The 70949-nt window shown below is 34.9% G+C and overlaps 8 protein-coding genes across 10 annotated transcripts; 6 read left to right on the top strand and 2 right to left on the bottom strand.

The window, feature by feature from the left end:
* Nucleotides 1–2102: 2102 nt before the first annotated feature.
* LOC18014736 (mitogen-activated protein kinase 5) lies at nucleotides 2103–4514 on the bottom strand. 3 transcript variants are annotated; one of them, XM_006396857.2, is made up of 7 exons: nucleotides 4192–4514; nucleotides 3530–3659; nucleotides 3304–3441; nucleotides 2883–3215; nucleotides 2597–2780; nucleotides 2345–2521; nucleotides 2113–2271 (listed from the first exon to the last, which is right to left on the bottom strand). In XM_006396857.2, the coding sequence occupies exons 1-6, from the start codon at nucleotides 4362–4364 to the stop codon at nucleotides 2349–2351; spliced, it is 1131 nt and encodes a 376-aa protein (XP_006396920.1). In that variant the 5' UTR covers nucleotides 4365–4514; the 3' UTR covers nucleotides 2113–2271; nucleotides 2345–2348. The 3 variants fall into 3 exon arrangements, with proteins under 3 accessions (XP_024010041.1, XP_024010042.1, XP_006396920.1); XM_024154273.1 differs by having other exon boundaries at nucleotides 2103–2521; nucleotides 4192–4513; XM_024154274.1 differs by having other exon boundaries at nucleotides 2103–2521; nucleotides 3530–3651; nucleotides 4192–4296.
* Nucleotides 4515–9286: 4772 nt separating this feature from the next.
* On the top strand, nucleotides 9287–12429 carry LOC18014512 (putative auxin response factor 14). The gene is made up of 14 exons (XM_024154481.1): nucleotides 9287–9346; nucleotides 9419–9523; nucleotides 9621–9716; nucleotides 9850–9906; nucleotides 9997–10140; nucleotides 10220–10304; nucleotides 10386–10476; nucleotides 10553–10717; nucleotides 10825–10938; nucleotides 11021–11093; nucleotides 11189–11327; nucleotides 11396–11772; nucleotides 11990–12177; nucleotides 12261–12429. Exons 1-14 carry the CDS (start codon nucleotides 9287–9289, stop codon nucleotides 12427–12429), a joined length of 1863 nt encoding a protein of 620 aa, XP_024010249.1.
* Nucleotides 12430–16514: 4085 nt separating this feature from the next.
* Nucleotides 16515–18869, top strand: LOC18014513 (probable cysteine protease RDL4). The gene is made up of 4 exons (XM_024154748.1): nucleotides 16515–17117; nucleotides 17523–17758; nucleotides 18200–18340; nucleotides 18453–18869. Exons 1-4 carry the CDS (start codon nucleotides 16598–16600, stop codon nucleotides 18693–18695), a joined length of 1140 nt encoding a protein of 379 aa, XP_024010516.1. The 5' UTR covers nucleotides 16515–16597; the 3' UTR covers nucleotides 18696–18869.
* A 4313-nt stretch (nucleotides 18870–23182) lies between these two features.
* LOC112085280 (glutathione S-transferase T3-like) lies at nucleotides 23183–24067 on the top strand. Its single transcript, XM_024154482.1, has one exon. It carries the CDS (start codon nucleotides 23183–23185, stop codon nucleotides 24065–24067), a length of 885 nt encoding a protein of 294 aa, XP_024010250.1.
* A 746-nt stretch (nucleotides 24068–24813) lies between these two features.
* On the top strand, nucleotides 24814–26107 carry LOC112085281. Its single transcript, XM_024154483.1, has 2 exons — nucleotides 24814–25984; nucleotides 26019–26107. The coding sequence occupies exons 1-2, from the start codon at nucleotides 24814–24816 to the stop codon at nucleotides 26105–26107; spliced, it is 1260 nt and encodes a 419-aa protein (XP_024010251.1).
* Nucleotides 26108–26600: 493 nt separating this feature from the next.
* On the top strand, nucleotides 26601–28642 carry LOC18014766 (probable cysteine protease RDL4). The gene is made up of 4 exons (XM_006396860.2): nucleotides 26601–27214; nucleotides 27615–27850; nucleotides 27953–28093; nucleotides 28208–28642. Exons 1-4 carry the CDS (start codon nucleotides 26695–26697, stop codon nucleotides 28448–28450), a joined length of 1140 nt encoding a protein of 379 aa, XP_006396923.1. The 5' UTR covers nucleotides 26601–26694; the 3' UTR covers nucleotides 28451–28642.
* A 21019-nt stretch (nucleotides 28643–49661) lies between these two features.
* Nucleotides 49662–51052, top strand: LOC18014767. Its single transcript, XM_006396861.2, has one exon. It carries the CDS (start codon nucleotides 49740–49742, stop codon nucleotides 50862–50864), a length of 1125 nt encoding a protein of 374 aa, XP_006396924.1. The 5' UTR covers nucleotides 49662–49739; the 3' UTR covers nucleotides 50865–51052.
* An 888-nt stretch (nucleotides 51053–51940) lies between these two features.
* Nucleotides 51941–53634, bottom strand: LOC18014768 (peroxidase 39). Its single transcript, XM_006396862.2, has 4 exons — nucleotides 53372–53634; nucleotides 52926–53120; nucleotides 52670–52832; nucleotides 51941–52552 (listed from the first exon to the last, which is right to left on the bottom strand). The coding sequence occupies exons 1-4, from the start codon at nucleotides 53579–53581 to the stop codon at nucleotides 52140–52142; spliced, it is 981 nt and encodes a 326-aa protein (XP_006396925.1). The 5' UTR covers nucleotides 53582–53634; the 3' UTR covers nucleotides 51941–52139.
* Nucleotides 53635–70949: the final 17315 nt, after the last annotated feature.

Consider the following 70949-nt stretch of genomic DNA (forward strand, 5'->3'; position numbering starts at 1 on the left):
TAGACTTCCTTACTTTAACTTATTTCAAAGGCTTTTTGCAGGAAAAGATCCTCCTTCCCTGTGGATTCGATCCCTAAATACTACAATCGATCAGCTGTGCACTTGCGGCTATTGATTTAAATTAGGGTAAAACTTGACACCCACGACACACCACCATCACCCTGATGTGTGGTTAGTGTTTGGTAGAAGTAACTAGATCAGGTGTCTGTCTCGGTTGAGAAGTGCCGAGTGCAGGCGTGTGTGCTGGGTTATGTGTCGTCTGTGTGACTGTGGCAGTAATCCATTTGTCTGGTGGAGTGACGATCTACGGGGCCTGTCTATGTGACCGCCGGTTTTACTGTCTGTGTGACAGGGTGAGATGTCGACCTGTGTCCGAGTGACAAGGTGGTTTGGCCTAGGTTGGTAGGTGGGACGGAGACTTCTCATTACTTGGTAATTGATTGTGCGCGCTAGAGTGCTTGTGTGATCTTATTGGATTTATTCTTGATATGTTGGTGGAAAATGAATGAGTGGGATGGGAGTCTGGTCTGGTTCTCACTGAATAATTCCTCAATTACTCACCCCCTCTCTTTTTAAATCATTTTCCAGGTGAATGTGATGAATGTGATTGTGATGATGTTTGGGAAAAACTAGACGAGTAGGTCTAGTGTGGTGTGCCTTCAGAGAGATGAATGAAGTTTTATTTGTTTTAAGAACTATTTCGTATTTTCTTTTAAGACAATATTTTCTATTTAATTCGGATTCATTTTCAGTATTTCATTTTTAATTGTAAAACTTGGATTTGGGTTTGGTTTTGGAATAAGAATAAGATGTTATTCAGAATTTATTGGTTTAGGATAGCTAATATCACCAGTTTAGTTTGGTTTCTTTTGAAACCTAGGATCGGGGTGTTACAGTAGACTTCTACGGTTATATGTCTGGCTTTTATGTGAATTAATCTTTGGTGAATGTAATTGTTTTTTATTTTATTTTGTCGACACAACTTGGTAAGAATATGTACAATTAAGTATGTGTCTAATGTTTGCCAAATAATCAGATCAGTTTGCATTGGTCGTAAGCTTGATGTGTAGTCCAAAACTATAATACTATTAAGTATGTGCACAATTTGTGTCAAATGATAATAATATGAACTTTAATAATAAGCTTTGGTGTATAGTTATTCGATCCTTGTGCATTTACATTTGGTTCTGGCTCCACGTGTCAATCCTCTACATGCTCGACATGCTCTATATCATCTACAAGCATAACAACTATGTACATGATAAACTCTCAAATCGTAAAAACAAAAAAAAAACAAAAAGTGTGTATCCGAAAATGGAAACAAATAATGAAAAAAATCTATAGGCCCATTGGTCGATCATGATAAACAAAAGAAAAAGAGAATTGAGTTGTGAGGTTATGGATGCCTGCTTCTTGAGAGTTGGACAATTAGGGCACGGAGGACCTGAGGAAATGGTGCCAGGCGGCCTGAGTAAAAAAATATCATACGTCGCAAACAACAACCCATCTCAAAACCGTAAGTTATATTCCATGCAAATCTTGAAAACCGTAAGTTATATTCCATGCAAATCTTGATGTCAATAGCAAGAATGTACATGAACACACACAAGACCACACCGCAGATGTCAATAGCAAGAATGTACACAAACATATTCAAGGCCACACTCCAGAGGCATCAGTCGTTAGCATCAGTTGTTGGAAATCACAGCAATTCTCCAATGAATCTGAATAGGTTGAAGGCTTGAAGCAGAGGATTGACCCGATGGTTTTGACTATGGTGTAAAGATCATTCCTTGAAACTTTTTGAAGATTGATCCTGACTTGAGGGCATCAGGAATCAAATAAAGTACAACAATGCTTAAGAGGCAATAGATGATTAGCTATGGAGTCCACTAGATCGACCAGATGCTAACGGAATTGAGCCCGAAGATGATTGCCATAAAAACCCAGAACCAGGCTTGACGTCTTGGGTGCTCCAGTTTCATTCTTGCAATTGCGTTGAGAGGCCTGTTTCCGTCGAAGAGAGAGAAAAGAACCGAAGAAGAGATACCTTACGCAAGGTAAAGTAATAGGAAATAGTTTGTTACAGAGAGAGAAAGTATGAAAAAGTGTTTCCATTCAAAGTAATGAACAATTACAGAGTAAGGAACGGAGATCGTTATACATCATTTTCTTGTGTTACAAGATAGCTTTTCTAACCAATGAAAAAGCTAAAACAACGAATACTATGAGGTGAAGCAGAAACAGAGCTTAAACCCTTAAAGAAGCAACCTAACAATAAGAATGGATATAACTCTTAAAATGTGTTCAATCTCAGAGTTATAGTATATGCATACATACACACCTTCTTAAATAGTCGGATTAGGATTAAACTTGACCGATTCTAGCCACACGAGCTCCTTAATCTCTTCTTCAGTGGAAGACGGGTTCTCAAAATCGAAACTGAAATGGTTGGAACAAACAGGCTCATCGTTAAGGTCATGAAGTGCTGACAAGAAAGGATGACACAGTGCTTCCTCAACTGCAAGAAAAAAAAAGAATGTTCCAGGATTAACAATCACCCTTATGCCAGTATTCACCAGTTTTCTATTCATACCCGTGATGCGTTTCTCTGGATCAAACACGAGCATTTTCTCCAGAAGATCGATAGCTTTAGAACTCATACTAGGAAACCTAGCTGAAAAGTTCTGCCTTGGGAACTTGGGTAGCTCTTTAACGTATTTTCTCGCGTTCTCGCTTCTGAGAAACTCTAGGCTCGTTCCATCTGGTGATCCTATCAACTTAAGTTTTGAAACCATAGAAGACAAAACGAAATTAAATTAACACATTGCATACAGATAGAAGTTCCCAGCAATAATTACGTAGATCATTCTAAAACATACCTCGGTTATAAGTTTAAGCTGGTGGACATAGTCTTTCCCCGGGAAAAGAGGCTCTCTTGTCATGATTTCAGCAAATATGCAACCAACAGACCAGACATCAATCGCAGATGTGTACTCGGAACTATTAAGAAGCAGCTCTGGTGCTCTGTACCATCGGGTTACAACATACTCTGTCATGAAATCTGTCTCAGATGTTGTCCTTGCCAAACCAAAATCTGCAATCTTTAGGTCGCAGTTTGCATTCAGAAGCAAATTACTCGGCTTCAGGTCACGATGTAATACATTAGCTGAATGTATGTATTTGAGTCCTCGTAGAATCTGATACAAGAAGTACTGCAAAACAAAGGAAGAGTGAATCAATCTTAGTAGCAAGTAGCCGAGTACAAAATATGAAAAGAGAGAAAGTTATGAATGTTGAAACCTGACAATGATCATCATTCAAGGGCTGGTCTGATCGAATAATCTGATGAAGATCAGTGTCCATTAACTCATAAACTATATAAACATCTACGAAATTCTCCTTCTTTGGAGGTCTGATGATATCTTTTATGATGACAACCTGTAGAAAATGAAGACCACTTCAGCTAGAATTCTAAGATCGTTTAAAGAAATTTCCACCAAAATAGAGTGGAAACTGGAAACCATACATTCTCGTGTTCCAAATGACGAAGTAGCTTAATCTCTCTCAATGTCCGCTTAGCATCGACTTTATTGTCAAAGGCTTGACCTATCTTCTTGATCGCAATCTCTTCGTGTGTCTCCGAATCTACTGCAGCACTAAAACAATATGGAATAGTCTCATGAATCATTTTCTTTTACATTATTCGGGAGAACACAAACGTAATATAATAAAACATGAATCCAGGAATATTCGTGTAAGTATACAAAATGTAGTTATCTCCTAAAGATTGTAGCTTTCTTCTTCATTACAAAAACAAAAAAAAAGACCATCTTTACTCTCTAGAGCATCTAAAACATAAGACTAAATCGATAAATCAACACGCAGAAACAGATTAATCTCATTTATCAATAGATACTTTCCAAATCTTGTATGCAAGAAGAGTGAGATGATGAAGTAAGGATACAACACTAAAGACCAACCAATCTCAACTACTGATAAATCATTAAATTCATTTAATTCAAAAGATGATTTGAAAGACGGAACCTTTCTTAATCCCAAACTAATTTAAGCTTAGTTAAGTTACAACTACTGAGAACGGAACAATACGGGGGCAAAAATAGAAATGCCCATATTAAGAAACAAACCAAGAAAACCCCTAAAGGAGAGAGAGATTACAAAAATTCGTACCAGACAAAGCCGTATGCTCCTCTACCGATTGGTCGAATAGGAGGAACATACTTGTTTGAAACTTCAAACATGTTTCCATAGACATTGTATTGGAAATATCTTCCTCCATGAACAAGAACCCCTTTGATGTTATTTTCACCTGGATCTGTCGCTGATTCACTTTCAGTAGCCATTTTCGAATTGAGATTCACAAAAGTACAAAACCCAGATTCTAAAGACAAAACCAGAAACTCTTCGCTTCGAACTAAAGATGAGATCGATCGTGTCTGCAGATAATTTTGTTTTCAACAAGAAAATTAAAAATTTTTGAGACTCAGGAGAGAGAGACTCGTCAAATGAAAACGACTCTTTTTTTTCAAGTTTGAATTTTTTTGAATTGGTCAGAGGGATCGTCGCACACCAATTCGTCACGTGTCCCTCGTAATAAATTCTGCTTAGCTGGCCGCCTGCCACCTAATACAGATAAGTAAAACTCTCTGGCCCGGCCCAACTATTTAATAGCAAGATATTGTATCAATTATTACGAGGCCAACGTAATTTTTGAGATTTTAATTAATTAGGAAGTGTAAAATAATTAAATTTTTTTAATTATTTTACATAAATAAAAAATATTTTATAAATGCATGATGATTCATCTATCTTATTTTATATATAAAAGATGGCTAATTCTCTTTATATGAGTAACACATCATCATTTTAAAATTAATATGGAGAGAACATGTGTCAAATTTTTAGTTTTACGTTTTAATTTTTAAAGAATATTAATTAATAAATTTTATATTAAGTTTTTAACTAGTAAAAAAATGAAAAGTTTTTTAATTGATTCTTAAATAACAGTTATGTAAATATTAAACAAAAATTTATGTTATTATTAATTAAAATATTGATTTTTTTTATAAACTCTTAATTTTTTAATAATATTATATTTTAAATTGATTGATTTATAATTATATATTAATACACAACAAATGATGATTATGTTTTTTTAATAAAAATAAAAATTACATTAATTTGAAATAATAATAAAAAACCTGCATATTACGTGGAGGTATTCTCCTAGTACTATATAAAAGATAACCAACTCTCTCCATGTAAGTGACACATAATAATTTTTGATTGATATGAAGATTACATGAGTCACTTTTTATAATTTAAAGTTAAATTTTTTCTAAAAGATAATAAAATAATAAATTTTAATATCAAATTTTAAACCATTCAAAAAAATGAACAGTTTTTTATTAATTGATTGATATTTATTTATTTTTATATAATTCTCAATTTTTTAATGATATTGTATTTTAAAATGATTTCTAAAATTTTTTTTAAAAATAAATTTCTAAAATTATTTATAATAACATATTAACACACATAACAAATAATAATTATATTTTCATTTTTGATTATATATTTTTTTAAATTGATTTCTAAGATTGTTTTCTTTTTTGGATAAATTTTTTTAAAACTATTTATAATAACATATTAACACATATAACAAATATGATTATATTTGATTTTATATTTATGATATTGCATTTTAAATTGATTTCTAAAACTTTTTTTTATATAAAATTTCTAAGATTGTTTATAATAACATACTAACACAGACAACAAATAATGATTATATTTGATTTTATATAAGATTTGGATATTTGTATTTTTTATGATATTTCATTTTAAATTGATTTTTAAGATTATTTTTTTTATAAAATTTCTAAAATTATTTATAATAACATACTAACACACACAAAAAATAATGATTATATTTGTTTTCATATAAGATTTGAATAGTTAAATAGAAAAATCTGCACATTACGTGCGGTATTCACCAAGTTATATTAAAATAGAAACACTTTTAATACTTGCTTCCAAACTTCGAAAGTTTTTTTTTTTAAATTTAAAAAGAGTTTTAAAATTATCCTAATTTCTTGTAATCTTATTTTAAAAAACATATTTTTAATATATAAATTTAATTCCAAAAATTAGATATTAATTTAGATGTAACTAAAAATTTCCTTAAATATAGGTTATATTTAATTAAAAATTAAAACTATATTTTTAATTAAATTTAATTTTGAAAAATAGATATTAATATAAATTATTTTAGACTTCCTTAAATATAGATCAGATTTAATTTAACATTTGAAATTTAAATAATATTTTCAGAATAAAAAATATGATTAACGAATATCTTACTATATTTTTTAATCATATTCAATCAGACTAAAATTTTACATATTAAAAACAGATAAATATTGATATTATATGGTAATTTGATGGGACGGATTAGGTTATTTTTATAATTGTTGTTTTATGCGGATTATGTTATCAAAACATGTGAGATATTAAGATAAATATTATTTTAAAATTATTAAATATTTATATTATATAGTAATGTGAACGCACGGGTTAGGATTATGGTTTTATAAATATGGTTCATTTTGGATTAATAGAATGAGTGAATTAGAAATATGTTTTTAAAATAATAGTTATTTTTTATTAATAGAATGATCGGGTTAGAATTATGTTTTTCTGATCGTGGTCATAATAATATTAAAAAAAAGTTTTTAAAAAATAAATTATATCTAAACATAAAATTAAAATTTGTCACTTATTAAAAAATATACTGATAAAGAAAACATAAATTACATTACAAATTTTGATTAAAACTTCTCGTGCGGATGCACGGGATAAAATCTAATATTATACAGGATCCGGCAGGATAAAAAAATATCATTGTGTTGTAACATGATTTTTGTGATTGACCAAAATATTCATTAATGCTTCTACATAAGAAAATCTGAGTTTCGATACTTAGAGAATTGTTTTTCGTGGTCGTGGATCTTTTATAGAACAGAGAGAATTATCCATTTTCGAATTGTCTTGTGCTTGTTTTGATAAATTGTTCGTAAGCTGATAAATGATTCCATTATTAAATATTTTGTATATCAGTCATAAATAAACTGATGGAATTGTACATTACAAATGTAGAAACAATACAGTTGAATCTGTTATTTTAGGTAAATTTCTTTTGTTTGTTGTCAATTATAGAATTTTGTATACAAGTTCATAAAAAATAATATAATATTTGTGAAAGTTCTCTTAGCCTACTGGCTAATGAGTTCATTAATGTTTCTACACCAGGAGATCTAGGATTCGAATCTCGGAAGATACGATTTATTATTGATTTGCAGATTAATGAAGACAAACTTATATGTAGGCGGGAGACTTGTCCGTTGTAATTGTCAATGTAATAGTTCTCATAATTTGTAATAGAATAATAGTTCAATGTTAAAAAAACAAATAATATATATACATGTTTGAACAAAAAAAAACATATGAAATATTTGCGGGATTTGGATGACATCTGGCTACTTTTTGTTTTGTTAATAAGGAAAATGTTAAACCAAATTAAACCCATTTACATTGCTCTGGCCAACCATAACTAAAAATCTGAAATTATTGTGAAAAAACATGAATCATAGTCCTCAACCAAAGGAGTAAATCCTCAACTAGTAAATCACCATAAATTAGTAAACAAAAAAAAAAATCCAGAAACTTCATAGACATCCAAATCTGGTATGAGATTCAGATTCTGATAGTATTTTGTCTTTAGGTATGGCTTAAGGCCTGTTTTATTTCACACTCTTACAAAATAAGATTTGAAATTCAGTAAAATAATTATGGTTGCATAGACTATATACCCTCATGTTTTCTAATGTTCAAGTTTATCAATGTAAGAAAGTTAAAGACTATAATTCTACTATCTAAAGTAATATTTTGTGCATCATCAATATCAGTATAAATTTATAACAAATATATATATATATATATATATTCTAAAATAGCATCATATTCAAATACGACATCAGATAATAGTTTGTTTGCTACTAAATTTTGTTAATTTTCGTGAAGTAAGAATATATGTAAAATTAGTTGTTCGACCGGCATTATTATTTGTACAAATCAGAGGAAATTAACTTATCTCCAAAAATTGGAGTAAATGTAATATGTCTTAAGTTTTAAAAGACAAAGAATATATAAAATAAAGTGAAAATACCAAATCTATATCAAATTAAGCATCCCCAACTTATCTACAAGATTGGAAATATAGATCATTCTCTGAAGACTACATAAACTTATCTACTCTCTATGGTTCACCACAAAAATTTAACAATCGATCTTTTGACAAAAGGATTTGTTATTATCTTTATAATCGTTACCATTTTGAGTAAAATTTGAGAGACTCTGCCTTTGGCATAATGCTCCCAAGAACACCGTTTACTTGTATGTTTGACAGTAGATCCGTTTAGTTTTATCTATCTACTCGTTTTTTATAGCGTATGTATTTTAGAAACATAATTATATTGGTATTAAAGAAGTTTCGATATTTCTAAAAGATACATGTTTGACCCGACTTTTTTTTTTGGTAAACCTGCTGAAAGTTTTAGTCAGAGACTTCATAATTAAAAAAATTAATGTAGGACCTGGTAATTTTTCAAGTATAAGTACGTGAAACGTATCAAGTTTGTGAAACATAAAATAAAGAAAGATCGAGTGAAGTTAAAAAAAAATCGGGTAAAGAAGAAAAGAACAATCGTTTAAAATATCTTTGAGAAAAATATAAAAAAATTCAAACAAAGGTAGTATACTAATTTTTCTGTTTTTATTTTATCACTATTCATGGTACTTTATTGTCTTAGAATTCACAAAATCTACATTTTTCATTTTTTTTTGTCGAGTACATAATATCTTAATTTACATTCTTTACCTAATAAAAATTTTACTCGTTGTTTTTCGAGATAAGTTTTTTATTCTTCTGCTTTATTCAAACTCATGGTGGTGATTACATAGAACAATCTGATTTAACAAACAACAAACATATTTCTATGCAAATGTTAAGAATATTTTTAAATAAATGAAAAAAAGAATTAACAAGCTAATTTATGCACAATTAAAAAATAACCTACAAAATTTCTATAACTTTTCAGTTAAAGTACCATGTAAATCAAAAATTATTTAGGCTTTGTTGATTTTTTTTGTGTTATGATCATATATCGGAAGTAGGAGTTAAAAACCAGTGTTTGAATAAGAGCTGATGGCGAATAACCAAGTTATGGATGCAGAATATGAATTTCCAGGTATAGATAATTCAAAAGTCGATTTAAGTTTTTAATTTATCAAGATTATTCATTAATAATTATGTTTTCTTTTTTGTTTAATAGTTGAGAGCTATTTGTATGATGAGTTGTGGAAGCTATCTGCTGGACCTTTGTTTGATCTTCCAAAATTTGGAGAAAAAGTTTATTACTTTCCGCAGGGACACATTGAACATGTGATTTTATTTCTGATTATTCATCCTTCTAAGTTTTATGTTTTTTTCCTCTGTTTTAGTTTGTGAAACTTTATATGCAATTTGATGGTATTTTCAGGTTGAAGCACATACAAAAGATGAATTATCTCAACTGAGACCAATTTTTGATATTCCTTCGAAAATTGGATGCAATGTTATGGACATTCAACTTAAGGTATACCTCTATGATATTGATGTTTTTTTTCAGAGAATACATATGAGTTATTGGATTAAACCATCAATAATATTAAATTTTTGTATGTATTATATCATTATAAATAAGTAATTTATAACCTTTTTTATTTTAGGTGGAGAACGAGACAGATGAGATTTTTGCAAAAATTGCTTTGTTACCAGATACAGCTGTGAGTGGCAAATTTCAAAATTTTATTATAATTTCATAATATTTTTTTCTAATCCCTCTTAAATGATTTCTCTAATTTGGAATTCTCTAGGAAGTTGAAATCCCTATTTCTAATGTCAATCATGAAAGGAGAAAAGTTAGTTCTTTCATAAAAGTTTTAACTGCTTCTGATACTAGCACACACGGCGGATTATCTGTAATAAAAAGACATGCTGTCGAGTGTCTTCCCCCATTGGTATTTTCACTTAGTTTCTCAACCTAAGAAAATAACTTAGTTTCTCAAATTGTAAGTTTCCATATGAATTTTTCTTTAGGATATGTCTCAGCCGACACCAAGTCAAGAAATAGTTGCTAAAGATCTTCATGGTTGTGAATGGAGATTTAAACATGTCTTTAGAGGTGATGAATATTTTTTCATATCAAACTTTTTGATTAGTGATTACTGACCTTTCATTTATCTGCAAACAATCAATTTAATAGGCTCTCCATTGAGGCATATTTTCACAACTGGTTGGAGTGCGTTCGCGACATCGAAAAGATTGGTCACTGGTGACTCTTTTATATTCCTTAGGTATATATATTATATTTCCTTTTAACATCTTTTTTGTTTCTTGGATTTTGGACTTTAACTATGTTTTTTGTTCTAGAGGAGAGAATGGAGAGTCACGAGTTGGAATCAGAAGAGCAGTTCATCAACAACGCAGTATACCTTTATCGATAATTTCAAAAGAGATTATGCACCATGGAATAACTGCTTCGACAATGAATGCTATTAATACTAAATCTATGTTCATTGTATATTGTAAGCCAAGGTAATGAAACAAAAAAAAAAAAGGTTTGTTATTCTAGTGAAAACATCATGGGATCAGTTTCTTAAACAAAAATGCTTATATTTTTGTGATTGCTATAATGTTATCAGGTCGAGCCAATTCGTCGTCAATTTCGACAAAGTTGTAGATGCAGTGAACAATAAATTTTATGTAGGTTCAAGATTTACGATGCAGTTTGAAGATTATGATTTTACAATTATAAGGTATAACTTGAACACTTAATTCATTTTTATTTCTTTCCAAAATATGATTTACTAAATTTTGCTATTGCTTTCTTTGAAAAAGATATTCTGGAACAGTAATTGGCAAGAAAGATTTATGCTCTCATTGGCAGGATTCAGAATGGCGATGCCTAGAAGTAAGACTCTCCGTAGAACCACTTATTATGACATTATAATAGAATATCATTCCAAAAGAGTAATAAATATCATTCACTAACTCTGTTTTTTGTAGGTGCAATGGGATGAGCCTGCATTAATTCCAAGACCAAATAAGGTTTCACCATGGGAAATCGAGCATATGGGATCTTTATCAAACGTTCACCAGTCAGCTTTGCTCAAAAACAAACGTTCACGCAAAGCTAAAGAAACCAGTAAAACAACATTTTTAATAAGGTAAAACTTAATAATGAAAGCATTCTCATTGGATTTTTGTTTATAGGTTCAAATCTGTGGAATCCTACATTGACTCAAGGCCAAGAAATTGGACAGTCAAGCACGAATTTTTTGATGACTGTTCCTCAGCTTAGTTATTGTGACGCAACTGATGATTCAAAAATTCCATCTGGTTTGGCGATCAGCTACTCAGTCCCTACCATGTCCAAAACAAACTATAACAACCAAATGGTTATGTCAATGAAAGAAAAGATGACAACTGCTGCCACCACTGCTAATAACAGATTGTTTGGAGTTGATCTGACGTCTCCAAAAGAAATAGAAGATCCTATGAGACAGACTGAGGAAAACAATTGTGACCAAATCCGAACCCAGACATCGCCAAAAGAAATCCAAAGCAAGTCTACTAGAAGCCGAACCAAGGTATGTATTTAAAATCATAATTTTTTAGTGTATAACTAAACATAGATACAATTAAAAATTATCGTTGGAAAAAAAAGATACAATTAAAAATTATCTTTATTAAAAGAAGAAATTGAATTAAATTTTAATATACAAAAGAAATGTTCATACTTTAAAAAAAAGAAATATTAAGATGACTATGGTTAGTTCACATGTTTTTGATATGGTTATTGAACAGGTTCAGATGCAAGGTGTAGCCATAGGAAGAGCTGTGGATTTAACTATTCTTGATGGATACAATCAGTTGATCGACGAACTGGAGAAACTCTTTGATCTCAAAGACGAGCTGCGTACACGCAATCAATGGGAAATAATTTTCACTGATGATGAGGGAGATATGATGCTTGTTGGAGATGATCCATGGCCGTACGTTATTTTTTATCTCTTTCTCTATCTCTCTCTAAAATCTTGGAAATATTTTTATTGAGAATGGATGATTTTGTGTGCAGTGAGTTTTGCAACATGGTAAAGAAAATGTTTATATGCTCAAAAGAGGAGGTCAAGATCATGAAATCAGGAAAGAAATTCTTGGAAGGTGATTCAGCCTTAACCGCAGCAATGTTAACATGTTCTGATGTAACACCTGACGTCAAAACAGGTAATAACCTCTCTAATTAAAAAGAAATCAGCAGAATGGAAAAGAGAGTCAAGATTCAAAGCAGAGATTTTTTTTCAAAAAAAAAAAGAAAGTTGTTTGTTTCATAATGTAATAAGTAAAGGGGTGACATTTATCGTTTACAAATGTCTTTTTCAATTTTTCTATCTTTTGTTTTTGTTCAGCATGTTCATTGTTGTTGTTTTTCTTTTATGTTTATTGTTGTTTGTGTCTGTAATATATCTGTTTTATCTTTCATAAATAATTAATAAAAATCCCCTTATTGTCTTGTTATAGCTTTTTTTCTTTTGAATGCATATCATTATTTCTACTTGATCATGTTATAGTTTAACAATTTGAACGTGATATTGTTTGAGGGTGTTTTTAAAGAAATTTTATGTAACGCTTGAATATAGATTTATTACTCTGTACTTTTTAATACTTGCCATTTAATTTGTCAAGTTAAGTTTCTAGGTTTCCAATATTTTAATAACATAAGTATATGATTGAAAGTAGAACGTTACATCGACTCAATATTATTTACTTGTCTCTTTTGGTTACAATAAGAAAATTTGTATTGCACCATTCCTTAGAGTATGGTGCAAATATATGAACGGTTTTACTCTATTCAAAATTTTTGTAAAAGCAAATAATTGAACTTGAAGATTTGACATCAAAAATAATTGAAAAATAAATTCGAATATAACAGCATTTAAAAAAAAAAGTATTTAAGATTCACCATATTTAAGTGATTGAAAAGTGTAAAAATAAATGTATCAAAGACATTTAGCTTCTTCTTGCTGTACAAGACTATATAGCCAAGTTTGTACCGATTACCACAAATCCACGCTGCTGCTCTCATCGGACACATCCTTAATGCTTTCCTCTGCCCCAACTTTGCTCAATTGCCTTGCTGTTTGTTCCGAACTTCCAGTCCTGCAATTTCCTCTTTCTTTCTCTTTATCCCAATTTCTATTGGTAATATGTCTTTCTGTATGAGTAATTTATCTCTCAAGAAAGTTTAATTGTTAGATTGACTATCTATTCCTCAGAAAAAATATGGATGATATACCAGATATCCACGAAACTAAAATCTGGTGCTAAATCTCCCTAAAAACAAAGTTTTAAATGTATATTTTCCCGAATTAAAAATTTGAAACCTAAAAACACACAAATTGATACTTAGAAACCTCAGAACACACGATCAATTTTATTCAGTTTATTATTTACCAATTAATTGTTAACCAACTAAGCTCGATACTGAACCAAGTTAAACCCAACTTAACCCAAAATAAACCTGACCAATCCGAAATAAAACGACCCGACACCACTTCTTCTTTTTTTTCTTCCCCTGTGACCCTGTCATCTTCTTAGTCTCTTTCATAAAGTGTGAGAATCTGAAAAGAAAAAAAAAATAGTATGTAATAAAGCAAAAATTAATAACGCCAAATAGAAATTAAGAAGTTAAATAGAGGAATAGATTTGTTCGGCGAGAATGATTTTTCATCTTAGGAGACAGAGAGCTTGTCTTCTTCTTTTCTGGGAAATCGAAAGATGGTTGAGATCATAAGTAGACTGAAGACGGTTTAGAGTTTCGTAATGACGAAAAATATCTCACCTTTTCATTTCAAATATGATTTTCTTTCAGTCTCATTCTATTTAACTGTTAATTGTTAATCCGTTCTTCACTGAATGTGAGATATTGTTTTTCGATTTCTCCAGCTAAACTTCTGGCCCAACCTTCTAATTCTAACTTCTCTGTCACTCTAGTTACTTTGGCAAAAGCTCCAACATCAGCCTAAGCTCGAAAATCTCCCTCACCTGTTTCACCAATTTTTTCCGGCGAACCTTCCGTCAATGACACAACCTTCAAAATCTTCTTCACCTGTTCTATTTGGTTGGTTAAGCAAAGTCTCTGACTTCTGTTCTGAGACCTATTTTTATGAGTTTTACTGTTAATTACATATTTATGGTAGACAAGACTTTAATTTGAAGCACAACGAGTTTTATTTCAAATTCTTAGTAACTACGATGAAGAAGAAGAAGTCGGGTCGTCGGGCTAATGTTTCGGGTCGAGTTAAATTAGAATTGGGTTTTAGTTCTGTCTAAGATCATGTTTGGTTGTTTTTGTTTTGGTTTGTAAATAATAACTAATAATTAATAAATAAAAAAATTGATTCAGTGTTTTTTTAAGTTTCGAACTTTCAATTCGTTGAAATATAGATTTAGAACCTTTTTCGGAGAGATTTAACACAATGTTTAGTATGGAGAACATCTGGTATTATACAATACCTTTTGTGAGAAAATAAAATTTTGCTTGTTTTGTAAAATTTGTTATATTATGTTGTTAAAATTTGGAACTTGTAAATGAGATTTGACTAAATTCTTATGAAAAGAATATTAGAGGATAATACCACTAACAATAAATATAAACAATTAAAGAGAACTATAGCGAGCTGATAAGTTTATGCTTAACAATAAACCTTTTTAATATTATAGGTTTAGTCTGAGGGATAAAACTTTTAATGGATTTTCAAGTGGTTTGTACGAGAGTTAATTGTTAGACAAAAGTGCCGCTCTAAAAACAGAGCAATCCATAAGACCAGAGAACAAAACAAACAAAACCAAATAAATCATTTCCGATATACAGAGGACGAAATCGGGATATCCGCCTGAAAGAAATCTTTCAGCCACGACGGCGCACCAAATATAAATGTTAGACTTCTAAATATAAGAAATAGTCTACATATAGGTTCTGATTGGTAACCTGCGGAATGGCAGAATTGCGTTTTTAAATACAATTCCGCAGGTTTTTTTGCCAATCAACAAAAATTCTCGTAATGAAAAAATACACACAAAAACGCAGATTGCGTTTTTGCTTAACAAAAATACAAAGGAAAAGTCATTTCGCAGCGACTTATAAGTCGCTTAATCTATTCCGCAAGATTTTTTCCACAATTCCGCCATTCCGCAAAGTTACCGATCAAAGCCATAAATCATATTAACTACTTTTTTATACTAAGAAAACCATACACCTGGAATACAAATTTATTAGTGTGTGTGCATAACCGCAATGATAATTAACTAAGTGATACACTATCGAACATTCCTTAATTTACCCCAATCAAATCAACATACACTCCCTCATATACAGTATAACCATACAATATAATCATCGGCACAAGTAAAATCACTTACAAAAACACATCAATAATATAAATATATCCCAATAATTCAAACAACCCACATTTGGACAGTTATTTGCAGCGGCAATCTCCGACAACAATCCCAACTACTATCACTAAATGATTTTATCTTTAATTTGGCCAATCATGCTAAAAGTTATATAGTAGTGGCAGATCCAATACACTTTTTACTTTTATCATTGATATTCTCCAGTCATCACTACTTGGCTTAAGTCGATATGGCAATCAATCTTCCGAGCTTTAGATCTTTAACATGATTCATGCTTATAATATGCGACTCATGTACGTTACTGGCTTTTTGTTTCTCAAGCTTTTATTTGTTATTTTCATGATATCTATCTGCAGCCATCCTAAGGAGAAATAAGAAAGACATTGTTTGGACAGATTTTTCGTAGATTTTTTTGGTAGCTAGAAACTTCGAATTCAGAAACTTCTTTGTGCTTCTTTATTGTGAATCGAACACTGTACAACAAACAAACTTATGCAGAATGATAACAACTGATGCAAGTATTTGCATTGACTTTTTAAACTGACACAACATACTTGTAAAATTTTCTTTGTATTATTTAAAACTGATGGAAATTTACAAAATAAATGATACAGTGGGTCCTATTTGTTGTATTATTTGTTTTTTAATCGTCAATATGTTATCATAACAGATTTTCTTAGATCAATATATATCGCATGACCAAACATTAAAAATTTAAATATAGTAGTGATCGATCCAATTTTTAAATTTTCTTCTTTCGAAATTTTTGGTGAAAGGTTTAATTTCTGGGGCAATCACGCACATGCTTGCAACAGTTGGTTTTCCCACTTGTTAAAAGAAAAAAGAAAAGCAAATTCTGAGTACTATAAAAACGTGTCATTTGTAAGCCAAATTATACAACACAAAAACCTCCTCTCTTCTTTTTGTTTTTTTTCAACTTATAAAAAAAAACAAACACAAACCAAAGTTTCATTAGTTTTGAACCCCAAAAAGAAAATGGGTAGTGCTAAATCAGCCTTGCTGATCCTCTTACTAGCAATGGTCATCGCATCTTGTGCCACGGCCATGGACATGTCCGTCGTTACATACGATGATAACCACCACGTGACCGCCGGTCCTGGCCACCACGTGACCGCCGGTCCCGGCCGCCGCAATGGAGTTTTCGATGTCGAGGCATCGTTAATATTCGAGTCATGGATTGTCAAACACGGGAAGGTGTACGATTCCGTTGCCGAGAAGGAACGGCGTTTAACGATTTTCAAGGACAATCTCCGTTTCATCACTAACCGGAACTCTGAGAATCTCGGTTATCGACTCGGTTTGAACCGGTTTGCTGATCTATCTCTACATGAGTACAAAGAAATTTGTCACGGGGCTGATCCAAAACCACCTAGGAACCACGTGTTTATGAGTAGTAGCGATCGATACAAGACTAGTGCTGGTGATGTGCTTCCTAAGTCCGTTGACTGGAGAAATGAAGGTGCCGTGACTGAAGTAAAAGATCAAGGCCATTGCAGTAAGTGTTGTGATTTTAAAGATTCGATCGGTTTGCTAAAACTTTTTTTATTATATATATATATATATATATAAAATTATTAAAATATTAAAAACAGCTGAACAACGGTGTCTCTTGTGCTATTTATAAGGATTTTATTTGTCAAGAATAATAAATATTATTTTCCTGTTATATGTTACATTTGATTACTATAAAACGATTCAATCCATTTTAGCTAAAAATCATTGTTAAAACTGATATATTTATATAAGTATATCACCAGTTAGGCCACACCGGATATGAAAACGTTAGTGTTAGTTAAAAGAAACCAAGAATCGACATTTACTAGTTACCATTAACATTTCCGATATTTAATTAGTCCAAAAAGTATAAATCTTCATATGCATGCTTCGTTCTTGTGTGAAGGGAGTTGTTGGGCGTTCTCGACTGTGGGGGCAGTAGAAGGCTTAAACAAGATCGTGACAGGAGAGTTAGTCACTTTGTCTGAGCAAGATTTGATCAATTGTAACAAAGAAAATAATGGTTGCGGAGGAGGTAAAGTCGAGACTGCCTATGAATTCATAGTTAGCAATGGTGGTCTTGGTACCGACAACGATTATCCTTACAAGGCTGTTAATGGAGCTTGCGACGGCCGCCTCAAGGTCGGTATAGTTACCACCAAATACATACTCCCTCTGTTTCATTATAGTTGATTTTCTAGGTTTTTTTTCTTGTTTCATAATATTTGATTTTTTACATCTAATTAATGCACATCTTTTCTTTAAGTTGAATGAATCATATTTATGCATGTTGCTTTACAAAATTTATTAATTATAAGCATTAATTAAAAGAGAGGAGATGAAAAGCTCAGGTTAAAGTAAAAACCAGTAATACTAATAAAAGTAATGAAATTAATTGTAAAAATAACCTAATTAAACAAAATAAACAGCAAATAATTGAGCATTTATAACTTTCTTAATCTGTATGCAAATATTCAGAAAATCAACTATAATGAAACAGAGGGAGTATATGATTTATCTAGTAACAAACAAAAAGAGAAAATCAATTTTCAAATCTTTAATTTTTCAATACTACTTGTGTAGGAAAACATCAAGAATGTTATGATTGATGGATATGAAAATTTGCCTGCAAACGACGAATTAGCTCTCATGAAAGCGGTTGCTCACCAGCCTGTAACTGCCGTTATCGATTCTAGCAGCCGAGAATTCCAGCTTTATGAATCGGTAATAAAAAAAGATTGCTTAAAAGTTTCGTTTACACATGTCTTTTAAAGTTTTATAACCGGAAATTTCAGTCTATATATAATGCATTGAAATTTGTTTTCCCATTCAAAAGGGAGTTTTTGATGGAAGGTGCGGAACAAACCTAAATCATGGAGTTGTTGTGGTCGGGTATGGAACCGAGAACGGTCGTAACTATTGGATCGTGAGAAACTCGTGGGGCAACACTTGGGGAGAGGCTGGCTACATGAAGATGGCACGCAACATTGCCAATCCAAGAGGCTTATGTGGAATCGCTATGCGAGTTTCATACCCTCTCAAGAACTCGTTTACTACCGGCAAAAGCTCCATGGCTTAATTATATGAACTAAATGTATGCTATGCAAGGGATCGAGTGAGCCAATAACGTATTCGACTTTGAAGTAAAAATAATGTAGTCGATTGGTTTGGCTTTGTAATATATTTTCGCTGTTTGGAGTTTGTATAATATTTATGGTTATTTCGTTTCTAATGATTAAGATTTTCCGTTTTCTATCATAAGGTTAAAACGTTCGGTTTCGATTTCTTGATATATGGCGCGGCCGCGCGGGTCTTTAGTTCTGGCCTGGGATACTCGTGACTCGAGTCAACATTTAAATACTTGCATATTTATTATTTTTTAATCAGAAAATATAATATTTATATTTAAACAAAATAAACTTTACTTGATTACAAACTTCAAAATGGTTACACGAGTCAGGCAAGTTGGTACGAGTCAGGCAACAGTTGTTTAAACGTGATAAAGGTGGGTCTGAAGACACATGCAATGTTCATAGTCGACTGATGTACCGTCGTTCGTGGGTCGTTCCCCAAAACAAAGGTGGATCTGAAGACACATATGGATGCGGTTACAACTCATAACAGTGTGCTATATGCTGACGCGTAGCATTTTTTTTTTCTTTTTTTAGACGCGTAGCTTTGTTACCTAAAGATAACAAAGGGACTTGAAGTTTATTTAACTTTTGTGGCTATAAAGATCGCCAAGGCGTCTTGATGATGATGGACATAATTTACTGAATTCACGAAGACTGAAATTGTGCATGGTGCACTGATATGTGCTGGAAAAAAAGTCTAACAGTTTATGCAAATACAGTCCATCACACCTGTATATGCAACTGGCCTGATTCGCATTACCCCACTCCAATAATTAACCCTCAGGCAAAGTTTGTCACGTGAAACAAGTACCCATGCATTCTAGACCGATATGCGCCCCCACACATTTAAATATGTCCGATGTTGCTGCCAATAAATAATCTTTTGAAACATTGATAAACTCTTGTAGGAAAACATTAATCCCAACCTGACGACGTCGACTGATCATATATATATATATATATATATATAATTATTATATAAACTAAATTTTGAATAGAATCTCAGATAAATCCTCAAAACTTATGGAAATGTGTAAATATCGAGAGACAATTTGTATGCAATGCCATCAAAGTGCGCAAGAAATTGAGAGCTCGATCGGCGAACCAAAATGTATTTCAAAAATATGAAAAAAATCATACTGATGATCAGTGATCAGGATAAGAAAATATTTTTAAAAGTAGGAACATCTTTAAGTCTTTTTAATTTTGGCCAGTAGAAGCTAAAATGTTTATATAGTAGTAGTGGTGGAATAATTTTGTTATATATATATATCGTCACTGTGGCTCGGGGTCGGTGTCACAATAATGGATCATGACATTAGAACTTTAATTAGTTTCCAACGTTATACATGCTTATAACATCTCCATCGTTAGCTCACCTGAAAGAAAAGCACTAAGGACGAAACTTCTGATTATGGGATTGAGTTAATGGAACATACTCTGATCCCAAACTTGGAGATGTATGAGTTTCAACCCATAACCTCTTAAGTAATCATAAACATACATCCATGGTTGCATATGTAATTTATCTGTATATATATGAAATCAGACATGTAACATAATATCAAACAAATATGAGTCCACTACACAAACAAATGTGGGTCTACCACATACTCATATCTTATATCAAACAAATGCGGGTCTGACAGACTAGCTACCACAAACTATTATTTTTCAAATATTCAAATTTTTGTCGTGGTATGTAGAAGATCAATCCCAACGAGGCGATAATGGCATTTGCATGTAGGGTTGCAGGAAGAAGAGAGATTTGCAATATATAGACTTTGACAGATACCATTCCTTCTTCTTTCTGTTTGTCTTGTAAACAAAATCAACCATTTTAATCTGAACTTTTCTTGTGTTTGATAGAAATGAAAAAATAAATACTCGTTACAGAAAAAAAAACGATCAGATAAGAAAACAGACATTTTATATCTTTTGATTGATTTTTTGATACTTTTCTCGTAGCCGCCATAGAAATCTTCCATTTTTTAAGATTCTCCTTATATCATGATTCTTTACTGACTCGACTGAACTGAGTTCGATGGGCCTTGGCAACTCTTGACGGGCCGAAATAACTTGAATCAAGGCGGGAAAACCATAGTGGGCTGAGTTGGGTCAACATGAGCGAAACCGGACCGACAGAGATTGATATACCGAATTTAATTGAACTGGACTTAGACCAGATCCATTAAAGGGTCTTCTACAATTTTGGGCACAGAATCATAGGCTTTTTGGGTTTTAAAAAAAAAGAAAAAAGACCCAACTCGGAAGGAGAGGTTCATCCCGTCGAGCCTGAAGACTCTGCATGCGAACCACATGGCATAAGGCGATTGGCTGTGGAAAACGCGTCATTTTGGGAGAAAAAAAAACCGCAGAAAGAAAACATTTTCTCTTTCCCCGATTTTTTCTTCTCTCGTTCGTGTTCTTTGGCGATTCAGGGCGATTCCGTCGTCACCGCCTGTTCCGTCGATTATTCTCGGTGGAGGTGCAATCCGAACATCGATCTTCCGTCCCCATAGTCCTGGTAAGCTTCGGTTCCTCGTAGTTTTAATTGTTGATTTCGATTTCGCGATTCTAGGGTTTGCGATTTTTGGGGAAAAAAATCGGGTTGAAATCAGGTGTTTTTTTGTTCGATTTCGGTGGATTAGAGGTTCGACGGTTGTCTTTGGTACCCCAAATCTAGTATTCGGTACGAATTTAGTAGATTTGCAAACCCTAGATTCGTTGAAATTAGGGTTTTCGAAATTGTTTACAAATTTTGGGGCTTTCATTTGGGATTGCAATTGGCGTCTAATTCGTTCATTTAAAACCGTCATATCCTTACTTCGAATACGATTTCATGGTTTTAAGATTGAAAATCTGAATATTGTTGCGATGAACTAAGTTTTTTCTATCTCGGGGGTTTATTTGGGGCTCTGTGTTGGTATTCAAACTGGGTCACTCTCGATACATTATCAAGATTCGTGTGTATCTTAAAAGCCATTTGCTTCTTATTTGTTGTTTGCTAAATGGTATTTTGCTATATGATTGGCTTCTTATTTGTTGTTTGCTATATGGTTATATGAACTGGTTAATCGCTTATGAGTTTTTGGTTGAAATGGTTACTCATTTGTTGTTTGCTATATATTAGTAGATGATATGATCATATTGCATAAGTTCATATCATATTGTAATCGTGTGAGTTCATATAGTTTTGCTGATCATATTGTTTTGTGGCAGATCATGCCAAGCTACAGCAGCGGTTCATCTGAAGAAGGCTCAGAGGTTCCTTATTGGGCTTACGCCGATGCCACTTATGACATACCGGCGAAGTGCTTATGCGGCAGGGAGGTGAAGCTGAAAGAAAACGCCGCCGGTCGCAAGTATTATGCTTGTCCAGAATGGATTAATGAGGTTAGTTATTTATGTATATTACTTTGTTTTTTTTGTTCAGTTTGTTCATTTAACTCATCTTTTGGACCTCCTTAACTCTTTGCTAACACTTTGTGTTGAATGTAGGGCTCATTCGACCACATCCACCAATGGTGGGATCATGCGGTCACAGAGCAATGCGAAATCCTCGCGACAAGGATAGAAAATCAGAGGGAGTTGATCGTGAGTGCTGATCGTGGTAGAATGAACTTTGTCGATCCGGTTATAGGAGAAGTCCGTGGGGAACAAGCAAGACTTGAGGGAGAACTCCGTGAGGAGTTAGCAAGGCTTGATGGAGAAGTCAGGGTTTTGAAGGAGCAAATTGGTTCTCAAGGTGACAGTCTTTCTACCCTGTTCTTTATGTGTGTTATTGGACTGTTCGCATATATCTTAAGGGTTTAGAACTGGGTTAGGATTGATTACTAAGTAGGGTAACATTAATTTTTTTACTTCGGCTCAATTAATGTACTTGTTTTAATTCTCTTTTTATCTTTTGTTGTGAGGATAATATGGACTCAACGGAACAAGGGTTTGACTTCATGGCATATGGTTCACCGATGGCATATGGTCCACCGAAACAGGTTAGTTCTCCTGTAACTTAATGGTTTAGTTGAGTAGTTTAGATGGAACGTGGTATATTTGTGTTTATTGCTTGATAGGACATGTTAGGTGTAGTAATTATATCCACCTGTTCTCAAAAACTCTCAAAACTTGTTCGGAAACATAAAGACACGCTTTTACTAATAATAAGACACTCAACCAACACTTACAAGACACATAACCACTACCATTAAGACACTTAAAAGACATTCAACCATAAATCAATTTACTCTCTTTTAACAAATCCTTTACTTATCTACTTCTATACTGCAAACTTCCTTTTTCTCTTTTATTCTCTTCACTCTTTCTTTCACGCTTCACTTCACTCTTTCTCTTTCGCTTCTTCTTCACTCTTTCACCTTGTTAACTATCATTATTTCCTTTCTCCCTTCTTTCTTTCACACTTTCTTTCATCGACATGGATTCTCAGAACTCATTTACGCCCTCTGAAGGGTTTGTTCACCTTCTAAGTAGTCAGTTAAACCCTGAATCGTACTCTCCGTGCATAGACTTAGGATCATCATACATTTTGTTTAGCACACAAGGATCTGATGGTCCTTCTGATATTGCATTGAAGAGAAAACTCTGGAGTCCGAAGGAAGACTTGCTCCTGATTAGTTCTTGGCTCAACACCAGCAAGGATCCCATAGTGGGCAATGAACAAAAAGCCGGTGCATTCTGGAAGAGGATCCAGATCTATTACAACGGATGCGAGGAGCTTGGAGATCTGCCAAGAAGAGAATGGTCGCAGTGCAAGCAACGATGGGGAAGGCTTAATGACCACGTATGTAAATTTGTGGGTTCATACGCAGCTGCACAGAAAGAAAAAAATAGCGGTCAGAATGAAAACGATGTGATGAAGCTTGCACATGAAATTTTTTTCAACGACTACGGCATTAAGTTTGCCCTCGAACACGCATGGAGAGAGCTGAGGTTCGACCAGAAATGGTGCACGACCAGCTCACAAAAGGATGGCGCAACAGTCAAAAAGAGAAAAGTAGAAGACTCGGCACAGTCATCATCGTCGATGCCTGGAAGCGTGAATGAAAGTGAAGTTGAGGCTCGCCCTCCTGGTGTCAAGGCTTCGAAGGCCAATGCGAAGAAAGCAGGCGGTGTTAAGGGTGAAAACAAGGATATGAAAGAGTTTTCTTCCATGTGGGATATGAAACATAAGGACCTTGAAATGAAAGACAAGATTAGGGACAAGAGGATTCTTGAGAGCCTCTTAGCTAAGCATGGACCGCTAACTGAGATTGAAATCTCATTGAAAAACAAGTTGATCAGTTCTGTGTATGGTCTTTAGGGTACATCTATTCAGTCGGTATGGTTTGGACAGAACAACAAGTTAATGGCTGTTGTTTTTTCCTTAACTCTATTCAGTCGGTATGGTTTGAGTGAGATTCTTCTTTGCCTTAGAATATGATCTTTCATGTATTAAGTTGTTGTTTTATGTTTGGTATGATCTTCTATTTCATTTTGGTTTTTTCTTGCTTAAAGATTGATATTCATTCGGTATGGTTTGAGTGAGATTGTTCTTTGCCTTAGAATATGATCTTTCATGTATTAAGTTGTTGTTTTATGTTTGGTATGATCTTCTATTTCATTTTACTTGCTTCTGACCTGCACGTTTTTTTTTTTCAGGAAGTGTCACAGCAAGTTGGGCAGTACAACAACCCTGACACGTCCGTGACTATATGCTCAAATCAAGGAGGGGCCAATTGCTGTTGTTGTTTTCCCTTGTTACCGCATATTTTGTCTTGTAATATTGACCATACGTTCCCAAGTAGAATTGTAGCCACATCTTTGAACTTCAAGCCGTCTATTTATATGTCTTCTAACTATTGTATGTTCATTCGTAGCAAATTTCCTTCTTCCTCATTTTCTCATATTGATCTGCAATCACTTCATCTTTCCTTTTTTAAAAAAAAAGTCTCTCTCCCACACAAAAACCAAATACGGTTTATCAAGCACATAACTTGGTAAACTTCTTTTATATTCAAAAACTCTTTCTCTCCTTATCCCTAACCACAAATTTCTAAATACAATACTATGGCGGCATCATCAAGCAATGATCGATTGGATGATGCATATGATGATGCAGTAGATGATGCATTTGATGAGAAGTTGGAAGCCATGTTCAATTCGCTTGTCAAACAAAATGAAGAAAAAATGAAAAAGAAAAAAAGAGCGTACATTGAAAGAGAGCGTGAAAAAGGCCACTTGCGGTTATGGAATGATTATTTCAGTGATGATGCAACTTATCCGCCACATATTTTCCGACGACGATTTAGAATGACCAAAGATTTGTTCATGCGTATTGTCAACCGACATGCCAATGAGGTTCCGTACTTCCAGCAAAGAAGAAATGCCACCGGAAGATTAGGGCTATCTCCTCTACAAAAATGCACGGCAGCAATCCGTATGATGGCATATGGTACCGCAGCGGATGCAGTTGACGAATATCTCCGGCTCGGTGCTAGTACGGCATTGTTATGCTTGGAACATTTCACTGAGGGTATAATATCCTTGTTCGGAAATGAGTATCTAAGAAGACCCACAGCTGATGATCTTCAACGGTTACTGAACATTGGAGAGGAACGGAGCTTTCCCGGAATGATAGGAAACATCGATTGTATGTATTGGGAGTGGAAGAATTGTCCAACTGCATGGAAAGGACAATATACACGCGGGTCAGGAAAACCGACAATCGTTTTAGAGGCAGTTGCATCACAAGATCTTTGGATATGGCACGCATTTTTTGGACCTCCAGGTAGATTAAATGATATTAACGTTCTTGATCGTTCACCAGTTTTTGATGACATCTTGCATGGTCGGGCTCCAAAAGTGAGATATTCGGTAAACGGTAACGAGTACCGTTTGCCATACTATCTCACAGACGAAATTTATCCTAAATGGGCAACATTTATACAATCAATTCATCTTCCTCAAGGAGAGAAAAACAAATTATTCGCAACAACTCAAGAATCCGTCCGGAAAGATGTGGAGCGGGCTTTTGGCGTTCTTCAAGCCAGATTTGCAATAATAAAAAATCCGGCTCTTTTTTGGGATAAAGAAAAAATTGGCAAGATTATGCGGGCCTCTATCATATTACACAATATGATAGTAGAAAACGAACGACTTGTCTACATTCGATACAATTTAGAAGACTTCCATCAAGATGAAGGAAGCAGAAATTCGCCTGTTGATATAAGCGTATTCTACCCGTATGCCTACAAATGTCTTAAATTTGATGATGACAAAACGAAACGAAGTCCGTGACAACCAGATACATGAACGATTAAAAGAGGATTTAATAGAAAATATTTGGAATAAATTTGGTTAACTTTTTTAAAATTTTAAAATATTGTATGTTTCTAATTTTCTTGTATTAAATTTTACTCTTATATATTGTATGTTCTAAAATAAAATAATGTGTAATAAATTGTATTTCTTTTATTATAATAAATGTGTGTTTTTTGTTTTAAAAAAATATTCTAAACTTCAAAAAAAAATATTTTTTTTCCGGGATGAACCTCAAAATGGAATTCACTACTGGAACCTCCATTTTCACCCGAGTTCTTCCCAAACCACCCAACAAAAAAATATTGTTTTTTAATGCTCATAAACCCCTCTATGGAGTTTACTAGTGGACATGCTCTTAGTTTGAGACGTGCTCTTTGCAGGGTGCATAGCTCACCTCCAACAATACTTACAATGCGTAGCACACTTCCAACAATACTTGCAACAGTAGGTTTTCCCACAGATTAAAAAAAAAAAAAAAAAAAGCAAATTCTGAGTACTATAAAAACGTGTCATTTGTAAGCCAAAATAACACAACACAAAAACCTCCTCTCTTCTTTTTATTTTTTTTTAACTTATAAAAAATACAAAAACAAATCAAAGTTTCATTAGTGCTGCTCCGAAAAGAAAATGGGTAGTGCTAAATCAGCCTTGCTGATCCTCTTACTAGTAATGGTCATCGCATCTTGTGCCAGGGCCATAGACATGTCCGTCGTTACATACGATGATAACCACCACGTGACCGCCGGTCCTGGCCACCATCAAACCGCCGGTCCCGGCCGCCGCAACGGAGTTTTCGATGTCGAGGCATCGTTAATATTCGAGCCATGGATTGTCAAACATGGGAAGGTGTACGACTCCGTTGCTGAGAAGGAACGGCGTTTAACGATTTTCAAGGACAACCTCCGTTTCATCACTAACCGTAACGCTGAGAATCTCGGTTATCGACTCGGTTTGAACCGGTTTGCTGATCTATCTCTACATGAGTACAAAGAAGTTTGTCACGGGGCTGATCCAAAACCACCTAGGAACCACGTGTTTATGAGTAGTAGCGATCGATACAAAACTAGTGCTGGTGATGTGCTTCCTAAGTCCATTGACTGGAGAAATGAAGGTGCCGTGACTGAAGTAAAAGATCAAGGCCATTGCAGTAAGTATTGTGATTTTAAAGATTCGATCGGTTTGCTAAAACTTTTTTTATATATAATTATTAAAATATTAAAAACAGCTGAAAAGTAAAATGTACAACGGTGGCTCTTGTGCTATTTATATGGATTTCATTTGTCAAGATAATAAAAAAAATTCTGTCTTCTATGTTATATTTGATTACAAAAACATACGATTAAATTCATTTTTCTTGAAAAATCATTGTTAAAAACTGATAGATTTATAAGTTAGTGTTAGTTAAAAGTTAAAACCTACAATCGACACTTTTTTTTAAAAGGATTCAACCTAGAATCGACACTTACTAGTTACCAATAACATTTCTCGATATTTAATTAGTCCAAAAGTATACAATCTTCATATGCATGCTTCGTGCTTGTGTGAAGGGAGTTGTTGGGCGTTCTCGACTGTGGGGGCAGTAGAAGGCTTAAACAAGATCGTGACAGGAGAGTTAGTCACTTTGTCTGAACAAGATTTGATCAATTGTAACAAAGAAAATAATGGTTGCGGAGGAGGTAAAGTCGAGACTGCCTATGAATTCATAGTTAACAATGGTGGTCTTGGTACTGACAACGATTATCCTTACAAGGCTGTTAATGGAGCTTGCGACGGCCGCCTCAAGGTCGGTATAGTTACGGCCAAATATATAAATGATATATCTAGCAACAAACAAAAAGAGAAATCAATTTTCAATATCTTTACTTTTTCAATACTATTTGTGTAGGAAAACAATAAGAAGGTTATGATTGATGGTTATGAGAATTTGCCTGCAAACGACGAATTTGCTCTCATGAAAGCGGTTGCTCACCAGCCTGTAACTGCCGTTATTGATTCTAGCAGCCGAGATTTCCAGCTTTACGAATCGGTAATGAACAAAAGATTGTTTAAGAATTTTTGTTTACAAATGTCTTTTAAAGTTTTGTAACCGGAAATTTCGGTCTATATATAATGCATTGAAATTTGTTTTACCCCTCAAAAGGGAGTTTTTGATGGAACGTGCGGAACAAACCTAAATCATGGAGTTGTTGTGGTTGGGTATGGAACCGAGAACGGTCATGACTATTGGATCGTGAGAAACTCGTGGGGCAACACTTGGGGAGAGGCTGGCTACATGAAGATGGCTCGCAATATTGTCAATCCAAGAGGGTTATGTGGCATCGCTATGCGAGCTTCATACCCTCTCAAGAACTCGTTTACTAACGGCAAAAGCTCCATGGCCTAATCATATGAACTAAATGTATGCTATGCAAGGGATCGAGTGAGCCAATACTGTATTCGACTTTGAAGTAAAAATAATGTAGTCGATTGGTTTGGCTTTGTAATATATTTTGGACTTGTATGGAGTCACTGTTTGGAGTTTGTATAATATTTATGGTTATTTCGTTTGGGTCTAATGATTAAGATTTTCCGTATTTATATATCAAAAGGTTAAAACGTTCGGTTTCGATTTCTTGATACATGGCGTGGGTATAGGGTCTTTAGTTCTGGGATACTCGTGACTCGAGTCAACATTTAAATACTTGCATGGTTATTATTTTTTAATCAGAAAAATAATTTTTTTTTGAACATTATGAAAATAAAATATTTAAAGCTAAACAATCATATTTAAACAAAATAAACTTCACATGATTTCAAACTTCAAAATGGTTACACTATAACACTTTTTCCATAATATAACACTGAATTTCTCCAAAATAAGATTTAATATATGTAGGATTATATGTAATTATTTAATATAATAATCATATAATATATAATTTGAAACATGTAACTCAGAGTCGGGTGATAATTGCTGTTACATGGAGGGTAGTTGGAAAAAAAAAGAAACAATTCTGATATCCAATTTCTTTATCCATAGACAATAGATTTATGATACTTTTTACCCAAGTACGAGTCAGGCAAGGTGGTTCGAGTCAGGCAAGGTGGTACGAGTCAGGCATGAGGCAACAGTTGTTTAAACGTAATAAAGGTGGGTCTGAAGCCACATGCAATGTTCGTAGTTGGCTGATGTACCGTGGTTCGTGGGTCATTCCCCAAAAACAAAGGTGGATCTGAAGACACATGACAGTGTGCTGTATGCTGACGCGTAGCTTTGCTTTTTTTTTTAGACGCGTAGCTTTGTGTATTTTTTTGGTTTTAGACGCGTAGCTTTGTATTTTTTTTTTACTCCGGTAGAAATACACCAAGATGCTATAGTGAATTTTTTCTTGGTTCAACAAGTCAACAGACATTATGAGTTCCGAATGAATTCGAGTCAATGGACCATGAGATCTAAGAAATCTAAATGAGTTACTATACTACCTGTTCCGAGTTTGAAATATCTTCCAACTAATGTAAGAGATAGCTAAATGGCTTGTTATAGGACTATCATATAAACTGTTTGGATATTTGGTCCAAACCTTGATTTTCCACATAATTGTGTTTTGTTTCTAAGGAGGATCAACCTAAATGAAGTGGTGTAACCCCACACTTTCTTACCATTAAACCACAATCATGCGAGCTAGATGCGTACCTAAAGATAATAAAAGGGTCTTGAAGTTTATTTAACTTTTGTGGCTATAACGATTGCCAAGGCGTCTTGACGATGATGGACATAATTTACTGAATTCACGAAGACTGAGATTATGAGTGCTGTGCTGGGAAAAAGTCTAACAGTTTATGCAAATACATGGATTAGAGTCAAGCTAAGGTTGTCCATCATACCTGTATATGCCACTGGCCTGATTCCCATTACCCCACTCCAATTATTTACCCTCAGGCAAAGTTTGTCACGTGAAACACGTACCCATGCATTCTAAACCGATATGTGCCCCCACATATTTAGATATGTCCGATATTGCTGCCAATAAATAATCTTTTGAAACATTGATAAACTCTTGTAGGTAAACATTAATCCCAACATTAATATATAACCTGACGACGTCGACTGATCATATATATATAAAATGTTTATATAAACTAAATTTTGAATAGAATCTCAGATTAATCCACAAAACTTATGGATATGTGTTAAATATCGAGAGACAATTTGTATGCAATGCCATCGAAGTGCGCAAGAAATTGAGAACTCGATCGGCGAACCAAAATGTATTTCAAAAATATGAAAAAAAATCATACTGATGATCAGTGATCAGGATAAAGAAAATATTTTAAAAAGTTGGAAGATCTTTAAGTCTTTTTAGTTTTTGCATGGCCAGTAAAAGCTAAAATGTTTATATAGTAGTAGTGGTGGAATAAAACTTTGTATATATCGTCACAGTGGTTCGGGGTCGGTATCACAATAATGGATCATGACATTAGAACTTTAATTAGTTTCCAACGTTATACATGCTTATAACATCTCCATCGTTAGCTCACCTGAAAGAAAAGCACTAAGGACGAAACTTGGGATTGAGTAAATGGAACAGAATTATATAACATACTCTGATCCCAAACTTGGAGATGTATGAGTTTCAACCCATACCTCTTAAGTAATCATAAACATTCATCCATTCCATGGTTTTGCATATGTAATTTATCTGTATATATATGAAATCAGACATGTAACCTAATATCAAACAAATATGGGTCCACTACACAAACAAATGTGGGTCTACCACATACTCATATCTTCTATCAAAGGAATGCGGGTCTGACAGACTAGCTACCATGCACAAACTCTTATTTTTGTCCCGGTACGTAGAAGATCATTCCCAACGAGGCGATGATGGCATTTGCATGAAGGGTTGCAGGAAGAAGAGAGATTTGCAATATATATATAGACTTTGACAGATACCATTTCCTTCTTCTTTCTGTTTGTCTTGTAAACAAAATCAACCATTTAATCTGAACTTTTCTTGTGCTTGATATAAATAAATAAAAATAAAAAATCGTTACAGAAAAAAAAAACGATCAGATAAGAAACAGACATTTTATATCTTTGATTGATTTTTTGATACAAATCTTTGCTAGAATCTTTTGTAGACCACATTCTAATAAAACTCACATGGGTTTTGTCTTTTTTTTTTGTTTACATTTTTTTCTACTTTTATCATGTGTATATTTATCTCTTTCTCCATACCATATATATATATATATATATATACACACAATAGTACTATTGGTATTAATTATATTATTATATATACTAACTTCAAATCATATTCGTATAATTAATATTACAATTATTCCATAGTCCAAAATATCTTACATAACCAAACCCATTGAACATTATGATTCCTTCAAAGTCGAATAAATTGTTGGCTCGCTCGATCCTTTGCATAACGTACATTTAGTTAATATAATTAGGCCATGGAGCTTTTACTGGTAGAAAACGAGTTCTTGAGTGTGAAGCTCACATTGCGATACCACATAACCCTCTTGGATTTGCAATGTTCCGAGCCATCTTCATGTAGCCAGCCTCTTCGCATGTGCTGCCCCACGAATTTCTCAAGATCCAATAGTCACTACCATTCTCGGTTCCAAACTGTGGATCCTAAAATCCACACTCAAGGATTTAGTATGTTGATTTTGTGGTAGAAGAATTTGGGCAAGAATTCTGGTAAGAGCGATGTAAAAATAAAGACAAAGATCGACGAATTTGGATTGTATTGATGAAAGATGAATGTTTTTTAAAGTGTTTTTGAGCTAAAGATTGGATGCCTTTTACAAGAGATTCAACTCCTATTTATACTAAATAGAACGAAACATACTAAATAGAACGAGACAAACTGTTCCGAGATCCGCGGGTTAATACGTTCTCTCCTTCTCTGAGATCTCCGCGATCTCCTCTTATCTATCTCTCCACGACCTCTTCTTCTCCGAGATCTCCGCGATCTCTTTTTATCCAGCTTTCCGCGTCCTCTTAGATTGACTTGTACTTGAGTATATTCCTTGGAGATGTTTTCCTTGCCTTAGTTACGGGCCTATAGGGCCCAAAACTTCTCTTATAATGGCTTGTTCACTCAAAGTGCTTTATGGGCTGGATTTGGGCTAAATCCAACACCAACAATTGCCCCCCAGCCCGTTTAGTGAGAAACGAACTAAAGGGGCGGCCTATTTTTGGAGAATTTTTCACCCCATGGGACCTGAACGACCTATATCGCGTGATTTTTGATCATGAGATCAGGATTTCGAACAAGGCGTTATAAATGCTCTTTGTTTAAAATGTGCCGAATTTTTATAAGTTGTGACCATACGATCGTTTTAGAGAGATCGCATTACGGTGCCGAGTAGCGAGTAGCGAACTGTGATAGTAACTTTTGTTTTGTAGGCGCCTAGTTACTCAGCGAGCTACGAGCTTGATGATCGTTCTGTTTAGATCGATTTATGATAGTTTACTGCGGATAACGACTTTTTAATCTACTTTGGTAGAGTTCGTTATCATTTAGCGAGCTATAAACTATGACTATTAATTACCCAATATGATAGCGAACTAAGCTGAGATTGTTCGGCTCAATCGTTACTTAGCGGGCTCGGGGCTTCGAGCTATAAGATCGTTTTAAAAGATCTTGAAGTGAGCGAGTTTTGGAATAAGGGTTTCTATTCACAAACGCGATGTTACATACATTTTATAATTTTGACTAAGTATGTAAGAAAAGATAGTGGCTGGACTCGGTGTTGAGCTGCCTACGTACCCCGTCAAGGGATCAAGCCTGAACGTAGTTCGATTATTGTCGGTGCTCGGAGGTGGTAATGTTTGAGATTTATAACATTCCACATTCTTATCTCTGGCACTCCGGTTCTGATGTTCGCGAGTTTGTAGACACCGCTGCGGACTACTTCGACGATCCCGTAAGGACCTTCCCAGTTAGAGCACAGCTTGTTGGTGCCACACTCTTTAGTGTTATTGAATACCTTGTGTAGCAAGAGATTGCCAATACTAAAGCTCAGGTGTTTTACACCAGAATTATAGTAGCGGGTCGCGGCCTGCTGGTAACTCTAGATTCGGACAAGGATTCGATCTCTTTGTTCTTTGATCACACCTTGCCGATCTCTTAGCCGTTCTTTGTTAAGTTCTCCGTTTTCCGGACAGAAGGGTCCGGTGGATACGTAGAACTAATGTCTGTCACGATCTCATAAGGGAGTCCGTGTCTGCAAAGGTGGAGAGGTTGGGTGTCAGTAACCCGGCTTCGAACTGTTCTCGGAGGACATTTTGTTCTTCCTCGTAGCGAGCGAAGCTCGAAGCTCGATGCAAAGCGTCGTCTAGAGACACCGGACAGCGAACCGATAGTTCCTGTCTGAAAGGTGAGTCGAACCATAGCCCTTGTTTGAGTGCAGAGAGTGCTACTCCCTCGTTTAGTTCGGATATCCTGGATTTAATTTCTTTGAACCTAGCCAAGTAAGACCGCAGGGCCTCCTGGTGATTCTGTCTGCAGGTCCATAGGTCAGCTTCCGTGGCCTTGGACATTATAAACACCGAATAGTGCTTAAGAAAGGCCGAACCGAGCTGCTGGAAATTGTCAATGGATCCTTCTTCTAGCCCGGCGAACCATTCTAGGGCGGATCCGACTAGATTTTCGACGAAAAGCCGGCAATAGCCTACTTCTTTTTCCTCGTCGTTGAGATGAGCTCGGGCTACAGAGAGCCTAAAAGCTCTGAGGTGAGCTAAGGGATCTGCTGTTCCATTACATTCTGGGAACCGCATTTTCCCAGTGTCCTTGATCTTAGCGTTAGCTATGCGATCGGTGAAGGGGGTCCTTCTAGTTTCGTCCAGCACGCGATCTATATCAGGAGCCGCACTCGTTGCTTTATGTACTGCGGCGTACATACATTTTAGCTCGGCGTTGTTTGCTTCGATGTATCGCTGGAGCGCATCGAAGTTGTTTATAGATCGCGGATCTATGATATTTGGAGGGTCCTCCGCGGGCTTCTTATTGCGCGCGTTTCCTTGTTGCTGACTTCCGGTTTGGAAAGTGTCGTCGGCAATCCGTTCTTCGTTAGATCGCTTGTCGGTTGGTGGGTTAGCACGGTTCGTACTATGACCTTGGGATCCGCAGAAGAATAGAGGTGTTGATAGCTGATTTCGACAATCGTCTACTGCAGGTGTTTCGTGCTCCGTTGTTCCGGATCCGAGTATCGGCAGATGACTGACTATCTCACTAAATATTGGGGTGTTGTTAGTTCGCGACGGAGTGACGAACTGTGCTGACAGATTGTCATTTGCGAGGTGTTCAAACTCCAATCGAGTAGTCGGGGGCGGACTTCGATCTTCCTCTTCGGATAGATCGTCGTGATCTTCGCCTTGAGACTGAGTTGGTTGTGTCCGCTCTCGTCGCAAGTTAGCTATCTCTTTCTCATTTCGTGTGAGAATAGCTAGTTGCTCGCGGGCTTGTTCTGCCAAGAAGGCTAGCATCCTTCGAAATTCCGCTAGGTCGTCGCTGGCTATCGTCTGAGACGATCCGGCCCGGACGGATTCAGTTCGATTCGAACTGCTGGATCCGATCGGTGGAGTTCCAAATCTTGTCCAGGTCCGTGAATATGTGAATATTGGGGCCGTTCCGGACTCCGAGCGTGACACGGCGGGCATGCCGGTAGTTCGCATCGCGCTCGAAGAAACAGTTTGAGTCGAGCTGGTTGTCGGATTTGCGACGCTCGGCTCGTTTGTTTGTTTATGGGCAGACGAGCTTTGTGGATCGGTGATCTCGGCATCTCCAGATCGTCCTGCGATGGTGAAGTTTAGTGCGAGGCCGGAGCTTGTCTTAGAGCCAGATGTTTCAACGTTTCTGGGATCCATTTCGTTCTTACTTGTCTTTGAGATCGGTCTCAGGTGTAAGAATTTCTTTGTTTCTTCTCCACAGACGGCGCCAAAATGTGGATCCTAAAATCCACACTCAAGGATTTAGTATGTTGATTTTGTGGTAGAAGAATTTGGGCAAAAATTCTGGTAAGAGCGATGTAAAAATAAAGACAAAGATCGACGAATTTGGATTGTATTGATGAAAGATGAATGTTTTTTAAAGTGTTTTTGAGCTAAAGATTGGATGCATTTTACAAGAGATTCAACTCCTATTTATACTAAATAGAACGAAACATACTAAATAGAACGAGACGAACTGTTCCGAGATCCGCGGGTTGATACGTTCTCTCCTTCTCCGAGATCTCCGCGATCTCCTCTTATCTATCTCTCCACGACCTCTTCTTCTCCGAGATCTCTGCGATCTCTTTTTATCTAGCTTTCCGCGTCCTCTTAGATTGACTTGTACTTGAGTATATTCCTTGGAGATGCTTTCCTTGCCTTAGTTACGGGCCTATAGTACCCAAAACTTCTCTTATAATGGCTTGTTCACTCAAAGTGCTTTATGGGCTGGATTTGGGTTAAATCCAACACCAACACAAACCCCAACCAATTTCAATAGATGACAAGGGCCAGCATTGGCCCAATAAACTCCATCATTTATCGTCACAGTTTGGCTGGGGTCGATGTCACAATGAATCACAAAATAAGTTAGATTTCTTTGCATGCATATATACTGAAGTGGGACATGTACGTTTTTTTATTTTAAGAATTCATTTGTTTAACTATCATTTGTTCATGATGACTGGCTATTCTTATTGTATTCGCAAGTTGATTCAGACAAAAGTGATTTTACCACCAACTCTTATTTGCTAGTAATATTCATATCTTCTTCTTCTTCTTTTGCTTTGGAATGGAGATAGTCTATATATCCACCCATCTCGCCAACATTAACAAACTAAATTTTATCAGGGAAAAAATTGTAATTAATAACTAGAAGAAAGAATCGACTATTGATGGTGACATAACTATAAAATTGTATTTTAGAATGTTTTTTTTGGTCAAGAAATTGTATTTCAGAATATTAATTCACGTTTTGAAATTATAATCTGTAAATGTAGTATAATAGAATTTATATAATTCTTAAATTTACTATATACGTAGTTACGTACTGCTGGATTTAAAACCAGATTATAAACTTTTAAGTTTTAACATCAACTACAACCTAAAACTTTCATTTTTTTATCCATAACCTTGAAATCCATTCATCAGAACAAAAATGTTTCCATAGCGCTATAAATTTGGGATTCACCAAAGAAATGTATGGACCCAGCTTTCTCTAGTTGATTTATCTGGATTCTGGACACTAAGTAAACGATATTTTCTAACATCTATCTTCATAGGCCACAACAAAAGAGGCACTTGTATATATAGTGAGGCTGCAACACTGAGCTCTTGTATTTATAATTAAAAGTTATTGAGAGTAGTGAGCATGTAACATTGAAGCCATCTTTAAACTTCGATAGTCTCCCAAATTCACTTCCCATCACAAGAATTGTGAGGTTTTAACTTCCCTGCAACTCAAAACAGATCCGCAAACAAGAAGAATAAAAGAACACACACAATTGTTAACCCAGTTCACGGCTAACCGCTACGTCTGGAGAGGGAAACTCTTGTCCCTTAACTTCCACTAGATCAAGGTTCAAACTACAACACCAACTGACTTGTTCTACTTGTTACAGGTTTTGTGCCAAGAGAGAAAACACAGAACGCCCTAGAACAAGCTATGTGAAAAGATACGGCCTAAGGAAGAAGAAACAACTAGGTATTCTCTATTCCTTATATACGAACTTGATCTCCACGTTTTTGTGTCTTGGACTTCACATCTTGGTCCAATCTCTTCTCCTATAATACTTGTGTAGAACTTGTATCAGGTCCATCTAAATAATCAGACAGCCCAGTTCTAGATTTGACCCAAAAGGCAACCTGAGATTCACATTCTCCACCTTTGACTTTTGGTCAAAATCCCTTTCACGTAGTTTTCCCCTTTCTCTCTAATGGAATCTGATGCTCATCGATTTCTTCCAATAAGCATCTCCTTCGGTGTCAGCTCCTTTGCCAACTCCACCTGTGAAGAAATTCACACCTCTGATTCTTCTTTTCAGTTCCACCGAAGAATCATGCTTCTTCCTCACACCAATTTCGGACATCTCAAATGAGTGTCCTCTTCCATCAGTTTCAACAGCGAGATTTAAAAAAAAAAAAAAACCCAGGTAAATCAATTTCGGAATCTTTTCTTTTCTGTGACATTCCCTTTCTGATTTCTGCAATTTCTTTTCTGTAAAACCTCTGATTCTGTCGCCGAGACCTCCTGAACAAAATACTGACCCATTTTGTTCTTCTCTTCTGTTTTGCGAGAATACCATGGCTGGCTTCACACAGAATAAGCTTGAAAAGGTAGTACCTGTCAATTCTGACTCTATCCTTTTCCTTATTCCCTTTGTCGATTTTTTCTCTTTCCCGAGAACACTAACTCCTTGTGCTCTCTTCTTCCTGCGAGATGATCCATCGACGAAGACCTTCTCGCTTTCCTCTGGACCTTTTCAGGCGAGGACTCTGAGGCTCTCACGCCCTTGTTCAAACCGCTTTCCAGGTAATCCCTTAGTTAGTAAATCTGCTGGGTTGACTGAAGTATGAATTTTGTGTAGAAAAACATCTCCATCTTCGATGACATCTCTGATAAAATATAATCGATTGTCTATATGCTTGGTCCTCTCATGAAATCCTCCATTTTTCGCCAAGTGTATAGCACTCTGAGAATCTGAGAATACTTTCACATCATCCTGTTCAATACCCAAATCACTAACCATTCGTTTCAACCATAAAGCTTCTTTGAACGCCTCTGTTAAAGCCATGTATTCAGATTTTGTAGTTGACAGAGCTACTATCTGTTGTAGTCCTGATCTCCAACTGACTGTATTACCACCAACCTGAAATACATAACCCGTTACAGATCTTCTTCTATCAAGATCTGTAGCATAATCAGCATCTGAAAAACCTTCGACCTTAAAACTTGAATTCTTTGTGAATGTAAGACTTAAACTTGAAGTTCCTTTAAGATATCGCAATATCCATTTAACTGCTTGCCAATGCACTCTTCCTGGACTTCCCATAAATCTACTAACCACACCCACAGCATGTGCCAAATCAGGCCTCGAACCCACCATGGCATACATGAGCGATCCTACTGCACTTGCATAAGGTATCTCACTCATCAAATGCCTCTCAGTCTTTAATTCTTCATCACTTAAGCTTCTGAGTTTAAACTGAGAACCCAAATGTGTACTCACAGGTTTTGCCTCACTCATACTGAAAGTTCTAAGTACCTGTTCGATGTACTTTTCTTGTGATAGCTTCAGAATTCCTTTTTCCCTGTCTCTGATGAAATCCATTCCAAGAATCCTAGTTGCAGCTCCTAGGTCTTTCATTTCAAATTCTCTCATCAAACTCTGTTTCAACTCCTTAATTCCTGCTGAATTCTTTGATGCAACAAGCATATCATCCACATATATCAAAAGATATACAGAGTTGTGTATATCCGAACCTGAGATATACACACAAGGATCAAACACACTTTTCCTGAATCCTTGACCTTCATAAAACCATCGAACCTCTTATTCCATTGTCTTGGTGACTGTTTAACTCCATACATGGATTTCTTCAGTAAACACACCATTTCTTCCTTCCCTTTCACTTGAAAACCTTCTGGTTGTGCCATATAAATTTCCTCATCCAATGATCCATGTAAAAAAGCTGTTTTTACATCTAACTGCTCCAGATCATAATCTTGATTTACTACAAGTGAAAGCAAAATTCGAATAGACACATGCTTAACTACTGGTGCGAACACTTCGGTATAGTCGATACCTTCCACTTGTGAGAAGCCCTGTGCTACCAGCCTAGCCTTGTATCTTGGCTCCTCAACCCCTGGAATTCCTGGTTTCCATTTAAACACCCACTTGCAGCCTATTATTTTCTTCTTTTCTGGTTTTTCCACCAATTCCCATGTGTCATTCTTGTGCAAAGATTCTATCTCTTCTCCGGCTGCCGATTTCCACTTTTTCCAATCTTTGCTTCTTCTTGCTTCGAAGTATGATTTGGGTTCATCTATTTCAATGTCTTCAGCACAAGACAGTGCATATGCTACAACGTCGAAATCATCATACTTTGAAGGGAACTTTGATACTCTTTTTTCTCTGTCTCTAGCAAGAATATAATTTTCAAGGTTCACTTGATCTTCTTCACCGGCTTCACTTTCTGTGTCTGTTTCTGAACCAGATCCTTCATTTTCTGAACCAGATCCTGATATACCCGAAACTGAACCAGCTCCACCTTGAACAGAATTTTCTGAATCTGCTCCACCTTGAACCGAATTCCCTGCATCTGAGTATTCTGCTGAAGCACCTCTGATTAGATCATTACTTAAAGAAACCCTCTTAATCTTCTTTTGTGTTTGACCGGTTGTTTCTTTCTGAACTAAATCAACAACTTTCGTGGACTTTAATGTATCCTTGTACAACTCATCTTCGTTAAAGACCACGTTCCGACTGATGCTACATTCTCCATCTTCCTCAATCCAAATTCTGTAATCCTTTGTACCTTGCGGATACCCCACAAACACACCCTTGACAGCTTTAGGACTTGTCTTTTCCTTTGACACATGAACATACGCAGAACAGCCAAAAATCTTAATATTACTTAAATCTGGTTTAGAACCACTCCAAACTTCTTCTGGTAACTTTAACTCAATAGATGAATTTGGAGACCTATTGATTAAGTATACTGCTGTTGAAGCAGCCTCAGCCCAGAATCTCTCTTCCAAACCACTTTCTGCGAGCATGCATCTCACCTTATCCATGATAGTCCTATTCATTCTTTCAGACACTCCGTTCTGTTGGGGAGTGTAGGTACACATCCTATGTCTCTTAATACCTGATAACTTACACAGTGTATCAAACTTGTTGTTACAAAATTCTAACCCATAGTCTGTTCTTAGACACTTGATCCTCTTGTTCGTCTGATTCTCAACACTCACCTTCCATTCCTTAAATTTTTCAAAAGCTTGATCTTTAGTTTTCCGAAAGTAGATCCAAACTTTTCTTGAAAAATTGTCAATGAAGGTCACAAAATATTGACAATCTGCAAGACTTTTTGTGACAGATGGAGAATCCCATAAATCAGAATGAATGTACTCAAGAATCTCCTTCGTAGTGTGCTTTGATCTCTGGAAACTCTGCTTGTGAGATTTTCCCAACACACAACTTTCACAGAATTTAAGGTCCTTAACCTCTTTTTCTTTCAGATATCCTTCTTTCACCAGTACGTCCATACACTTGGAACTCATGTGACCCAGTCTTGAGTGCCATTTCTGTGTCGGGTCATTTTCTGATTTTGCTGTAGCAGCTTCAGCCTTAGAGACAGTTCCCTCAAGGTAATATAATCCCTCATAATAAACATCAGCAATTACCCTCTTGTCTCCTTTGTAGAACTGTATTCTTCCGTCCTTTCCTTCATACCGACAGCCGGCTTTGTCCAACAATCCGTACGAAATCAAATTTCGACTCATAGTTGGCATATATCTCACCTCGGTGAGAATCACGGTTGATCCATCTGGGTTTGAAATTTTTATCTTACCCATACCCTTGACTTCACTGTGAGTGTTATTTCCCATCAACACTTTTCCTCCTTTGAACTCTTCCAAGTCTAACAACAAATCTCTGTTTGGAGTTATGTGAAAACTGCAACCTGAGTCCAAAACCCATTCATTTTTTGAATCATGAATGCTGGCGGTAAGAACTAAAGGCTCTTTGACTTCTGTAACAAAGTTAGCAGAATCTTCTGGTTTGCCTTTACCTCTATTTGGACAATCTCTCTTTCAGTGTCCTTCCTTACCACACACAAAGCAACCCTTACCCTTGAACTTATTTTGAGACTTTCCTCTACTCTTCGATCTGGAGTTCTTGTGGTCACTTCCGTCTCTTTTTTCAGATCTTCCTCTTTGACCTACGTATAAGCCTTCAGCATTTGATCTAGGCTTATTCAGCTGCCCTGATTCTTTCAAATCAACTTCCTTGGAATAAGCAGCTGTGTCACTTCCTCAACAGTAATTGTATCTTTACCACTTCCATACTTCAGAGTATGAACTAATGGCTCATATAACTTTGGCAAACTGTTAAGCAGGTAGATGGCTTGATCTTCTTCTGAGATATTGATATCAAGACTAGCTAGATCAGGCACTAGCTTCAAGAAAACATCCAGGTTTTCATCTAAACTCTTACTTTCTTCCATCTTGAAACTGTAGAACTTTTGTTTCAGATATATCCTATTAGGCAGAGACTTTGTCTGATAATTCCTCTCTAATGCCTTCCATATGTCAAGAGCAGTCTTTTCCTTCATGACTTTCCTAAGAATCTTGTCCGTAAGACTCATACTTAAGAGACTTTTCACTCTCTTATCCATTGCAGCCTTCTTTGGATCAATCTTAGGTTCTTTTCCATCTTCCTCCTCCTCAGTGTCAGAAAAAAGTGTTGCACCATCCTTCAGCACAGAGTCCAGTCCAAGGATCTCTAGTTGACACAACATCTTATATATGTTTCCACAAGCCAAAATCGCTTCTACCGTCGAACTTTTCCACATCAAACCTCCTGTTGGTTGGTTCCATTGATCTGCGGTCTTCTACAACTGGTGCTAAAGCGGATCAGCCTTGATCTGCAATCCAAAACCCGGATGCTCTGATACCACTTGTGAGGTTTTAACTTCCCTGCAACTCAAAACAGATCCGCAAACAAGAAGAATAAAAGAACACACACAATTGTTAACCCAGTTCACGGCTAACCGCTACGTCTGGAGAGGGAAACTCTTGTCCCTTAACTTCCACTAGATCAAGGTTCAAACTACAACACCAACTGACTTGTTCTACTTGTTACAGGTTTTGTGCCAAGAGAGAAAACACAGAACGCCCTAGAACAAGCTATGTGAAAAGATACGGCCTAAGGAAGAAGAAACAACTAGGTATTCTCTATTCCTTATATACGAACTTGATCTCCACGTTTATTGTGTCTTGGGCTTCACATCTTGGTCCAATCTCTTCTCCTATAATACTTGTGTAGAACTTGTATCAGGCCCATCTAAATAATCAGACAGCCCAGTTCTAGATTTGACCCAAAAGGCAACCTGAGATTCACAAGAATTTATACCCAACTATTCCATGTTGGAATATATGTTTCACTTATGACTATGTATTGATAAAATCATGCAAACAATTTTTCTTTTCTGTTTTGTTTCTAAAGATCAAATTTTTATTTCGAAATTACAAACTTATTGATTTTTTTTAATCCACTTGGTCATGCAAGGCTTTCACATGGTCTTTTCGGACTTTAGGATTAATCGGTATTGGGGTTTGATACCTTTTAATGTATTTTAAATAATATTTTTCATGAAAAAAAAAAAACTGTGTAGATAAATGTCAATTTTGATCTAATTGAGAATGATGTAAAAAAAATCGTTACAATTCTACAATCTTGACAAAAGCTTTCTTTTACAATTAATTAGTCGAAACAATTTTTTGTGTGTTTTTGTAGTCAAACCCTAATTCATTAAAAACATATTCAATATGCACAAATCAGTCCGTCGGTGAACGGGTGAAGCCTAGGCCTTCGGCAAGTCGGATCTCTATGTCAACAACAAGAACATATAAGTAGAAGCTGTTTGACACATCATATAGAAACAAATTTTTTTTAAGGTTCTTATAGTCAAAACTTTATTATTTTTGGTCAACAGATAGTCAAAACTCTAATCTATTAAAATCAGGCCCAATATGATGACTAGAGTGCAGAGATATGTCCATTTCACGGCCGAAGTGGCATCTGGATCGAGGTCTTGTTCGGCGACCATTGGCTTCATCTTGGGCTTTTAGGATTTCATCTTTGGCTTGGCCGACTTCTTCTACGACGTGGAGTTGAACCTCATGAACATCATCTTGCAGATCTTCTATGGCAGGCTAGATTGACTCGAGATGCTCTTTTACAATGGGCTTGATTGATGATGTTCTAATATGTCGACAGTTCAATTCTTAATGTTTATATTTCCAACCACACATTAGATATTACATGCGTCAATAGCCCTTGGAAACCATGCTTATGATTTAGAATATACACTTTGAAGATGTTTAGATTCAAACTTCAAAGTAGTGTAATATCTTTTTTTTTTTTAATATACTTTTATTTCATTTTCCCCTTAAATAGGCAGCGTTTTGAATTACAATCAGAAGTCGGAACAAACACCTGAAATAAAAGTAATCTAATACAAGTTGGAAACTCATGTGAACCAAACATTATGCAAAAACAGTGATTATAAGGAACGAAAGAAGATCAACACTGAATGAATCTAATTTCTAATTTCTTCTCTTTGTTTGAACGACGGGCTAGACAGCGAGGCATTTGAGTTGGCTACAAAGACCTGACTTGCATTTTCTTTGGTGGCCCATGTCATGGACGTAGGCATACAGTTCATCCCAGCCCGTTAACGAGATCCATTAACTTAAAATTTTGAAATATATGAACCTAATTCATCACAATGGTGCATAATTTCACTATTCAGTAATCGGTTGTGAATTCCCTGACTAAGAACATTTGTTTATATTGCTTGACGACTAATTAGGCTGTGCTAATCTCACTGATGCAGCACTTATCCCTTTTAATTATTTGATAACAGTTCCATAACTTTGAGTAAAAGAAAATAATTTTGTTTATAATATAATATATGTTTTATTAAAAAAAATGAGAAAATTTGTTATATAGACTAAGACTCGGTCAAAATTTGCCAATAAGGAAAAACAGTGTTTCAGGTAAAAATTTTGAATTCCAAATTGTGGCAGATTACGAAAAGAATCTTCGAACTAACTTTTTCTATTTTGCTAATTGTATTTTTGATTTAATTTAAATGACGGAAGAAAAGATAATATCAACCTCTATAGATTTTTATAAATTGCGTATATCTGTTTGTAGGCATTTGAGAACCACAAAATATAACAGCTATGAAATTTTTCTCTCATCAATCTTCTTTATTTAACATATAAGTTATACCATTACATAACTTCTTATCAAACTACATACTTTGTTAGCATGGTAAGTTTCTGTATTCTTAAAACAAAAATGATTTTTGTATTGTTTGACACCTCTGAGTTGCTATATTTGATTCGATTATTGATTATATCAGAACTTATTAACATATACATTATACAGTTATATTAAACATTATCAGTCTAAATAATTATATTCATGTGTATGCATCTACTTAATATATAAGTTATACAATTACATAATTTCAAACTACATACTTTGTTAGCATGCTAAGTTTCTGCATTCTTAAAAAAAAAGGATTGCTGCATTCTTTGACACTTGTATATTTGGTTTGATAATTGATTATATCAGACCCCGTTAACATATACGTTATAGAGATATAAAACGTTAGCAGTATAAATAATTTTTTAGCGCGCTGTTTTTATCTGATATACGTTAACATATAAGTTATACAATTACTTAACATATTATAAAGCTATATAATTTGTTAGCGTGCTTAATTTCAGTTGCTATAATTGACTTATCGAGTATTAATTTAAATTTATATGTGTAATAATATAGTTAACATGTTAAGTGGAATATTAGAGATATATCAAAACATTTATATGATATAGTAAATGAATTGTAATCATCTGTAAAATATATTAGCAATCTAACACTCAATTTTGAAACCTAATTCCAAATTCAAAAATAATTTAGAGTGAGTGCAGCTTTTGGATTCAAAGATAACCAGCTATATATTATCCAACTATATATTATTTTGATATATTAAAACATTTGTTAGATGGTATAAACATTTATTGATTGTTAACTTTCAAATTAACATATTTCCAACTTAACTCATCGAAATCTCCGTCTTCAACAATCACTCTCTCAATCTCAGATCCATATTTTTAGAGAAGAAACAAAATTTTTAATTTACATCAACAGATACATTCAGAGAAGAGACGAAACTAAAAATAACTTTGATTTAGATAAGATAACAAGTTTGATTAGTTCTCTCAAAAAAATTGAAACCAAACCAGAGAAATTGATCAGTATGGTTTCTGGGTCGCCAAAACTGCCGGAAAACGACGGTTGCTCCATAGTCGCCAGAAGCTTCCCCAATTGTGAGTCTCGTAATCTCTTTGCTTCTTCATGATCAAGTGCATTAAGGATGGCCTTCATGGCTTTCGATTTCTGGTAAGAGTTAACCCTCTCACCTACTGGTTCATGACCGGCGGCAAAAATCCTTGCGGCAAAACTAAAATTAGACATGTGTTTGGGTTGAACTGACAAGAAGAACAATAAATCAGAACGGGTGTACTGCGAATCAAGAAATTACAGTTGAAAATAAGAATATTTGCAACAAAAAAAATCACAAATTTTACACGGATAGTGGGAGCGTGGTGTAAATGGCTTGAGGAGAGGACAAAAACCGTCTTTGGATTTTTGTAGTTTTGAGATCCAGTCTAACAAGAAGTTTACCTAAAATGTTATATTCGAACCAGATTTATTCGAAGCTGTAACAAAATATCGGCGATATTAACAAATAAGGAAACAATAAATGTTGTATTTTAAAATATAAATAAATATAGTATTATCTTCTTGTTCAATAAAAAATTATTAAATCTGACACACAATCTCGAAATGCAGATGCATGATCTTAGCTATAGGCTCGATAGTATAGGGGTAATGTTGTATTAAAAGAAATAACACAGCAGTGAACTTTCCTTCTTAGCAAATTATGAACAGTCCCAAATATATACGGTACATTTTCTTAAAAAAAATTGTCAACTACCAATATGATTAAATGAAGTTTTCGCCGGTAAAATGGTGGTTTTGTGGAACAACCCATACCGACTCTCTTATACTTACTTGAAAAAATAAGAAGTCTTGTGCCCAAATCTTCTTTGCAAGAGAGTCAGCATAGACATTTAAAAAAAAAAAAAAAATATGAGTTATACTAAAATTTTCAAAACATGAGATAGAATGAATCTATTTCTGAAATAAATACCGGTCTGTCCACCAGATTCTTATCATTCCCACCAAATCTGAACAGTTTGTTATTTTCTTTTAAGCAAGACATAGTCCAATGTAATATGTCCATCTCCTTATGTAATGCCAAGAGATTTCTACGACAACCTTTGAAATCTGAGAAATTTCTACGGCAGCCTTTGAAATCTGAAGATTTCTTTGTGTCATTAAACTTAAATGTGCATATAAATGTAGGATTAACAAATATATTTTTGACAAAGCTATTTTTTTATCAATATGTTTTGATTCGAATGATAACACAAATTAAAAATGACATTACTACTGCAAATCTTGATCAATTTAGCATCGTTTAAAGTTTATCAACTTAGAGTTCGTGTAGTGATTAACGCCAAGAATCATCCAAATGAATTTATGTCTATCTGAGACACATGATTTCGACTCTCCCGTTACGAGCCAATGTGTTTAGAAGGAGAGTATTAGCATATATATATAGCCTATATATATATAGTTAACAAAAAATTGCTTAAGTTTTCAAAACTCTTATTTGTGTCACATTTAGACAGAGATATTAGAAAAACATATACTGTAATGTAAAATTATGAAATTTGTGGAATTCCACAATAACGCGTTTAGATCTCTTTCCCTCGACGACAAGAAAAAAAATAGATCTCTTTCCCTCATTTAGATCTCTTATTTGGCTGAGTTTTTTTCCTTCTGCTCTATTCTCTCACCATTATCTTTCACAGAGAAGGAGTTTTTCTCAACTTTTGATGTATATTTCCGATTAATATCGGATTTCTCTTTTCGTTTAACGGATAATAACTTCTGATCTATTCGGATCTTCTCCGCTTCCGTCTATCGATTTTCTTCTTTGCTGCTTTTGATTGATTTGTCTTCTAACAACTGTCGCTAATCCTTAGTGGAGTGCAAATTGTTAGAGAAATCAGGTTTTTACTGAGATAAAGCAAAGAAATTTCGATTTTCGGATAGTGTTTTAGACTTTTTTTCTCCTCTACAGATGATTCCTCTTAAACTTGAGGTGGTGATGAAAGGATCCTGCGGTAAGAGTTGGGCTTCTTCTTCCGAACTTTGGCATCATCTTTCTCTCAGCTGGGAGACTAAAATCTCCCCAGATACCCTCATAGAAGCCATACATGGCGATGGATAACAAGTCTAGCGTCAAAGATGATCGGCGGTGAGATTTGATCGGAGAATTAAAAATTCTGGCCATTACTTTACGGATTTAATTGGAGGATGAAATAAACGAAAAAGAAACAATGATTTGAAGTGGATGCAGATTCGATTGGAGTTATCATACTCTTCGGATATTCGATTCTCCGGCGAAGCTTTGTTTCGGCGATGAATCACCGACATCTTCTCTCCGGAAATCGACATTCAACCCAGGCTTGCCGCGTGTTGCACATGTGTTTTAATATTATCGATCCGTATCTCTTGTTTTTGGGCTAAGATTGATATTTCGGCGTCTTATTATAATAAGTGTGGGTCTCAAATCTTCTGTATTTTGTTCGTTTAATAGGCTTAGACGACCAAAAAAAAAAGATTTCTTATTTGTGGCTGTCATATGACGGCAAACCGAATCGATATATAATTCAAAAGTTATTTTTTCCATCGCTTTTGGTTGTTCAATTGCTTTTCCGACAATGATACTTTTGTTGATAATTAGTTAATTATATGATATTTCTGTGATTTTTAAGATATAAATATTTAATACGTGTTACTTGGGAAATTATAAAATGAAGTTCAATCATTACTTTCCATGTGGCTTTCACATAAGTTCATAAGGATTAATTCTAATCGCTTTTTTTGTTTTTCGTAAAAATTATAACCGCTTTTAGTTCTATTTTAGTATTCTTTTCTAACAGTCATCTACTGTTAGCTTTAACCGACCAAACCATTTTTAGAGTACACTACGATAACGATCCTCATGTCCTGCAAAATAAATAGTGTTATTTACTAATTAAGATTTATTAGCCCAATTCGGGACTAAAGAAATTTATTAATTTATAATGATTATTAATTTATCGAGTATTAATTTATAAAGATTCTACTGTAATTAAGTCATTAATTTTAGTACTAATGTTTTTTTTATTTTTTTAAATAATATTATTTTAAAGTGTGTGAATTAATTGAATCATTAATTTTAATTTTTTCTCTTTTTTCATTTTCAACGTTTTTATCTATGTATTTTTCAAAATTGCTTTTCATCATTTTTGTGTTTTTTTCTTTTTATTTTTTTCTTTCTTTTCATCGTCTTCTTCATCATTTTGAACTTCTAATTTTTTTTAAAAAATTTTCATTTTTCTTATTTTACATCTATTATTTTAATTTGTTTGGTGTATGTATTTTTTTTTACTTCGTATTCATCTGTATCGTTTTAATTATATTTTGATTTTTCTTCTTTTTCTATTTTTTTTATTTTTTTTATTGTTTTTAAACTTTTTTATCATCGTTTTTTCTTAACTTTTTTTAGTTTTACTATTATTTTCTTTAATAAAAATATAAGAATTATAAATAGAGTATAAATAATTAAATAATTAATTTTAGTAATAATATTAATATTTTTTTAATAAAAAATAATAATTATTAATATATGTGAATTAATTGAGTTATTAAATTTAGTTTTCATTGATATTGATATGGACATCCTATATAAAGAAAAAAACTTTCTAATTATATAATAGATTATGTATAGCAGTAATTATCGCATTACAGTTTCTTAAAATATCTATGAATGCATACTTAAAAACATTACAAAATAGATAGAATTTATTAGAACTGTGGAAGATAACAAAAGCGCACGGAAGCCAATAGATATGCGTGACTCAGTCAAAGGCTTCTCTGTCTATTGTCTACCACGTTTGCTTTTCATAATTTATTTATTACAGTATTTCTGTTAGCCAATAAAATTAGTATTATTAATTTTCCTTTTGCTACTGACAATAAGGATACTTTCTCCAAGAGGTTCAGTTTTTCAGACGAAACGGTCGAATTCCTTTCTTTATGTACACTTTTATGGTGAATAAACCAATTCGATGGCGAGAAAAAATTGATTTGATTTTTCATTTTGGAAAAACTTAGCAAAATAAGATGTAAAAGAGTAAATTTAGTGAAAAGCGATGGAAAGTTATATAGGGTTCTTTTGCCATTAAAAAAAACACTTTCTAAATAATACTTTTTGTATTCATTTTAGTTTTCAAAATTTGCAGATCAAATATAATAAAATTGAAGCTAACATGTAGTAGAACTCGTCGTTACCATTGTCCTTGTCAAATTTGTAAAACTAAAATAAAATTATAAAAAATACTGCATATATAAATATTAGTTTACTATTTACCTTACGAGTTACAAATATGCTCATTTGTGTGGAAAGTAAATTTTGTTTTGTTGGAAATTAAATTCGAAAGGATAATAGTGAAGGAAAAAAACAATTACATACACCGAAAAAAAAAAGGACAAGAAGAAAGAAGAACAAGTCTCTGGTCTCACTATCCGACAAAGACATGTCTTCCAATCTTATTCTCCCATATAATGACTTTTGCTCTTTGGTCAAAAAATCCCCAAAAACCCTCTTCTCTCTCTAAATTGCATTTGCTTTCCTAAAAAATTCTCCCCCAAAAAGATCACAAATTTTGTTGTTTTCCGTTAACCTCTCCGTTTAAATGGCGCCGGTGACGGAGCATCAAGGGTCTTTCCTAAGTCGAATCAGCCGTCGCAATCAAATCGTTTCCATGGACGTTAATCACGAGCAAGAGCTCGAAGAACTCGAAGATTTCCAGAAACACGTAGCTGAGCGTTTCACGGAGTTACTATCGCCGTCGAACACCACCACCACCGCCGCAGATTCGCCGGAATCTGACCCGATTCTCTCGATCCAATGGCTACGGAAGCTTCTCGATGTTTTCATGTCTTGCGAATCGGAGTTTCATTCGCTGCTGACCTCGAATTCGTCTCAGATCTCGAAACCGCCGTTGGATAAGCTTGTCCCGGAGATGCTTGATCGGATTGTTAAGGCTCTTGATATCTGTACAGCCGTAGTCAACGGCGTTGACTTAGTCAGACAAATCCAGCGTCTCGCAGAGATCGCCGTTACGGCGTTGAAACAACGGCCGTTAAGTGACGGAAGCGTTAGAAGAGCTAAACGGGCGCTCACGAGCCTCCTCGCCGCTTTAAACGCCGATAAAAACAGCGTTAGCAGCGGTAGGAAGACAACGACGGCGGAGCAGTGGTCGTCGATGGGCCGGCGAAGTGGCGGCGGAGGAGAAGGGTGTGTGAGCAAGAATTGGTCAGCGGCGAAGCAGATTCAAGCAATGACAGCGAATCTAGTAGCGCCACGTGGCGGGGAGTCGTCGCCGATATATATAATGAACAGTGTGATGGTAGTGATGATGTGGACGCTAGTTGCGGCGATTCCTTGTCAGACAAGTAACGGATTGACGGTTCATTTGCCGTTGCCGAAGAATCAGGTTTGGGCTAGCGCCGCCGTGAGCATCCATGAGAGGATCGGAGAAGAGCTTAAACGGAAGGAGAAGCGTTGTGGTGGTGGTGGATTGATGGAGGAGATGCAGAGGATGGAGAGAATTGGGTTAAAAATGATGGAGTTCAGTGAAGGGTTTAGGTTTAATGGGGAGGAGAATGTGGTGGAGGAAGTGGCGGAGATGGAGGAGATTTGCCGGAAAATGGAAGATGGGCTTGAAGGGTTACAAAGAAGAGTTAGAGAAGTGTTTCATAGGTTGATTAAAAGCAGAAGTGAGATTCTTGAAGCGATTGATCATTGTAATGGTTAAGATAGGGGGAGATTATTTTTTTGAACTCTGGTGTGAAAACCTAATCTGAAAATGCAGGTTTTGATTGTTTTTATTTAATGATAATCTTTGATGTACATAATCTACAGCTCGTTATTACAGATATGTATACACAATGTTCTTTTTTTGGAGGGGGTTTATACTGAGACTGCAAAACTGTAGTGTATTGTGAGTAGACAATTTGATTTTTCTAAATCTCTTTCACCAAGTGGAATCAAACTTGGGAAATAAATAAATTAGAATTTTTGTTTTGTTTTCTCACACTGAGGCTAATGTAATGCTAAAGAAGTGTTGCTTTCACATATATAATTGATTCTTAATATGTGAGAAGAATAATGCTAAATTAGAATTAGCCAAGTATTTGCGGAAATTTAATTGGACGAGAGAATCAAAGTCACCAGTATCCAAGTATCTATGAACTGTGAGATACCTTTGGTTACTTTAGGCGTATCAATGGAGAATTTGAGGTTGAATCAGAAGTGGATCAATATGGGCTTTACTTAGCCCAATATAACTTTTCTATTCCACCATTATGAGCATATCTGCATATCTCTTTTGTTCATGGCCTCTGGCCTACCTACATTTTTCTTACATCACTTTTGCCATTTTGAACATCATAATAAAATTATTTTCCGGCCGTAAAAAAAAAAATTAAAACTGATAAAATAAAAAATATAGTTATAAAGAAAACTTCCCTAGATTATTATTCATTAAAATATTTCATCGTATTATTCAAACTTTATTTCAAGATTTGGTAACATTATTATAGCTTGATTAAAATTTTTTTTTTATGATATTTAATATCAGTTCTATCTTAAAATGTTAAGTCAAGTACAGTCACTTTGATGGAACTAATTCATCTTTCGCTGTTTTCTTATGACATTCCAATATTTCATTGATAAAACTGATTTTTATTTTTTTATGTATTAAATTTGAACAATAGTTCAATTTGTGCTCACTTCAGCTCCATAAAAAAAAGTTTTGTTTACAATACGCTAAAATTAATCATTTTTCCGACAACATAATTCATAAAAATATATCATTCAGAAACGCAATAGTGAAAAAAAAAGACACAAATTTTATTAAAAAAGTACACGGGAAAATTTAATATGATTACAGTTCCACAAACGTGAAAGTTATTCAAACCACATAGAGTCTGTATTGTAAACAGTACACACTCAAAATAGTTTACAAAAAATAAACACTCAAAATAACGCAAAAAAAAAGCTTTTAAAAAACAAAATGAAGAAACACTTTTTAATTAACCACTGCACAGGTTCTTCGAATTTCCCCATCCGACCCGGTTTTTACACCAATCCTTCCCATTTTCTCCATCGACTTTCCGAACTCAACGAAGAAATCTTGCTCAGATCCTCCAGCAAAGCGTCTAACCAGAGCCAACGCAGCCGAATTCATAGTCAACGCCGCGTCAGACTCAAAAAGTCCACGACGTTTCAAGACTAGCCTAAAGTAACTAAGATCGAAGGTGTTTCGACTACCAGGATCCATTTCGACCTTTGTGGTATTGTCGGCGAGAGACAAACATCTTCTTGCTTTGAGATTGTCTGCGTATTCACTGTCGAGCGATGGATCTTGATCTCCGACGCCAGTAAAGTTGAAAAGACGGTTCGAGAAGGAGGAGCAATGAGACACTCCAATAGTATGCGCACCTAAAACGTTAAATGAACTCATTTTGAATCAAACGGCACCGTTTTGTTCTATGGCTTTGGTTCAACCATAATTTTATAAAATTACTAAACCGAACCGGAAGAATTCAATTTTCTTACCGGATAACAAGACTAGGTCCTTAACATCAAGTCCTTGGTTTCCAAAGAGAGTTATAAGAGTCGTGAAGTTTCCAAAAGGAGGAGGGATATTATTCAAAGACTCGTTAGCATTAGAGATACGTCCGTCTCTGCGTCCTGTAGGAACACTCCATGTTGGTCCACCCTAAACAAAAATGTAACCAAGACCGGTTTGTTTTGGTATCAGTGGGTTATAAATTAGATTTATCGAGGTGACAAATATTGTTAGCAGACTTACAATGGCAGCAACAGAGTCTCTAGTAGCGAGAGTGATGATATCGGCACATGAGACTATTCCTGGACACTTGGATTCGAGAACTTTCTTCACTAGATCGATAAAGTCGAAACCTCTAACAGTTAGATTCGGTGGAGATACCTTCTCCACTTGTTGGTTTCTTGATGTCGCGTTGATCAAGATCGAACCATCACAACCCTACCAACACCAAATACATATAATCAGTTACGTATTTTTATATCATACGTATATATGAATAATTAAATGTTATGTTTAATGTATGCTTTAAAATAACTTATTTGATGATACTAACTCAACTTTTATTTTCTATTATTGTAGTGGTTTTCAGACTTATAATCTACATACTGAGTAATATGCAAGCAATTTGAGAAGCTAGTATGGAATTTATATTTATGAATTATGATAAAAACAAAAATGAAGATTAATACCCGAACGAAGCAATCATGGAAATGCATCCTAATAAGACCAGCAGCCAAAGAGGGTACGTTGCCGATATGTTGGTTGACAAGATTTTGTACTATCTTCTCTGCGTTAGGGCAAGTTTTGTCGTAGAACCCTATCTTCAATTGTGCTTCTGAAAAGCTCATAGACCCTAGAATCACAAGAATCGTCACGAAAACTAAAACGAATCTCGCCATTTTGTTTTTTCTTGAGATCACTTAATAAGAAGATTGACTCGACAATGGTTGGAGATATAAGTGTTCTCGAGTTATAGTTATATATACTGTTGGTCGTGAGAGGATAAAGCAATGAGAAGAAGAGAACAAGAAGAAGTAAGCTAACTAACATGTTCTCTTTATTCCTGTTCATGTTATAAATTTCCATTATCATCATAAAGTTATCACTATTTATTATTGTCCTTTCTCTTTGTTATCACTATTTATTACTTTCTATTATATTTTATAAGAAATATGGATTAGTTAATTATGGTCATATATGTACCTGTTAAACTAGTACGTATTGGTTTGCCAAGTTGAAATTGAACAAGAATAGAAATGTTATCGTTACATGTAATTCAAACCGAGCATTCCAATAGGAGTTGTGAATATCTTTCATCAACTGAACAATTGTTTTCATATATAATTTGGATTTTAGTATTTAACTCGCATGCTATTTGTGCAAATATTTGAATTTTATTTACGTTGCTCGTATAGTTGAATCAGCATGCCAGGACACTACAAAATCCCAGAGCTATACATAATTATATATAGTTTTTGCTTGATATTACGTACGTATGGTGGCTAGCTTTTATTAGTCTATCAATTTTTGTTTTGTTTTTATTAGTAGTCTATCTAGATAGCTCGTGCATGAAAATAAAGGTTACATAGATGAGAATTTCGAGAATTTCTATTGTTTCGTCGAAAAATTCGATGAGTTAGTTCATTGTATTTGGTAGAAAAATGATTGCATGTGACATATGGATTTAATAGATTTAAATTATTGGCAATATATTGGGATTAATAGTTGCTGATTAACAACCCAATTAACAAACAACAACTAATCTTGACGAATGTTGGTTTTTTAAGGCAACAAGCAATTACATAATAGCATTTTGATTGCATTTTTTTTTTTTGTTAATGTTGATCTACTTTTTTATGATATATTTCAACTTATAACAAATAACGTTTGCATCATTACGTATTTATGTGAATGTGCATATGATTGAGGCGTAAACTCTTTAATATCTCAAACAAAAAACTCTATATATGATGTATATAACTAGACTACATATTGGGTAAAAATGTTTGCATAGCCAGTTTAAGTATACGCTTTATGAGATTATTATTTTTCGAACCATAAAAAACCTAGTTCAAATGTTGAACTATATTAAACAATTTATAGACTTTTTCTTTTAACTAAATTCGAATAGGAATTATGTGTGCGTTTGTACTTTGTATACGTATATGCAATAAAATACAATCATTTCCATAACTTTTGAAAATTTAACAAATAATCCTTAAACTCAACTTGTTGTATAGTCTTATTAATCATGTCACTAGGAGACCTGCTCCCACCATTGGTATATAGCCGCCATAGGCCCATAAGAGGAGACCGATCCAGGCGTCCACGTTACTGAGATTTTCGAACATTATTTTATCTCTGTTTATTTTATTTAAAAAAAATTCAAGAACATAACGACATTTGTGTTAGTTATCCATATATACATATATATATATGTCCAAATTTTAATATGTATGGATCCCTAGCGCAATGACAACTTTATGTATAGATTAATATACATTTAAGAAAACTTATAACTTAGTTTTTATTTTCCGCTCTCTACCAATGCCGATGCGTATAGTAAGTGGTTCATTATGTTAGTATAGATGTGGCGGTGCTAAAAACAAAATGATTGGAGAAAATAAATAGAATTGGTGAAACAAAAGATGAGCAAGTCGAGGTTGTCATGGTCTGATTGTTCTTTATGAGCCGAGATAGGAAAGTTTGCCTTAAGTAGTTACCCATTTTTGATCCCTTAGCGAATCTCTTAGAGCATTTTAGAAAAGTTTAGAATGTTGTCGAGAAATTAGAATAGTGTAGAATAATTAATGTCCGTTGCTAGAATATTGGATTAATCTTTATGATCAATCTTGAAGATATATTTATAGATACAGTTGAACATCTATTTTGAGAAATTAATAACTTGATTAATTAATAATTTCCTTCGATTTCAACTTACTTTTTCATCCAGTTAATATTTTATAAATCAATAATTCTATAAATTAATAAAATATGTATGAGTTTTAATGTTATTAATCTATAGAATTTCTATTGTATAAAATTAAGTGAGATCTCTCATTTCATTTGGAATCAACCATACATTTTTTAGTAATGGAATATTTACTTTCTCTATAAAAACCTTCACTGATATCTTTCTACATATTTAAGTTCGAGTTGAATGAAGCTAACTTGGCAACCATAAAAAGGGAAAGGTGCTAATGCCGCACATTCTCTCGATTCTCGAATAATGAAGAATCAGACTGTGACAACATGGACATATCCTTTTTTTAAAAAAAAAATATGAACACATCTTAGAGATTACTTAGTTACGTACCATCATACTGAAAAATTAAATAAGAAGTTATGAAATTACAAGAAAAATGAAAAATATAAATATGAATGGTTTATGTTTTACTAGCTTTCGATGTCACTTTCGAAAATCTTTGTTTGGCTACTACATATTCAAAGATATGTTTCCAAATTCAAACAAATCAACCAAGAATTATGTGCAATTTAGCACCGATTGTCCTTCTTGCTCGTTTCCATCATTTTCATTTTTGAAACATGAAATATCTGGATTCATCGTAGCCTGTTGAGAATTAAAACAAATCATAACCGGAAGAAAAACGTAAATCAAGATATTAATAATTATAGACCCTAAGACTTTGTTGTTATAAGCCCCCAAAAACCTAATTCTTAATCCCGCTTAATAAATGAAATTTTTCTTAAGCCTAATAAGAACCTGTTACATAGTCTACTCTCTCAAGCAGAGCTCATAACATATTTACCATTATTTTGTCACTTAGAAATAAGATAACCGCATGTGACAAAAAATTCCTAAAAAGTGTTTTAACATAAACTTAAGCTCAACTTGATACCGAATCTCGTGGTAAGCCAATTGCTGACTTGGCCTACGTCGTGAGTGTCTGGAGTCCGATTTTTCACAATATATATTCTATCTATGTAGTTTTTGGCTATGTACATATTAATCCGTAACAATCTGTCATCATTGATGACCCGTAAAGCGTCACCATCCGTTACACTTTTTTTACCACCGGCCATAAATTAAATTATAAACAGAGTTGTTTTTCTTATTTACAATGATTTTTTTTTTATAAACCCTATGGACTGATCCTATCAGCTCTTATAGAGTAGACTTTTTTTTTGGTTCAACAATTCAACAGACACCATGAGTTTTGAGCGAACTCGAGTTAACGGACCATGAAATCCATGATATTCAAATGGATTTACCACACTACCTGTTCCGAGTTTGAAATGTATTTCGATTAATACCAAAGGTAATTAGATCGCTTGTTACTAAACTACTAAAAAAAAATACTTCCCACATAATTATGTTTTTGTTTCTAGGGTAAATCAACCTAAGTAAAAGTGTTGTAACACCCCCCTATACAGTCCTTCTTACCATTAGGCCACAACAATGCGGGGAAATAAATTAATTCGACGCTACCTAGCACGTTACGTTTGCAGTAACACTTTTTAGAAGAAGGTAACATAGATTCTTGTTTCTCTCCAACTGAAGATTAGTACACTGTAACAGAATAATTGACAGCTAAACTCGCATGATAATGAATAAGAGACTATGCCCAGTTGCCCACAATAGTATTGTACTAACAAAAGAAAAAAAAATTGAAAACAATCCACTTGAAGAATGAAAAGAACAAACTGAGCACGTCAATAAATTAATTTAAAAATAATCTTTTAAACTAGTTTTGTGGTTTGAAAAAATAGCTTTCAAAATGTCTAAAGCTTAATTACTACATATCTCTAAGGAAAGAAACAGCAAAATGTAATTTGTGTGATACGTTGTCTGAAGAGGATTAAAACTCCTACACAATTATATCGAACCATTTCCGAAATTAAGAAAAAAACTACTTTCAATTAGGTTAACAATCAATAAATTTTCTGAAAAGGGATATGAATAAGAAAAATACTCTGCGATTTTCTAAGAGATCAATTGATTTCAGAAAAAATTTCAAAGTTTTTGTTCATTTATGTTTTCTTTTGTTTATGTAAAAAGAATTATGAGTTCTGTGTATGTATATGTATCTTGTTGTGAGTTACTCTCGGCTTCATATGCTCACTTTGGGAGAAAACAATTGGAAGAGAGTGGAGAATAAGTTGGTGATACCTCCTTTTTCCAGAAAGATATCCTAGAAGTGTTTGTATTGATGGGTTATGTATTATGGTAGTTACAATTGCATACAAGGAGAGGAAAATGTCATACAATTAACGACTGATGACGACATGTGATCTATAGTCAGAAATGTTCACTCACATGCAACTCCGAAGTGAGCTTCTAAGCAAAATCTTTAAGACATGGGAGGATTCAACTCTGATATTTTTAAAGAAAAAACTCGCTTACTGCCGTGCTCCTGGTCTTGAGGAGCACACTACAAGAAAACAATCGTTTTCCAACGGTCCATTACGACGGTTTTCAAATCGTCGCAAGAGTACAACGATTTTACGACGATCTAACGTCTAATTTTAAAACCGTCGTAAAACCGTCGTATATAAAAATCGTCGTAAACTCGACGTACAATTTACGACGAATTACGACGATTATACATCGATAACGAGAGATTTGCTAGTAAATGTAAAATCGTCGTAAATTCGTCGCAAAATTACGACGAATATACGACGACTACATTTTGATGTACATGTTACGACGATTGTACGTCGAAAAAGGAGTTAGGTGAAAAACATTTAAAACATGTTTACCTAACAATTGTAGATGAAAATTTTTATCGCAAAATCGTCGTAAACTCGTCGTAATATTATTGTTGAATGTAAAACCGTCGTAAAAAGTCGTCGTAAAAGCGTTGTAAAGCCCGAAATTTTCCTATAAATAGATCTTCATTCCTTCATTCAATCACAACACATCATCATTCAAACATAAGAGCATCTTCATCTTGGAGACCCATTGTAGGTCTCTTAAATTTTAGTATAGTGTTGTAAATCCTTATATATTGGGTTGTCCATTGCTGAAAACCCGAATTAAGAGTTATATTACTTTGAATCAAAGAAGTAATAATATTATAAGGTTAAATTACTTCATTCACGTGGCTAGACGTGACACAAGAGACCACCTCCTTTATTGTCTAATCAATAAAAAGAGATAGTATTTTGAGTTTATTTTCAAGATGTCTATATACGAGCTAAGAAGTTGGATGTATATGCGTAAAGATTCAGATGGGGCGTTGACAGAAGAGTTCAAGAACGGGTTAGAAATATTTATGTATCAGGCTACAAATATGGAGAGAACGAAAGATAGTGGGAAGATGTTTTGTCCTTGTTTGCTGAAACCGATGATGACGATTTGGCGGAAGAAGACGGTGATGGTGATGAAGTAATAGAGGAAGATGAATCTGATTGAGTTTCATGCATTGTATTTAGTGAATGTTTGTTATTATGTAATTTGTAACTTTGTTTGTTTGAATTTTTTTAAAACCATAAAATTCGATTTTACGACGGTTTTACGACGGTTTTTCTAAACCCTAAACCCTAAGTCTAGGTTTTAAGCCCTGAATGAATAGGGTTTCAACATTACGACGTATTTACGACGAACCATCGTAATATCATCGTAAATTTACGACGGTTTTACGACGAGTACACTATTTCGTCGTAAAAGCGTCGTAATGCCTAAATCCAAGAATTTGAATCTTTTATATCTTATTGGTTGTAAGGTATTTCACAATTGTTTTTGATTGGTTATCTTATTTTATATGAAATGCTATCAATCTGATCAAAATCAAAAATTTGAAAAAAAACATACATATTTACAAGTTCATGCATGTTTTCGTAAATGTTAAGTGAAAGATTATATATTAGATTACGGAATTTCTTTTTTTACTATCTCATGTCATAAATCCATCATACATGCAAAGTTGTAAACCTTTTATTATATGTTAGGATACAATAACCTTTGCATTGTTCTTTATGCAATATCCCATTTATAAGATTTAGGGTTTACTCACTTTTTTAAAAAACATCGTAAAACCGTCGTAATATAATCGTAAATTTACGACGGTTTTACGACGACTAAACCCAAAACCGTCGTAAAACCGTCGTAACGTTTGCACCGGATATGCTCTTGATCCGAGGTACGAGGTTATAAATGTTTAGACATTATGACGGTTTTGGGTTAAATCGTCGTAAAACCGTCGTAACGGTCAAATGCTCCCATCACGACACGTGTCATGTCATGCAGTGGACCGACTGTTCTACAACCAAATCGTCGTAAAACCGTCGTAAAGTTACGACAATTTTACGACGATCACAAAATCTATATAAGGGACGCGAGATTTACCCCTTTCGTCGCTAATTCCTCTCTTCTCCCCTCTCTCTCTACAATACTTTCTCTCTCTAATCCCTAAACAACTCCCTCTCTCCCTACTCTCACAGCCAAAAGTTGTAAGTTTTTTTTTAAATTAATTTCATTACATATAATTTAGATTTAGGTTCGGAATTTAGATTTAGGTTCGGAATTTAGATTTAGGTTTCGGAATTTAGATAGGCCCGGATTTTGTAAATTTTAATAAATATTTGAAAAATTAGTAACAAATTTTTTAAAATTTTGTAGATTCTGTCTCGATGGCTCCTCGGGCTAAGAGATTTCACTACCGACAGCTCGTCGATTCTGACGGTACGGCCCCGTCTACCTCGGCGACCGGATCAGCCATCCCGGAGTCCTCGGGAACACAACAGACGGTTTCCCAACCGGTCGTTGTTCCGCAGTCGGCACCGCCTCCACCACCACCAGCCGAACCAGCGGCTCCCGCACAGGCCGAGCCTGAGGCTGATCCGATCCCGCATGTACCGTATGCCCAGTTTACGGTACAAGATTTTCTGGCGCAACCCGGTCGTGGGACCATGAACAAACTCGACCCGGATCGAACCCCCGGCACCTATTGGTACGTAATTTTTTTCCTACAATATTTTTAAATTAATTAATATTTATTCTTATATATCTGATATTAATTTACTTTTTCTCTTTCCATTTGACTAGGTTTACGACCGACTGGAAGAAGCTGGAAGAAGCTGGATCAGGCCACACTTGACACTTGGTTCAAGTGTTTTGCGGTAAGTAATTTACCATTTTGTTTAATTTTAATTTTAAATTTTAACTTTTTACAATAATTACTAACTTTTTTTTTTCCTAGCAAAACTGGCATTGGGAAACATCCGCACATGGACGTGTGGAGACGGCCTTCAAGGAGAAGGTCAAATTCCACCTCAACAACACCGTTTCCGACTGGAAACGGAAGTGGGAGTTTGACGGCGACAAAGCCAAGCCGGCGGAAGCATCAAACCGAAGACCCGGCAAGGAACACGTCCAGGACGATGGGGAGGAGGCCGGTGACAGGATCGATTTAGATTTAGATTTAGATCTGTAGGGTTTTTTTTTGTAAATTACAATTAATTTTAATTTCAAATTTTCATAAATTTTGAATTGTAAATTATTTTTTTATTTAAATTTTAATTCGAATTATTTTTTTTATTTTTCAATTATATTAAACGTCGTATAATCGTCGTAATAGATTTATTAAAACCGTCGTACATTCGTCGTAAATATTACGACGAATTTACGACGATAAATACGACGATTATACGTCCGAGAGTTACGACGATTTTACGACGCAATGAAGAAATACTTTACGATTGATTTACGACGATTTATGCGTCGTACATTTTACGACGATCTTACGTCGACAATTAACGACCACTTAACGACGGTCCAGGCGAAGACCAAGTCGACGCAATTCGATGTAAACTCGTCGTAAACTGTACGACGCATTTACGACGATTTTGTTTCCCTCGACGTTACGACGAAACAAAACCGTCGTATATTATACGACGATTTTACGACGATTTGTCTATTACGACGATGACTTTACGACGATTTCGAAATCGTCGGTAGTCCGTCGTAATGGCCGTATTACGACGAAATAACGACCATTTCGGCCGTTGTAAAATGATGTTTTTTTGTAGTGGCATGCTCAGCTTTTGGACTTTGGATGCTTCTTTTACTTGATCAAAGACCACAATTCAACAGCCTCATTCCAAGGACTAGATTTCACCTTAGTTTGTGTCTACTTTGAAGAAGCAAGTACAAGTGGAGAGTTATATGTTATTTTCCATGATGGAAATATGTTACTCAGAGTATGTGTTAGAGGTGTGCCCTGCACTTGCGGTTTAACTCAGCATAAACCAAGACCAGTCTAATTGATCCTAGTTAACGATAGTTTAGGACGAGGTAAAACTGGTCAAGCTAGGCCCATTCATACGAGAAAATGACTTTGAATTGAGTCGGCGCCAACCTCCGAGTTTTTAGGAAGAATTCTTAAAAATTCAGAGGAAGATTTCCTTTTTCCGAGTTCAAAGGGAAAAATGAAATTGATTTATTTACCGACTTAGATTTGTATGTAAAAAAAAGGAATTCTTAAAAACTTGGAGGAAGATTTCATTTTTCTGAGTTCAAAAAGAAAAAAGAAATTAATTTATTAACCAACTTTGAATTATATATAAAAGAAGGGATTCCTCATAATCAATTCATATATATGAAATATACTAAGAAAGATTAGTGAGTTAAGAGCAGTGTTCAAAAAATCGGCCTAGTTGGCGACTAGACGGCCGCCTAGGCGGCTAGTCGGGGTTAGCCGACCCGATTTTCATAAAATCAGTGAAATAAATCCAGTTTAGTAAAAAATCGGACTAAATGGGAGAAAATCGGAAAAATCAGACTAAATCGGTAAAATCGGCCAAATCAGACTAATTATTTTTATCATTTATTTAGTCAATTTTTACGATTTTGGATAGTAAACCAACATCAATTTACAGAAAAAAGATTTGAAACGTGGATTAGGGTTAATAACTTAATATAATCATCCTCGTTCCTCCCCACTACTTCACCTTTATAAACTACAAGAGGCGATCATTATTCTCTATTGCTGAACTCTACAAGTTTGTTTAATCGTCTCTTTATCTATCTGTATATATTATATAACTAAATTGTATTCTCTTAATTTATCTTTTCATCTTTGTTTACTTTGTTTGTGCTCTGTTTTAAGTTTCAACTTTCAATTTTAACGATGAGCCTAGAAGAGATATCGATTCTGACGATGAAAATGATATAGCTATTGATTTTGAATTTGAGTCTGAAAATGAGCAGATAGTGGATATGGATGTGTTTGAAGAATAAGTTAGATAAATTTCTCTTTGTTTTACTTTTTAAAATTTTTAGATTAAAACTTATTTTAGTTTGAAGAATTTGATATTTTTAGTTTGATTTCTTTGTTGAATTTTATTCTATAATTTTATTTATTAATTTTCTTACTTTTTATTCAAACATAAATTTTGATAAAATAATTTAAAAAAAAACAATTAAATTTTTTTTAAAAATATAATATATAGATAGAAAATTTATAAAAATTAACAAAAATTTTGCTAACGCCTAGGCTCCGCCTAGTCTCCGACTAATCCGCCTAGGCGCTAGTCTCCTATCATCCGCCTAGCCACCGCCTAGCGATTTTTTGAACATTGGTTAAGAGTATTACCCTAGTTCTCAGATCTTCTCATTGTAACTCGATTATCAATTCAATAAAAGAAACGCTCTCGAGCAATAATTCCCTTGTGTGATTTCCCGCAATCAATAATTGGTGCTGTTTGTGGGGATTCTACTAAAAGAAGCTTCAGCATCCAAAAGTCAACAGCTACCATGGCAAGCAACAGCAACAACCCGGTTCACGGAGACATCACCAACCTGACCCATCAGAGCACTGATAACTTGGGGAACACGGCCCAAGTCACAGAACCAACCGGTTCCAGAGAAAGAACACCAAGCACCGCTAGATATGCACACTTCAATGATAAACCCTACAATGATGAGCTCAGCAAACCCGGGACAAGTTGACACACTGCTCTCATTGCGTTCCTCACCTATCAGCTCGCCGAGATCATTAAAACAAATGAGGAACGTTGGAACGCTATGTCAGCGAATATCAGCGAGCTCTCCCAAGCTAGCACATCCATGCACCTACATATAACCTGATCACGAACCTTAATTAGGCACAAAGCAGACCACGGACTCAGGAGGCTCTCGGCAATACCACCACAACAAGGGATCACGAGATCAAGACTTTGAAGGTGGAACTCTGAGATATTGGCTCCTGGTTCCACCATGCAACCAGCACGACACCCGAGATCGACCAAGTCCTTTACGAGACCCAGAAAACACCATCCATTGAGCATCTCGCCCGAACTCCAGTCCAACACTTTGGCAAGCTCAATTTCAAGACCTATGAGAGTAACTCGGACCCAACACACTTTCTGACCTCCTTCAGCATCATCATCAACTGATTCCAGTTTAGGTCTCTAGAAGATAGGGATGCCGCTCAGTGCCAACTATTCATCGAGAACCTCGGTGGTGTAGTCTTAGATTGGCTCACCTGGCTTAAAACCGCTTTGATCGACAGCTTTGAAGCACTTTCTAAAACATTTATAAAGCACTTCTAGATGTTCATCAGTCAGAATACAAAGAAGTCAGAATTTTGGGGGATCTTATAAGGCGAGGACAAAAGCGTAAGGGATTTCATAAACCGTTTCAAGGAAATCCTATCTCATTGCACTGTTAGCAACGAAGCTAGAACATCACTGTGGCAAATATAGTTTACCTCAATCATGTGGCAAATAGATTAGTAAGATTTCTGATGAAAGTAATCCATGCTTTTAATGACTATATGGAACCACACTGAGAGAGTGATAATCTTGTAAGACAACGACTTTTTGTTAGATACTTGGGAAAGTAGACAGAGATGAGCATAGTCTCTAGAGAGAAAGATAGACTAATAGAGAGAAATAGATATTGCAGCAGATCGAACTGGTTACTCAGAAATTTTTCATGTTTGTCCATGTTTTGCATAATCATCATTATTGTTTATTTTAGTCATCTAAATTGTGGTTTTTTTTAAATCTTTTTCGTCTATTTACTCAATCTAGGTGGAGGAACAATTTTTTTTTTCAAAACTATAATCAAAAGTATGATGGACAAAATATTCGAGATCCGATCAAATCTATTCGAAAATGTGATATTTAGAATTCTCGGATCCCTTAGAGCCGTTGCTTCCAAATCCAAAGCCGATGAACTACTTCTTTTTTTTTTTTTTTTAACTTCAAATCAAATTTTATTATAATGAAATAGTGTAATCCTCATGGAGGACAGATACAATACACGTAAGAACATAATGAAGTGAAATAAATTGAGAATTAGAAAAAGTTTCCTTTGCCAAGATATCAGCTGGTTGGTTACTGCTCCAATCTACCCAGATAAAATCAGTGCACTCAAATTTTCCTTTCCACAATCGAATCTCCCGAACCAAGTTATGCAGACCAAAATGTTGATCTGTTCCATTGATGAGCTTTGGGACTTTGTTATTATCTCCTTCAAAAATGATTTTCCTATATCCTCTGATCCAAGCTTGTTGCATTGCCATTAGAAGTCCTTGTAATTCTGCTTCAAGAGATGAGGTACATACTAATCCAGTACTCTGACCTGCCTCCAAGAAAAAGCCTTTCTCGTCACGCAGAATCCACGCTCCTTTAGAAGAAACACCATTGCTCTGGTATCGACAATCATAGTTGCATTTCACGTATCCTTCTTGCGGACGTTTCCAACTTGATCTTCTAATATTTGGAGAATTTTGGTTATCCACTGATCCTTTCCAAGTCTGGGGACAACATACTGATAGCCATTCCTTTGTATCCATTTTGGCACTACGAAGATCCTTCCTCCAATTACTACTCTGTTTCTGATAAATTAAGAGATTACGACTCTTCCAAATCCTCCATAAAACCCAAAGAGGCAATTGTCGCAGTGTTGGAGAGAGCTGACGGTTTTGATGGCCGTCAAGAATAGCTTTGAATTTTACGTCAAAAATGGTATTAGGATCTGTTAATTCTGCATATGGAAGCTGAGCACTGCGCCAAATTGCCTGAGCATATTTGCATTTGAAAAAAAAGATGGTCCATCGTTTCTTCTTCTGAGCAGCAGCGTCTACATTGGGGGTCAGTGATTATACCTCTATAAACCAAACTTGAACCCGTTGCCAATGCATTTGATAAAATTCTCCAAAGAAAATGACGGATCTTCGGAGCTGTCTTTAATTTCCAAATTGCTTCCTTAAAAACAATCTGACCTGGAGGTGGATAGATAATATCCTCTTGAGCAGGGAGGTGAGTCGCAAGCCAATATCCCGATTTAACAGTGTATAAGCCTGAATCTGTATAGTGCCAACCTAAAAGATCATTTGTTGTGAACGCACTGAGACGAATTTTTAGGTTTTCAACTGCATCTTCTGGGACAAATAAATCGTCAATTAAATCCTGATTCCATCGCTTATGAGGAGATGCAAAGAGATCCGAAACTGATGATATGTTTGTGATGATTCCTTCACGTAATCTTGGAGGTCGTGGTGGATGTATAGGTAACCATGGATCGATTAGAGCTTTTGTGTTTCTTCCATCACCAATAAGGTACTGTAGACCTTGCTTCATCATATCTCTACCTTCAAGTAAAGATTTCCAAATAAAGGAGGGTTTATATCCTCTGCCTGCTTCAACGATATTTGATTCTGGAAAATAAAGACCACGGAGGAGTCGCGAGACAAGGCTATTTGGTGCTTGTAAAAGACGCCAAACTTGTTTTCCCAGGAGAGCTAGATTAAAATGTTCTATATCCCTGAATCCTAAACCTCCTTCTTTTTTTGGAAGACCCATCCTTTTCCAAGCAACCCAATGCATTGATCTTTGACCTGAGCCTTTACTCCACCAGTAGTTGGCAATGATTCCATTAATCTCATCGCATATTCCTTTAGGTAGCTTAAAGCAATTCATCGTATAGACTGGCATTGCTAAAGCCACTGTTTTTAACAGTATTTCTTTTCCCGCTTCAGATAAAAAACTATGTTTCCAGCCCTGTGTACGATCTTTAACTCTTTCCACAATATAGTTAAAAATCTCTTTCTTCTTACGACCTATCTGCTCTGGGAGTCCAAGATACTTACCACAGCCTCCATCATTGTGAATGTTCAGGATTCTCCGTAATCTTGTTTTGACATCATCAGCAACTCTAGCTCCAAAAGTGATTGCAGATTTGTTTAGATTAACAGCTTGCCCTGAGACCTTCTCATAAACCGTGAGCAACCGCATAATCTCTTTACATGATTTCGGATGAGCATGACAGAAGAATAATGCATCATCAGCAAACAAGAGATGATTAATAGTTGGACCAGTATTGCTTATCTTCATACCCTTTAGCCTCCCCGCATTTGCAGATTTTGTGAAGAGATGACTCAGAATTTCAGCACAAAGTATAAAAATGTAAGGTGACAAGGGATCACCTTGTCGAAGACCACGTTCTGGTTTTATCGTCCCTCTCGGGGTTCCATTCACCAGTGTTGAGAAAGTCACAGACTCGATGCAATTCATTATCCAACCGATCCAAATATTGCTGAATCCCATCTTCTCCATTGTATCTCGTATGAATTGCCATTCCATACGATCGTAGGCTTTTGAAATGTCTGTTTTGACAGTCATATACGAGTTGGCCCATCTTTTGCGAGATTTTAAAGAATGCAAAATTTCATGAGCGATAATGACGTTGTCCATAATATTCCGACCTGGAATAAAGGCTGCTTGGTTCTCTGCAATGATAGTTGATAGATGCTGCTTCAGTCTGTTTACCAAGATTTTTGAAATGATCTTGTATGAAACATTGCAGAGAGCGATAGGTCTGAAATCACTGAATGATTTAGGAACTTCTGGTTTTGGAATCATACAGATATTGGTATGATTCATCTTATCTCGTAGTTCACCAGTTGTGAAAAAATTCTGTATTTCAGTAATGATGTCTTCTTTGATATGTGGCCAAAACTGATGATAAAAAGCTCCGGTTATACCATCCGGACCTGGAGCTTTATCCGGTCCTATGTCAAAAACAGTATCATGAATTTCCTCTTCACTTACTGATTTTGTTAAATCAGAGTTGATTTCATCAGTGACACGAGGTTGAAATCCTTCAAAAACTGATAAATAATCTTCCGAGGCCACTCTTGTGCTTTTGAATAATTCCGTGAAATAACCCTCAGCCGCAACTCCAATATCATTATCACCACGATGTATACCACCATTCAGATCTTCTATAGCTAGAATTCTGTTTCTAGCCAATCTCTGTTTTGCAGCTGCGTAAAAAAATTTTGTATTTCTATCTCCATGTACTAACCAGCGATTTCTGCTTTTTAATTTCCAATCACTACAAGAAAGATCGGGTTTTACGTCGGCATATATCGACGTAAAATCGACGTAAAAGAGCATTTACGTCGAATTAACGACGAAAAAAAAATCGTCGTAAAACGATCGTCGTAAAACCGAAATCGTCGTAAAATCGTCGTAAAATTACCAACTCCGGAAAATCGTCGTAAAATCGTCGGAAACTATTCGTCGTAAATGCGACGTAAAATTTCCAACGGAAGTACAACGAAAGAACTCCATCATAAAAACGACGTAAAATCGATGTAAAATTACATCGATTTAACAACGATTAGGAGACGAATAATTTTAATTAAGGGAAACTAAATTTTTAATTGTCGATGTTAAATCGTCGTAAAGTTTCGACGTAAATCCGACGTAAACTTATTCGACGTAAATTCGTCGTTAAATATTTGACGTTAGATCGACGTAAATTTACGACGAATTTACGTCGATTTATAAATTAATTATTTAATTCGATTTTAATTTAACTAATGAATTTTGAAAATAATAAAAAATAAAAAATAGAAAAAAAACAATTTAAATTGAAATTTAAATTCAAAAATAATTTATAAAAAAAAAAAAATTTATTACAAATTGTTTTTTACAAAAAAACCTAATCTAGAGTGATTTCGTAATCGTCGAGGTTGAGATCGACGTCACGAGGAGGCTCTCCGTCTTGGCCGCCTGTCGCTGCTGGGCCGTCGTTTCCCGTCTGCACTACCGGAGCCGAAGACAGACCGTCCGGGAAGAGTGTCCGTCCGCCATGAAATTGATGTAATGCGTCCTCCGTCGAGTCATCGTCTGCAAAACCGATAAAATTTTATTTTTCAAATTAATTATAATTAATTTTTAATTACGATCCTAAATCTAAGAAATTCCGATCCTAAATCTAACAAATTCCGAGCCTAAACTAATTCCCGACCTAAACCGTTTGAATTTCTAAACTATTTAATAATATTATAATTTAAAGTAATTAATAAAAATAATTACCTTTTTTTGCGTCAAAAGGAGGAGGAATGCAAGGGAGGAGGAAGCAGAGAGAGAGGAAGGAGAGATGAGCGACGAAATGAGGAAGGGGTGAGGTCCTATATATAGAATTTATATTCGTCGTAAATTCGACGTAAACATTACGACGAATTTACGACGAATCCGTCGTAAATTCGTCGCAAAGGTCCCACCGTACAACAAAGCGAATAAGACAAACACACGTGGCTGTATCTGGGCTTTGCGACGAGTTTACGATGATCCGTGTTATTCGTCTTAAAATCGTCGTAACATTACGACGATTTTACGATGAATCGTATAAATCATAAAAATTAAGACGGCTGTGTATCCACAAATCGTTGTAAATTCGTCGTAATATTACGACGAATTAACGACGAATTATACCAAAACTGATGAAATTCAAAAATTGAAACATCCATAAGCACATACAAGCATGTCTATTCATGATAAATGTGGTCTGTATAACTTTCTAGCATGTTTACATAACTTAATGAAGAATTTAGTAAAATGTAAGATAAATCCATACATCTTGTGTAAATGTATATAACACCTTATGATTACTTGATAAACACATATATGTCAAATTTTGAATTTTTTTTTTTTTGTTTAGAAAGTTGTTTTACCTTATGAGATGGTAAGCCATTTCATTCTCTTCATCAAAATCTCCCCTGAACCCCATAAAAGATTGATTATAAGATTTAGGGGTTACATTTCGTCGTAATTTCGATGGTATATTACGACGGATTTACGACGATCACTCCCATTCGTCGTAAATTTGTCGTAATAAAAACCACATTTCTACAAGTTCCTGAACCTTATACTACAGACCCTTATATAATATATCAGTTTACTTAGGAAAATGAACCCAAAAATCATTCTGTAAGTTGGGAAAGCTAAACCCTATAGGGTTTAGAGTTTCCATTTTACGACGAATTTACGACGATTTCCAAATAATCATCGTAAATTCGTCGTAAAAGTCAACATATGTCCAAGTCAACATTTTAAGAAATTTTCATCAACATTTAATTAGTCTTCATTAATTGGCTTTAATTTTTCAAAAATTTAAATATGACAAATGTTACATTGAAACGTTCAAAGCATGCAATTAAATGTCAACATATTTAATTAGTCTTCATCAACATTTGTGTCTTTATATGTGTTTTTGGGTTGATGGAATAATGAGAGAAGAAAGGGTATATATAGAATTTTTTGTTTGGTTACCAACATATTACCATTGCATATTTACATCAAATTTACGTCGAAATAAAATTTACATCACATTTACATTGATTTTACGTCAATTACAATATAGAGGACAATTAGTCGTATTATCGATGTAAATATTACGACAATATTACGACGAAATAAAATTCGTTCTTCATTCGTCGTAATATCGTCGTAAGATTACGACGATTTTACGACGGTCATTTTTTACGTCGAATTTACGACGAAATTTATAGTCGTCGTAAAAACGACGTAACGTCGTCGTAAATTTACGACGACTATAAATCGTCGTAAATATTTCGACGGAAAAGCCCCTCATTCTTGTAGTGAATACTGTTCTTCTTCCAAATAAGCTTGATTAAGTTCTCCACGGATTTTGTCAAGCCTAACCTTACAAAGATTTCCACTGGAGAGTACTTGATCCAACTCCTCTTTCAGAAACTTGATCCGCTCTGCAGCGTTAGTGTTATTCTGTCTTTTCCAGTTTGAGATGGATCTGCGACAATCTCTAATACAGGTACTGAATGTGTTGTTTCCTATTACTGACTTTTTCCAGCTATCGATGACTGTGTCTTTAAAACCCTCTTTATCGAACATTCTTCTATCATATCAAAACTGGTTTCTTCTGTTTTCAATAGTATAACAGCATCTCGTGACCACAGGTCTGTGATCAGAACCATCAAAAGGAAGAAACTCGGTTAAAGCAGAAGGAAACATCGATAACCATTCTGA

Source organism: Eutrema salsugineum, unplaced genomic scaffold (genome assembly GCF_000478725.1).
Source record: "Eutrema salsugineum unplaced genomic scaffold, Eutsalg1_0 scaffold_3, whole genome shotgun sequence".
NCBI lineage: Eukaryota > Viridiplantae > Streptophyta > Magnoliopsida > Brassicales > Brassicaceae > Eutrema > Eutrema salsugineum.

What these genes read in the sequence shown, in the direction of transcription:
- LOC18014736 (XM_024154273.1), bottom strand. Translation starts at nt 4,364, where the DNA reads ATGGCTACTGAAAGTGAATCAGCGACAGATCCAGGTGAAAATAACATC. An exon ending in GTCATTTGGAACACGAGAAT is followed by an intron (nt 3,442 to 3,529) that starts GTATGGTTTCCA and finishes CATTTTCTACAG; the next exon opens with GTTGTCATCATAAAAGATAT. An exon ending in TCCAGAGAAACGCATCACGG is followed by an intron (nt 2,522 to 2,596) that starts GTATGAATAGAA and finishes TTTTTCTTGCAG; the next exon opens with TTGAGGAAGCACTGTGTCAT.
- LOC18014512 (XM_024154481.1), top strand. Translation starts at nt 9,287, where the DNA reads ATGGCGAATAACCAAGTTATGGATGCAGAATATGAATTTCCAGGTATA. An exon ending in TTATGGACATTCAACTTAAG is followed by an intron (nt 9,717 to 9,849) that starts GTATACCTCTAT and finishes TTTTTATTTTAG; the next exon opens with GTGGAGAACGAGACAGATGA. An exon ending in CTTTGTTACCAGATACAGCT is followed by an intron (nt 9,907 to 9,996) that starts GTGAGTGGCAAA and finishes GGAATTCTCTAG; the next exon opens with GAAGTTGAAATCCCTATTTC.
- LOC18014513 (XM_024154748.1), top strand. Translation starts at nt 16,598, where the DNA reads ATGGGTAGTGCTAAATCAGCCTTGCTGATCCTCTTACTAGCAATGGTC. An exon ending in AAAAGATCAAGGCCATTGCA is followed by an intron (nt 17,118 to 17,522) that starts GTAAGTGTTGTG and finishes TCTTGTGTGAAG; the next exon opens with GGAGTTGTTGGGCGTTCTCG. An exon ending in AATTCCAGCTTTATGAATCG is followed by an intron (nt 18,341 to 18,452) that starts GTAATAAAAAAA and finishes CCCATTCAAAAG; the next exon opens with GGAGTTTTTGATGGAAGGTG.
- LOC112085280 (XM_024154482.1), top strand. Translation starts at nt 23,183, where the DNA reads ATGGATTCTCAGAACTCATTTACGCCCTCTGAAGGGTTTGTTCACCTT.
- LOC112085281 (XM_024154483.1), top strand. Translation starts at nt 24,814, where the DNA reads ATGGCGGCATCATCAAGCAATGATCGATTGGATGATGCATATGATGAT. An exon ending in TGTTGATATAAGCGTATTCT is followed by an intron (nt 25,985 to 26,018) that starts ACCCGTATGCCT and finishes TAAATTTGATGA; the next exon opens with TGACAAAACGAAACGAAGTC.
- LOC18014766 (XM_006396860.2), top strand. Translation starts at nt 26,695, where the DNA reads ATGGGTAGTGCTAAATCAGCCTTGCTGATCCTCTTACTAGTAATGGTC. An exon ending in AAAAGATCAAGGCCATTGCA is followed by an intron (nt 27,215 to 27,614) that starts GTAAGTATTGTG and finishes GCTTGTGTGAAG; the next exon opens with GGAGTTGTTGGGCGTTCTCG. An exon ending in CTTGCGACGGCCGCCTCAAG is followed by an intron (nt 27,851 to 27,952) that starts GTCGGTATAGTT and finishes CTATTTGTGTAG; the next exon opens with GAAAACAATAAGAAGGTTAT.
- LOC18014767 (XM_006396861.2), top strand. Translation starts at nt 49,740, where the DNA reads ATGGCGCCGGTGACGGAGCATCAAGGGTCTTTCCTAAGTCGAATCAGC.
- LOC18014768 (XM_006396862.2), bottom strand. Translation starts at nt 53,581, where the DNA reads ATGGCGAGATTCGTTTTAGTTTTCGTGACGATTCTTGTGATTCTAGGG. An exon ending in TCCATGATTGCTTCGTTCGG is followed by an intron (nt 53,121 to 53,371) that starts GTATTAATCTTC and finishes TGGTGTTGGTAG; the next exon opens with GGTTGTGATGGTTCGATCTT. An exon ending in GAGACTCTGTTGCTGCCATT is followed by an intron (nt 52,833 to 52,925) that starts GTAAGTCTGCTA and finishes ATTTTTGTTTAG; the next exon opens with GGTGGACCAACATGGAGTGT.